General features: G+C 38.4%; 2 protein-coding genes across 2 annotated transcripts; one reads left to right on the top strand and one right to left on the bottom strand.

Moving 5' to 3' along the window:
* Positions 1–23,292: 23,292 nt before the first annotated feature.
* Positions 23,293–23,793, bottom strand: LOC142169699 (uncharacterized). The gene has a single exon (XM_075231601.1). The coding sequence runs from the start codon at positions 23,791–23,793 to the stop codon at positions 23,293–23,295; it is 501 nt and encodes a 166-aa protein (XP_075087702.1).
* A 30,191-nt stretch (positions 23,794–53,984) lies between these two features.
* LOC107762969 (uncharacterized) lies at positions 53,985–59,393 on the top strand. Its single transcript, XM_016581372.2, has 4 exons — positions 53,985–54,188; positions 54,981–55,280; positions 57,048–57,116; positions 58,518–59,393. Exons 2-4 carry the CDS (start codon positions 55,041–55,043, stop codon positions 59,136–59,138), a joined length of 930 nt encoding a protein of 309 aa, XP_016436858.2. The 5' UTR covers positions 53,985–54,188; positions 54,981–55,040; the 3' UTR covers positions 59,139–59,393.
* Positions 59,394–72,089: the final 12,696 nt, after the last annotated feature.

Here is a 72,089-nt window from a genome sequence, read left to right as displayed (position 1 = left end):
CTGCACTAGACGAGATGGAAGTGTGTCGCGAGGGCTATGTATGGGCATGGCACGAAAGGCGCACATGACAATGGCCAAGGACTAAAGGTTGCCTTACTCGGGTAAGGCACAAGCAGAGTGCAGATGCACGAGGCGAGTGTCAAGCTTCAGGATTGGGCTGTGCATGCGAGAGCGATGCTCAGTCCTAGGCGAGGGACAAGACATGTCCTAAGACAAACCCCAGGGCGCGCATGGATTATGATCCTAAGATGAGAAGCGCCACAACATGTCGAGGCCAAGAGCCTAGACATCTTACGGGCGGCACAATTGGAGCATGCCTTCTAGACAGGTTTCACCACAGGCACAGGATCGTGCTTGGAAAACTTTGGAAAGGAGATAGGCTGGCCTACAGCGAAGGGAACTGTAGGCGCCGCACGGGCAATTCGATGCCGCTGGCGAGCGTGAGAAAGTCGGCCCATGACACTCGGGTGCATTGTGACATTGAGTTAGTTTTCGAGTCTAGGATTGTTATAATCATGATGTTCCTGTGTTGGACATTTTGAAATTGGGCATAAGTACGGGAAGTGTATTTTGACCGCATATACTAAAGTATAATTGTTGCTATCAACCATGGTCATATGTGTAGTGTGTTGTGAATGTGTGCCTTGTTGGGTCCTTGAAGAGGAAGTGTTTAGTTGGTTGACTCGAGGGCGAGCAACATTTAGTTTATCTTTCCCTCCCTCAATGCCTTCATATGCAACTTGCCAATTTGTATCGCTTTTCCTCATAGCATAATCTACAAAAGGGGAATGAGCTGTTCTTTTTTTCATAGCAACCCTTTATCATTCACTCCAAGTAATCAAAAGAGGAACAATCAAGAAAATACAATTAAATGGAAAGCCCTTTTCTACTACTTGTGGCTATAAGTTCAAAGTAAACTCTTGCTAGGTCTTCTGTTGAATATTCCACATAGGTTAGCCTGTATTATGTCAGTTGTTGATCAAGTTCATTGCACAGAAGGTTGCATTGTTATTCTTTTACCTGGGCGTGCACATACTATATAAACACCGGATGTGGGTAAGTTTTTTCAATACAACAAATTACACAAAGACAGACAACCTTGCATCAAATTCATCCAATACATTTTACCAAAACCATATTGTTCAGCAACAACACATGGATATACAAAGATATAACCTCAGAACTGCAGCCAAGAAGAAGAAAGCATTGAAAGATGACAAAATAATGGGAGTATGGACCAATTCATGCTGCTGTAAACTATTGTAGAAAAATTAGTAGATTTATCAAATCTTTGGGACCTTAAAAAGTCTAAAGAAAGTAAGCCATGATCAGTTGATCACCTCTGGGGAACTAAGTAAGAACTAGGAATCTCATTCAGAAGTTCTCATTGTTCACAAGGGGTCTTAACGAAACATCTTCCCTCTTTCTCTCTCGTCTTGAAGAAGAACAATAATCATACTGGGAAATTTACGCAACTACCTTACCTTAGCACAAACCAGTCTCAGAATCTAATACCTTTCTCTACTGCAGCTAGGTAAGTTTCAGCATTCTCAAATTAAACTATCACATTTTGTTCACAAATTAATACATCATAAGTTTCAGTGGTACAATAGATAAGCATGACTATATTGAACCAAATGAAAATATTCCAAGAAGCAACTACAGGACATTTCACATGGAAATAGGATAACGTAACATATCGATATCAAATTGATGCCAACTCCATAAAAATGACACACAAGTTACTGCCAATAAACAGAAACAGGTTCTAAGCTGGGGCTAGAACAACTAACAGGTCACAAGGCAATTCCTCAAATCAGATGCCCACAAACTATGCCTGGAATCTTCATTGATGCAACACTGCTAGTCTACTACCTCAAAGTTGGATAAGAACTAAAGAACCAAACATGTGATGCTGTACAAAATGGGAAAATTAAATGACTGCATATATGTGGGGGAAAAAAAGAAGATATACAATGAGGAAATCACGGATTGAGATTGGTACATAAAAAATTATAATTTGAATAAATAAAGATGAAAAGGGGGATTAACCTATAGTAATGCATCATGTTCATTATCAGTTGAGAAATAATAGATGTTTGCAGAGAGCAAAGCTCATGAAACATATCTGTTAACCAAGAAAGTTTTACCTTGAATACGTGCCTGAGAGTTGAAAATTGAACAAATAATATCAAGAATACCTATCCCCATAGTGGTCCTTGAAAATGACAAAATTGAAGGAAAAGTTATTCCTTAATTAGATAACTCAAAACCAATCATATAGACATGATTAAGGTATTTGGTAAGCAAATATCCACAGTAAAACCAGAGGTAGTTCATCCAAATACATTATTTCCAGTTTAAAACCATTTTTACTGATTTCCAAATTATGCCCACAAAATCACTAACCACAACACAATCAGCAAAGCAACAAATCTTCAAAAACACCAAACAATACTTGATCCTCTCAATGGCAAAAAGAGCCAAAGATAGAATCTTTCACCAATTACAATATCATATTCAATCTGGAAATCTTACATTACAACAATTTTAAATAACAATCAGACGATCAAAATCACATAGTGAGTAATATTTTGTAGGTAGCAAGCAAAATGAAAAATTGGAACTTGGCATGTGGGTATTCACAAATAGATCCAAAAATGAAATCTTTAACTCCTTTTTCCCATATATAAAAATTACATAATCTATTATTTTTTGCCGGCTAAGAAAAATAAACATACATAAAAGATATCAATTGGCATGTGGGTGTGAATCTTCAACTTCAAGATCCAAATCAGAATCTGAGGACCAAGAAGAAGATGAGGTTGAAGAGGAAAAAGCATATGGGTGTGGCAAAGGGAAACAAAAAAAGGTCCAAAGACAAAGAGCAAAGCGCCTGAGTTGTTGACATGGGAAACAGAAGAGAAGATAAAGGACTTCATCACTGCTCAGTCTTTCTGGATTACAAGCTACGTATTGGCATAAATCTGCTGATACATTAGCCACACCCACAATTATTGGACTGTTGAATACCATTTTTTTCTGCTTTCTGAATTTTCTTCTCTTCTGTTCTTCGATTTTGTCACTTGGGTTTTCTTTCTTAGAATTTTCAGCTGTCAATAGATTGACATGAAGATGTTGCCGTGCGGTTTACCCGTGTTAATGTTTTTTCTTGTTTTGGTTTGTTCGAGACTCGGGATATGAGAGAGAAAAGGAAAAGAAAGTAAAAGGACAATCAATTTACCTTTTTCTTGATTTATTTGTTTAGTTTTAGGAAAAATCAAGAATGACCTACAAATAGAATAAAAGGGCTAAAAATAGAGTAAGTTCAATTTGTGGGTTTAAAAAGGAAAATAATGTTCAATATTTTTTTCCTTTATAAAGCAAACTAGACAAAAGGAAAGAAAATTTTGAAAGGGATTTTAAACTACGTTTTATCAAATTCATGCACTTGCAAGTCATCCTAATTAATTAGTTTTATAATGATTGTTGATTTGTCGTGATTATTCTCCTTTATTCGGATTTGATATTTGCAATGTGAGCAACCTCATTCACAGGAAAAATTGAGATTTTTACCAAGCATAGCTAGGTTATAAACTTATTTGCCCCAATAAATAAGTTATCACTTAGTTATAATCCCTCCTTCCAATGGCTTCTGAAACTTCTTTTTTTTTTAATCAATTTAGAAGAGAAAAAGAGAACCCTAATTTGCCTTTTTTTAAAATATTTTAATTCGTCTCTTCTTCCTCTCCTCTTCAGTGTCGTCGTCATCGTTGGAGCATTAAACTCCATTTTAAGTAGTGGCTCGGGGAAGCCATAACTTCTTGCTCATCATCGGAGCTCTTTAGATCGTGAATGGTCCTTTCATGGAGGAGACATGAAGGCTTAACGGTCACCATTCGGCCATTAGTAGTCGGAGATGGATCTTCGCAGGTGACGTATAGACATAATATTTTTTACTGGCGGCGGTTCATGGCGATTTACGTATATTTAAGTTGTATTCTATCGTACTTGTATTAATTTTGTATGAATATTATACAAAATTTATAAATAAGTTCTAAATGAGTGTATGTTGTAAGAAATTTATATTGAAGTTATAAATACTCTTTTTTAAATAAAATTATATATATATATATATATATATATATATATATATATATATATATATATATATATATATATATATATATATATGTATGTATGTATGTATGTATGTATGTATGTATGTATGTATGTATGTATGTATGTATGTATGTATGTATGTATGTATGTATGTATGTATGTATGTATGTATGTATGTATGTATGTATATATGTATGTGAATACTCGACATAGAACGACCCAACATGATATACAAACTTATACATGTGACATACGAGCCTATAAGGCTAACATGATCATTTGTACACTCAAACCATAGGCCGACAAGACCATACAAGTATCCATATACATGACCTCTATCTACAAGCTTCTAAGAGTACATAAACATCATTAAGATCGGGACGGGGCCCCGCCATACCAATCATTACATGTCCAAATCATACTAACCAAATAGGCAACTCTGGAGCAAGTGGAGTGCACCAACAACTTCCGCTGAGCTGATAGCCTATTAAGAGGACTGTCAACCTGTCTATCGGGATCTGCGGGCATGAAACGCAGCGTCCCCGGCCAAAAAGGACGTCAATACAAATAAAGTACTGAGTATGTAAGGCATGAAAAGTCGTATATAAAAGACATGAAAGAAACATGGAGTAAAGAACTCAACATGTATGTCAGAATAGCTCTGGGAATCATGAAACATTTATAATGTCATGCATATGCGTATAAATATCATATCATGCATAGGTATATGCGTACATAACATCATCAAGCCTCTGAGGGCATCCCATCATATCATCTCGATCTCCGTGGGCAAAATCATCAACATATAGCAGTTGATCAAGTGGTGGTGCATATATAATGCCATAACCCTTCCCCATACCCCATATACATATAATATACGCATATATAACGTCATCTAGTCATGAGTCAATGTACATGTATAAATGAAAGCAATGCATAAGAAGTAAGTCAATAACATCTCTCGAGATGTCATAAGATCAATATGCCTTCGGTTAAAATCATAAAATAAACTTTATCAACTTACGTATTGTCTGAGACCCATGAACATATGATATAATAATAGGACACAGGGGAATCAAGAACATAGGCATCCCTAGTACTTCTAAGAATATAGTCACTTATGAAAGTTGCGAGTTTGCTCGTTTCGTTGTATCATATGGATCATGCCAAAAGGAAAGAAGGAATAGCCTTAACATACCTTAACTCCGTTGAGTCCTTAATACCTTCCAACTTCAAACAACTCAACTCAATCTACAATAGTATAAGGAGATTCAAATCAGTATTGAGTAAAGGTTAAGTCCGCAACTTAAACTAGTAGTTCGTTTATTAAATTTGGGCAGAATCTCCCTTGTAACAAAGGCCACTTCCAATACTATATACCAACAATAACAACCAGAGTAATACAATAAGAAAAACATCAACAATAGGGTACAAAATATTTTATTAACAAGCCATCAACATATCACGACGAGCGGCAAGCTCAGATTAAATCCCTTTAGCAGCCTTCAAACCCATTATCATTCATTATTGAACTAAGTAATATATCCAATATAATAACCAATACCTTTTAAAGAATTTCCAACCTTGTACTCAATTTCAAAGTTACCCGAAATAGTCTAACACAAGATAATATCACTATGGACCACTTCCAAGTGCTTTATAGCCATTTCTTTTTTAGTTACCAATATCCTCAACAAGATTGATATGTAAACCAACATAATCATACTAACAATATCATAGCCAACTTATTTTCCCTAATTTCTAGCCTTATGAAGTCATATACACAACTTCAAAATAGTCCAATAAGAGACAACAACTTCTTATACAACTTCAAGTTATATCTTATAATTCTTCATCCAAATAACTTAACCAACACATAGATAAGATTAAGACCAAGCAATAGGGTGTTATACATACCTTAAATAATCAGAAAAAACTCGAACCAAAGCTTTCTTTAGCTTACAAGCACCCTTAATGTCATCACAATACCATAGAGACTCTTTTCTTCACTTGGGCAAAATTTTGAGGTTAGGTCTAGGTAAAACCACCTTGGATTCGACTTGGAACCATGGAGGACTATTAGAGAAGTGTTGAGAGAGTTTGGAAACTTTCCTTGGTTGAAAATGACTAAAAATGAGCCGTCCAAACCCTTTAAAATGTTCAAGGGTCATCCACCGCTTAAGCGAGTCCCACTGGGAGCTGCTTGCGCAGTCTCGCAAAAAATGCGAATATCTCTCTACTCCGATGTCGTATCCACGAACAGTTTAATGAGTTAGAAACTAGACTCGTAGATATTCAATTTGATATGTGGGTCAACCTGTAAATCCAAGTATCCTAGGAGAAAAGATCTGCTAATTTGACCTAATTTTCAGCACATTATGAATGTAACTTGTGATGACCTTTGCCAACTTTTATTCCAGAACTCACTTGACTTCAAAATGTAACACACGACTATTGATCACGCCCAACTCTAGTACTAAAAAAGGATAAGCGATTGCTGCAAATATAATCCGGTCTAAAAGTCCGGAGTCGAATCCCACAGTGAACTAAGATTTAGCTACAACTGTTTACTATCACTAACAAGACAAGCTCGAACAATTCCTAAGTTATAAATATTAAGATTATTATGTATAACTAATTAACTAATAAATTAAAGTAGTGAATTAATAAATAGGATACTAAGGGTTGGAGACAAGATTGGAAAAGCCTAGAGTTATGATTTTCCCAATTATCGGAATCCTTCCCGCTATGTCTCCTACAATTTTATCTAAGTATTCTCTACTGATCATCAACACTCGACTTATCGTAATTCTCTCTCAAGAAATTACAATAACATACTAGTCATATTCTCTCGAATTACGCCAGCTCGTACTTTTTCACCGCTCACTATCACGTCAAAGCTTCGTTATCTCTAATCCCGCTTTTAAACTCGCCGTATTGATCTCTCATATACCTTGGGAGTGACATTGTTCGACAATAACCTAAATATGCACTCTTTCTCAAGCAATACATAATAAATAGGCACAGTCAATTGACGGTCATTCAATCAACAATAATAAACACGTAGTTGAATAAGTAGGGATATTCAAAGGCAAAATTATATTAAAACGTAACAAGAATTCATCCTCAAAAAAGTTCCATCAAATCCCAGATTAGATAGTTTAGCTACTCATAACCATACTAACAATCATGATAATAATTGAAAGCATTAAAATACAGATTAAGGAATAACAGAAGAGAAAACTCTTGTGATTCGTTGCTTCTAAGTGTTCCGTAGCCTTTTGACTCTCCAATAGTGTCCTCCCCCCCTCCCCCGCTAAAAATTAAGTTTATGAGGTATTTATACGGTAGGGTTGAGGTCTACACGTCCAAAAATTATAAGGAAATAAAAGTGGCTCAGATAGCATCGTCGGCGCGAGGCACTGTTAGAGGCACCAACATTTCTGCGCGAGGCACTGTTAGGGGCGCTAATGTTTCTGCACGAGGCAGTGCCTTGGACAATGCCTTGAACTGTCTACGGCCGTGACTTTTTATTGCCTTGCACGTATTCTTTTATTGCTCCATTTTGTAGCTTTGAGGTACCATTTCGTGCAACTTTTCTCCACTTCATGTCCAAACATTCCTACACGTAAAATAAACTCTATTAAGCTCAATTATCGCACAAATTAGCATCCAAACAATAAGCAAGTAGGGTAAATAACGTCAAAATATATGGAATTATAGCACGACGTCAACTATCATACGACTAAAATAACTCATAACATAACCTCCTTATCATGTTAAGAACCCTAGTCTCACCACAAAGTACATGTCATAACATTCCCAACTTGTCGACTTTCGACGACACTTATTTTCTTTGATTCATTTAGCTTCTAAGCCTTCCAACCCTCTTAGTAGTTGTTATCCATGATCTTAAAGATTTGTAACCTCCACTATAACATGATTAACTTACTTTCTGTACTTTCAAATATAATCTCATTTCTGAACTTATATCAATTGATTTACGACGTACTCTCACGTACGAAAACATGGAGTGTAACAGTATTTTATTGTAGTTGTATTATTTTTGTATGAATATTTTTTTTTTTGTGTGTGTGTGTGTATATCAATCAAAATTGTATTATAGTTGTACGGAAATTAAATTTTTTTGTATGTTATTATAGTTGTATAAATCTTGTATCAATATTGTATGAAAGTTGTAAATAAATTATATATAAATTTTATTATCCAATCTCAGTATGTGGATACATTTCCTGGAGAAAATGACTATGATTTTTCAGTCATCACAATAATAAGCATACCGGAATATCAGTTTTCATCCATTGACCTTATGGTCTTGATTCGAGGATTGGCTTCATACGATAAAAGTTAAACGTAAGTATCAATTCGCCTTGTCAAAATGGTGTTCAACATGTTCAACATTCTTAAACTGCAATGACAAAAAAGACATGAAAAAATAAACAAAAATAAGAAATTATTGCATGATGGCAGTTGGAAGGAGAGAAGAGATGACGACAAAAGAAAAGAGGGAGAGGTGATAAGAAAAAAGGAAAATGGTATAATTGAATCTCTTAATTGAAAGCACTAATCATGGTTTGTGGGTTTTTTTAAGGGGGGAATATATATAATTTGTAAAGAAAACCTAATTAGTTCGAATAAATAGCAAATTTTACTTAAAGAGGATAAATAAATTTGTATTATAATATACATAGGAAAAAATCCCGAAAAAATTCATGTAATTATTCAAAATTGAGACGTTATGGTTGTAGTTATAGGAGATGACTAAGCAATTGCAGAATGTGATAGACATTGGTTGAAATTTTGAAAGCACTTGTGGAGTAGTTTTTAAACATATTACCATTTAATGCATAGCCATCATACAAAAATATAATTATCTCTGACTTCTTTGACCAGTTTGTAGAAGCTCTTAATTCTCTCTGTCTATTAGAACGCCTGGTTACATCAGAATATATACACAAGGAAAATCTCGGAGAGCAAGTCTCATAAGTCCACAAGGAAACTCTTGGAGATCAGGTCTCCTAATTCTACTGGAATATCAATTCTATACATGGAATCCTTAGTAATATCAGTTACCCTTTACACTCTCCCTCAAGTTGAGCTGGGGTGAAACCACTGTCAACTTGCTCTTTAACAAGAGAAACTTGGCCTTTGACAATAACTTGGTAAGCACATCGGCTACTTGATCATGGGAGCTCACATACTTGATAGACAAAGATTTGGCGCGCACCTTTTTCCGGACAAAATAAAAATCAATTTTCATATGTTTTGTTAGGATCGGGAACCCTGGTAGCACGAAATTTAGCCAAACAACGGTATAATGACAATAACAAAGACAATGGAAGTTGATAATAACGGCAATTAAAGAATATAAAGAAGACACAAATTTAACGTGGTTCGGTCAAGGTGACCTACGTCCATAAGCGGAGAGGAGTAATTTCACTATACCAACAAGAGTACAAAAGAGAGTATAAAATTAGAGTAAATACTCTAATTAATCCCAAATACCCCAAGAGAATAACCTCACAAGATCACTCCAAAGAAAGGATTCATACAAGTATTTTCCAACACTCACTCTCTTACAAAATACTCTATAATGAAATAAAGGAGGAGAAAGAAAGACAAGAGTGAAAAGCTCTTGAATTGGTGTGTTTACAAATTAGGAGAAACTCATTTATTTATAGCAAGAAATCCTTAGCCTAATAATGGATATTATGTCATGGCAAATGTCATGAAAATTTGGCCATATTACAAATCTCCACCTTGGCCTAATTTCGGCTTATATATAGTAAATTTGCTCCACCTTCTCCGCAAAAACCCCAATGGGCAAAATTATTCTTCATAAATGCCAATCAAGTTCAGGCAAAGCTTGAACTTGGACACTGGAAGAGGTTTTGTGAACATGTCAGCAGGATGGTCTCTAGTGTTGATCTTCTGAACAGAAACTTTTCTTTCAGCAATGGTTTCTCGGATGAAATGATACTTTATATCAATGTGCTTCGTCCTCTCATGATACATTTGATCTTTAGTCAAGTGAATGGCACTTTGACTATCACAGAAAATGGTAATACCACTTTAGTGTAAATTGAGTTCCGCAAATAGACCCTTCAACCATAAAGCTTCTTTGGTCGCCTCGGTCACTGCCATATATTCTGCTTCGGTAGTAGATAAAGCTACTACATATTGTAATGTAGCTTTCCAACTAATAGCGCAACCACCGATGCAAAATACATAGCCTGTCAGGGATTTTCTTTTGTCAAGATCACCTGCATAATCTGAGTCTACAAAACTAACCAAAGTGTTAGTATTTCTCCCAAACTCCAAACATGTGTTTGAAGTACCTCGCAAGTATCTGAGAATCCATTTCACAGCATGCCAATGTGCTTTACCAGGGCAAGCCATATACCGGCTTACCAAGCTCACTGCTTGTGAAATGTTTGGACATGTACAAACTATTGCATACATAATACTGCCGACTGCACTGGAATAAGGAACCTGTGCCATGTACCTCTCTTCTTCCTCGACTGCGGGGACTGAGCAGCTGATAACTTAAAATGAGCAGCAAGAGGGGTACTAACTGGTTTAACATCTTTCATGCCAAACCTCTCCAAGACTTTCTCCAAGTACTTCTTCTGGGTCAGAAAAAGCCTGTTGGCTTTTCGATCTCTTTTGATCTCTATGCCAAGGATTTTCTTAGCTGCTCTCAAATCTTTCATCTCAAATTCACTTTTCAACTGACTTTTCAAATTGTGAATTTCTGTTAAATCCTTAGCAGCAATGAGCATGTCATCAACATATAATAATAGGTACATAAATGAACCATCAGTTAACTTCCGGAAGTAAACACAACTATCATACATGCTCCTCGAATAACCATGACCCAACATAAAGGAATCAAACCTTTTATACCATTGCCTTGGAGAATGCTTTAATCCGTACAAGGATTTCTTCAACAAGCAAACATGATCTCCTTTTCCTTCAATTTCAAATCCTTCGGGTTGATGCATGTATATTTGTTCCTCAAGTTCGCCATGTAAGAAAGTTGTCTTAACATTAAGTTGTTCTAATTCTAAATCATACATGGCAACGAAGGCAAGCAAGACACGAATAGAGCTATGTTTAACAACAGGTGAGAAAATATCATTAAAATCAACTCCTTGTACATGACTATAGCCCTTTGCAACTAATCGTGCCTTATACCTCGCATCTTCAACCCCTGGAATGCCATCATTTTTCTTGAAGACCCATTTGCAACCAACAATTCTTTTTCCTGATGGCGGCTTCACAAGAGACCAAATACCATTCTTGTGGAGAGACTCAATTTCTTCATTTATTGCAATCAGCCACTTGGCTGAGTCAGCACCAGAAACTGCTTCTGAATATTTTGATGGTTCTCCAATTTCTTTAGTTTCCTGTGCAACTAAAAAAGAAAATGCAACATAATCTCCAAGCCTTAATGGTTGTTTACCTTCTCTTCTTGGTCTATGTTTGGCTATAGAATACTCCTCTTCTTCTGGTTCAACTTCAGGAGTCTCAACTTCAGGAATTTCAGCTTCTGTCTCAACTTCAGGAGTTTCAACTGTATTTTGCTCCAAAGTCGATAAGCTTGGCTCAGAAGGAATGCCAATCTCAATCTCCACCTGGTTCTGTGTACTCTTTCCTCTATATGTATTACAAGAACTAGAAGACTCTTTTCTAGAATGTAACATAGAGGATTCATCAAAAGTTACATCTCTGCTAATTATAAATTTTGGTGCCGTGGGATCAGGATACCATAGTCGGTATCCTTTCACCCCAGATGCCTACCCAAGGAAAATACACTTTTTAGCCCTTGGCTCTAATTTTCCATCATTTACATGCATGTATGCAGGGCAACCAAATATCTTTAAATCAGAATAATTAGCAGGAGTACCTGACCATATTTCCTCTGGAGTCTTAAAGTTCAAAGGTGCAGAAGGAGCTCGGTTGACAATATAACAAGCTGTAGAGATAGCTTCTGTCCAAAAGGCGTTTGTCAATCCAGCATTTGAAATCATGCAACGAGCCCTTTCCAAAAGAGTTCTATTCATCCTTTCTGACACGCCATTTTGCTGAGGTGTCATTCTCACAGTACGATGTCGAGTAATTCCTTCATTCTTGCAAAATTCATTGAATTCATCATTACAAAATTCCAAACCATTATCTGTTCTAAGGCGCTTAACCTGTTTTCCTGTTTGCTTCTCAATCAAAACTTTCCATTGTTTGAAATTTAAGAAAACATCACTTTTATTTTTCAGGAAATAAACCCAAACTTTCCTTAAATAATCATCAATGAAAGTTAACATATACCTGGCACCACCTTTTGATGGGGTACGTGAAGGACCCCAAAGATCTAAATGAATGTAATCCAAAGTACCTTTTGTTCTATGAATCGCTGGAGATTTGAAGCTGACTCTTTTCTGCTTCCCGAACACACAATGTTCACAGAACTCCATATTTTCGGTATTTTGGCCACATAAGAGACCTCTTTTACTAAGGATGGAAAGACCTTTTTCACTCATATGCCCCAATCGCATATGTCACAATTTGGTGATGTCAGAATTTGATTTATCTGATATTAAAACTGCAGCAGCACCTGTAATAGTCGATCCCAAAAGAGTATACAACGTACCAGATCTGCGTGCTTTCATGATCACAAGAGCACCATGAGAAATTTTCAGAACTCCACCTTTACCTGTGTACTTGCACCCAAGAGATTCTAGAGTGTCCAAAGAGATGAGATTTTTCTTCAAGTCAGGAACATGTCTAACATCGATGAGAGTTCTCACCACACCATCGTGCATTTTGATTCGAACTGTACCTTTTCCAATAACTTTGCAGGCAGCATTGTTGCCCATCAAGACAACTCCAACTCCAATAGATTCATATATGGTAAATAAATCCCGACTCGGACACATATGATAAGAACAACCCGAATCTAAAATCCACTCATTGTTAGATTTGAAACTATTATTAGTTGCTAAAAAAATAGTTCTCTCAGTCTCATCAGCAGCTACACTTGCTTCGGCAGTGTCAATATTTTTGTGCTCATTTTTTTTTCTGTATGCTTTTCTTTGTTTTTCAATTTAAAGCATTCAGAAATAATGTGACCTTTCTTATGACAATATTTGCACATGACATTTCTGTATCTGGATTTTGACCTTGATTTAGGTTTCTCACTACTTGAATCTTTCTTATTGGATCTACCTCTTATGAATAAGCCTTCCCCTTGGTTCCCACTAGTTTCCCCAGTAATATCTCTATCTATTTGTTCTTTTGATTTCAAAATAGATTTGATATCTTTATAAGAGATATTATCCTTTCCATAAAGCATAGTATCTCTTATATGTTTAAACGATTGGGGTAAGGAAATAAGTAATAACACAGCTTGATCCTCATCTTTGATTTCAGCATCTATGTTACTTAAATCCATAAGAAGAGAATCAAAAGTATCAAGATGAGTAAGTATAGAGGTACCTTCAGCCATACGAAAAATGTAGAGTTTTTGCTTTAGGTAAAGTCTGTTTTCTACTGTTCTTTTCATATATAGGGTTTTAAGCTTTTCCCATATGCCTTTGGCTGAGCTTTCTACTGCAACTTCACGCAAAACCTCATTTGAAAGATTTAAAATAATACTTGCTTTTGCCTTTTTGTCTATGACGGCAAACTCCTCGTCCGTCATTTTATCCGGCATCTTTTCCTTCTCTTGTAGTGCCAAATCTAAGCCATCCTGAATTAGGATAGCTTCCATCTTTAATTGCCACATTCTGAAGTTTGCACTTCGGTCAAATTTCTCAACATAAGACTTTGTTAGAGTCATTTTGGTTATTTAAACTAACCCGATTAGATCTGGCTCTGATACCAATTTGTTAGGATCGGGAACCCGAGTAGTGCGGAATTTAGCCAAATAACGGTATAATGACAATAACAAAGACAATGGAAGTTGATAATAATGGCAATTAAAGAATATAAAGAAGACACTGGGAGAGCATTAATTGATTGTGAAACTGGAGAGTTGAAAATGAGGTTGAACAATGAAGAAATAATATTCAATGTTCAACAATCCGTGAGGAGACCCAGTGAATTTGCAAACTGCTCACTAGTGGAGGCCGTAGATGTGATACTGCAAGAAGAGGATGAGACCCTTAATGTCAAGGATCCACTAGAAGCCTACTTGATGAATTTGGAAGAGATGGACGGTGAAGGGTTGGCAGAGTGGGTCATGGCTCTCGAAGGTCAAGGATTCTGGAAAAGGGAACCTCAGTTCGAGCCCCTACGCTTAGAAGAGAGAGCAACACCACCTGCAAAACCATCAATAGAGGAGCCACCATAGCTGGACCTGAAACCGCTTCCAGCCCACCTCAGGTACGCTTTCTTGGGGCCTAATTCTACTTTTCCTGTTACTATATCATCTGGTTTGCTAGCTGTGCAGGTAGAGCAACTATTGAAGGTATTGCAAGAATGTAAGACTGCCATTGGTTGGACCATGGCAGACATAAAGGGTATCAGCCCAGCCTTTTGCATGCACAAGATTCTTCTAGAAGAGGGGCACAAACCTTCCAGGGAACATCAACGGCGTCTGAACCCAAATATGAAGGAAGTAGTAAAGAAGGGAGTGATCAAGTGGCTGGATGCGGGTATCATCTTCCCTATCTCTGATAGCCACTAGGTCAGTCCTGTCCAATGTATGCCAAAAAAGGGAGGAATGACGGTCGTACAAAATGAGAATAACGAGTTGATCTCGACTCGTATAGTCACGGGGTGACGGATTTGCATGGACTATCGGAAATTGAACATAGCCATTCGAAAGGACCATTTCCCATTACCTTTCATTGACCAAATGTTGGACAGGTTAGATGGGCGGTCCCACTTCTATTTCTTGGATAGATATTCGGGGTATAACCAGATCTCAATAGCCCCGGAAGACAGAGAGAAAACATCCTTCACTTGTCCATATGGCATCTTTGCCTTTCGGAGAATGCCCTTTGGACTTTACAATGCACCGGCTACATTCCAACGAGGATATTATGGAGGTGTTTATGGATTATTTCTCCGTGGTGGGGGATTCATTTGAAGATTGTCTTCACAATTTAAGAAGAGTGATCAAAAGATGCGTGGAGACAAATTTGGTGCTGAATTGGGAATAGTGCCATTTTATGGTACAAGAAGGAATAGTTTTGGGGCATCGAGTGTCTAGTAAGGGAATTGAGGTCGACCATGCTAAAGTTGATGTGATTGAGAAATTACCACCGCCCACTTCGGTCATGGCAGTGAGAAGTTTCCTTGGGCACGCCGGGTTCTACAGGCGATTCATAAAAGATATTTCCAAAATTGCTAACCCTTTATGTAAACTTCTTGAAAAGGATCAGCCCTTTGTGTTTTCTAATGATTGTAGGTTGGCATTTGAGGGGATGAAGAAGAGACTGATAATTGCACCCATCATTGTTGCACCCAACTGGGAGCAACCATTCGAGCTCATGTGCGACGCCAGTGATTATGCTATAGGAGCAGTCTTGGGGCAGCAAAAAGACAAGATGATGCACCCGATTTACTATGCAAGCAGGACGCTTAGCGGTGCACAACTCAATTACACTGTAACAGAAAAGGAAATGCTGGCTATAGTGTTTGCCTTCGACAAATTCAGGTCATACTTAATTGGTTCAAAAGTTATTGTTTATACTGACCATGCAGTAATTAGGTACTTGATAGCAAATAAGGAGTCAAAGCCATGCTTGATTCGCTGGGTTCTTTTGCTACAAGAATTCAATCTGGAAATTTGTGATAGAAAGGGGACAGACAATCAATTGGCAGACCACCTCTCAAGATTGGAAGGAGCTGAAAAGAGAATGGAGGTTGAAGATATAACAGAGACATTCCTGGATGAACAGTTACTTTCTGTGATAATGGAGGAGATGCCCTGGTATGTTGATATTGCTAACTATTTAGCAAGCGGTATTGTACCTTATGAACTCTCCTCAATTCAAAAGAAAAAGTTCTTTCACGACTGTCGAGCCTTTTATTGGGACGAACCTCTATTGTTTAAAATATGTGTAGATAACATAATCCGGAGGTGTATCCCCGAGAAAGATCAACCTTCTGTTTTGCAGGCTTGCCATGCTTCACCATATGGTGGACACTTTAGAGGAATTCAGACAGCAGCAAAAGTGTTGGAATCAGGATTGTATTGGCCTACTCTGTTCAAGGATGCCCATGCTAGGGTCAAAAGTTGCGATGAATGCCAAAGGACAGGCAACATATCTCGCCATCACGAGATGCCGATGATAACAATTCAAGAGGTGGAGGTTTTTGACATGTGGGGGATCAACTTTATGGGGCCGTTCGTCAGCTCATATGGTAACAAATATATATTGGTAGCGGTTGACTATGTCTCCAAGTGGGTCGAAGCAGTGGCTCTCCCAACCAATGATGCAACAAGTGTAACAAGTTTCCTAAAGAAAAACATCTTCACACGTTTTGGCACCTCGAAAGCTATAATCAGTGATGGTGGAACCCATTTTTGCAATAGAGCATTCGCACGTCTGTTGAAAAAGTATGGAGTTCGCCACAAAGTAGCCACACCGTACCACCCACAGATGAGCGGGCAAGTTGAAGTGTATAATAGAGAAATTAAAAGTGTCCTGACAAAGACAGTGAATGCAACAAGGACCGATTGGGCAAAGAAGCTGGATGATGCATTTGGTGTTTGGAAAGGCATGCCACCTTCCGGTAGAGCTCGAACATAAAGCACTTTGGGCACTACGGCAGCTGAATCTGGATATAGAGATCGCAGGCACCAGCAGAGTCACTGAGTTACATGAGCTCGAGGAATTCAGGTTCCATGCTTTTGAAAATGCCAGATTATACAAAGAAAAGATGAAAATGATCCATGATAAGCACATCTTAGATCGGAACTTCAAGCCCGGAGATATAGTATTGTTATACAACTCAAGATTGAGGTTGTTTTCGGGTAAGTTGAAGTCCAGATGGTCAGGACCCTTCAGAGTGGTGCAAGTGTTCTCAAGCGGAGCTGTGGAGATTGAATCCGAAGATGGGACCACCAAGTTCACGGTAAATGGGCAAAGGTTGAAACAAAGGGGATAAAGTGGTGATAACTTTGGAAGAGTTCCAGTACGTGAACGAGGAGTGATAAGAAAAGCCTGCGTCATGTCGCGACGTTAAATCAGGCGCTTCCTGGGAGGCAACCCATAGTTTGTTGTAAATCGTCGCACCGCGACGTTAACTTAGGCGCTTTTTGGGAGGCAACCTATTTTTTTTCTTAATTTGTTTGTTGTAATTGATTTTGAACGACTTTGACCAACCTACTAGTGTGCAGGGCAAAGATCACGTGCATCAGAAGGATTTGGGGGTCGAAATTAACCCAAGACTAGGTAAAAAATGTGGCAAACACAAAATTTGGCTGGAGACGGATATCCGCGGCCGCGGATTGGACCGCGAATTTAGGCCTGTGTTCTGCCCCGCGTCCGCGACTGCGGATTGGACCGCGGATTGGGCCGCGGATTTTGGGACCCCCTCTGCCTAGAATCCGTGGCCGCGGATTGGGGCGGTAAGTCCGAACTTGTCCAGGTAAGTTTTTTTATTTTAATCCCCCAACCCCTTCTTTTCCTTAACCCAAACCCCCTTCCCCCACTTCTCTTCTTCCCTTCCTAACTCTAAGAACCCAAACCCCTCATTCCCCCCCCCCACCCCACTTCCCTTCCTAACCCTAAGAAACCAAACCCCTCATCCCCCTCCCCCCCCAACTTCTCTTCTTCCCTTCCTAACATCAAGAACCCAAACCCCTCACTCCCCCCACCCCCACTTCTCTTTTTCCCTCCCTAACCTCAAGAACCCAAACCCTTCCTTTCCCCCATATTTTCCTTTTATCACAAAACTCTTCTCCTTCCTTCTCTTCTCCACTCAACCGATCTCCAACCTCCGTTCTTCTCAAGATCTCCAAGTAAGTACATGATTTTATTCCTCTTTATTAGTATTTGTTTTTTTAATTTTATTTTCCTTTTCTGTATAGGGTAGTAAAATCATAGGTACTTTTATTTGGGATTTGGATTGTGGTTTATATGTGGTATATGGAGGCTATTTGAATTGATTGATTTGGAGGAAGCCATTGTTGGGATTGATTGGATCTTTGGGTGACTTGGGGGTACATATGCACACTATCTGTTTGTTGATTTGCCTTAATGAGTGTTGAAGATAAATTGTGACCAATTGTGCGAGTGAAGTCTGAGTAACCGCCATTGTGACACATATTCCTCTATCCAGTGATAGTAGTATTTATTGTGTAGGTAAAATGTAACCCTCAAGGAAGAGACGCGCTACCGGGGCCTCATCAAGTGGTCATGGAGGCTCATCTCGGGGACAGGCACAGACCAGTGCAACTCAGTTTGATCGTACCAGGTTTGTCTCCAGAGCTGCCCAAGACCGTTTCAGTTTGAAGGCCACTAAAAATCCTATACCGGAAAGGGGTATTGACAGGGCATCCCTCCAGGATGAATGCCCTAATATGTATCGGGAGTTGATCAGGTGCAGATTGGACAGTTTTTTCGAAGAGACGGAGGAGGGTAACTTGATGCTTGTTCGGGAGTTCTATGCCAACTGCCCGAACATGAGGATAAAATATGCACTGTGCGACACACGATGGTGGATGCCTCATTAGAAGCCATCAGGAGAGTGTATCGATTGCCTAAATTCAAAGGGGAGAAAGATTTCTATGATACTTACAGGAGAGAACCCATCACATGGAACAGGTTTTTCAGAACTATCTGTGCACCAGACAAAAAGGTAGTGTGGGTTGTGTCGGGATCAAAGCTACACTCTTACTCACTCACTTTTGAAGGAAAATGCTGGTTGTACATCATCAACAATCGCTTACTGCCATCCCACAACACCACGGAGGTAAATGGTCCGAGAGCAGCCTTGATATGGTGCTTCGTGAGTGGCCCCGACTTAGATGTGGCCAAGGTTCTTCAGTCTGAGATGTTCGTCCGTTCAACACAGAAGAGGTATGGGTTCTTTTTCCCCTCTCTAATCACTAGATTGTGCCGGGCAATAAGGGTGCCTGAGAACCCAAATGCGGATGGCATGGTAAAGAAAGAAGCAAAGTTACGGGCAGACAAAGTGACCATCGGGAAAGACCCGGTGGCACCAGGAGCAGCTCATAGTGATGATTCTAATGCGTCGGAAGAGGGCGACGAAGGGCAGGAGGAGGTTGAATCTTCCTCACCCCCACAGGAACAAGCTGCAGTGGCTGAAGGACTATCTCAGGTCAGACGGAGCACGCGAATGACAGCCCTAGAACAAGACATGGGAAAACTGCGCACTTCCATCACAGAATTGGGACCAGAGTTGATGCTTTGGCAACCCAAAATGCGAAGTCAGAAAAGAAAATTATGGGCTGGCTGCGTGTGCTGGGGAGAGCATGTCATCTCGACCCTGGCACTGTCTCCGATCAAGACTGATCCACTAGGAAAGTTCCTTTACCTCACATTACTTTACTTTGTATGACATGGGGACATGCCATCTTTTTAAGTGTGGGGTGGGGGATACTTTATTGTATGTAGATAGTTTCGTAGTTTATTTGTATAAATCAATTTTGACTTGGCCCAACGATAGAAATCATTTGACGGGTTTCTTGAGGGACTAAAGTCGAAAGAAAAAAAAAAGATTTTCTTTTGTAGTAGTGTAACAATTCCCCCACGGTTCTTTTCCAAGGGTTTTGTTTGAACCGGGTGTAGTTAGCTTTTTATTTTTTTTTAGATAGGAACTTATGGGCTATGGACAGAATTAAAATAGGAATCCTTGTTTGATTTTGTAATGCCTTGAATATAGCGGTTACTTTAGTATGACGCTTAGGCTCATTTTTTGACTCTTGTAAGAAGGCCTTAAAATGTATGTTCTTAATTTGGCTGAAATACCCTGATCTGAGTGTTTGATGATCTAATCTGGAATGAGTTATGTGCCATGTGTGTGGGAGGCTTGTTATATTCTGTGCACGACATTTAATGCCTAGAACTTGCCCTGTATGTCTGCAAAGCGAAATGGTAGTCTTGTTTAGTCAGGGAAGTGATATAGGCATTTCTTTGTTGAACCATATATATACATACTCCACCCACCTATTTGCTATGTACCATAGTTAACCCCGTTGAGCCTATAATCTTGTTTCCTTGGCAACCACATTACAAGCCCTATCCCTTGTTTGAATTAACCATCTTTTTGAATCCTTTACCTCTTGTAAGCACTGGAAATACTATGAATTTACAAAGGATAAAGTGTGGGGTAGTTAATGGAGCTTTTGAGTGGAACTAGGAAATAAGAAGAAAAATAAATCCTGTTGGAAAAGGCCACTTGGAAAAAAAAAAGAAAAAAAAAGAGAAGAACATTGTTAATAGTGTATCATGTTGATTGGTAATAAATCTTTGGTGGCTTTTAAGGTGATTGTGCTCAAAAAAGAAGTGTGGGGTGGTATATATGGTGTTTAAAAAAATGAAAATATTGGTTTAACTTAGGTGTGGACTTGATTGTAAAATAAATGTATTAAAGTACTTAGGGAGGTATAGTTACTACTATATATCCAAATATATCCTACCCAACCTACAACCTACATTACATCCAAATAAAGTCCTACTTGATCCTAGATTGAGTGAGCTCAATTAGTAAAGTCGTACACTACGGGCAAGCCTATAGTGCGTTTTCTGTGGCACAAGAATGTCATTTCTGAGGGTGAGTGAATTCTGTTCCTTTTAAAGTTCCTCAGTGTGTGTGAATTTTACTGATTGTGAAATGAGTCTCTTTTGTTGTGAGCAGGTACTTGATTCATGAAGGAGAGGTAAGTCTGGACCTTTGATATAGAGTAAGTAAGCCAGTTAGGAACATTGCGTGGCTAGAGGGAGTCAACTCTTGAGGTGTAGATGTTGCACTAATGTATTCAATTTATGTGAAATATTCTTGGTGTGACGAGTAGGGAAGTCGCTCAGTGAAGCCTCTTAGAGTGTGGTTTGATTGCTCGGGGACGAGCAATGGTTTAAGTGTGGGGTGTTCATAGTAGGCTATATTCATGCAATTTAGACACTACTTAACTCTAATTTAGCCGCACTTTATTGATATTTGAATGCTAAAAGATAACAAAATGCTCTAATTAAGAATTTGATGCTTTGCCGGAGCTACTCCGAGCTAGGAGGGAGCTAACGAGTGTTTTGGAGTCAACATGGAATGTGAAAGGGAAATCGAAGGTTAGCCAGGTCGAAAAGGAGTGAGAAAAGCAAGCGAAACGACCCCTTCAGGTGCGCGGCCGTGGAGTGGGCCGCGAACTCAAGGTAGTGAGGCAGTCCAAATCTGTGGCTGGATCCACGGTCGAATCCGCGACCGTGGACGGGCGGACGAAAGCCAAACACACAGGGTTATCTATGTAATTTCCTAGGCGACTAACCTAAACCTATATGAAACCTAAACTCACCCAGAAGTGAGCCAGAGCTATTTTTAGAAGATTTTTGAGGCAAGAACGAGGGGGAGAAGACAGATAAATTCCTAAGAGTTTTCATCTTCTTCTTGATACTTCTATTTTTTGATTATGAATTATTTTAGTGATTTGTTTTCCATTAGCATGAGTAGCTAAATCTGTTATCTAGGGTTGATGGAACCAATTGTTGGATGAAGTCTTGACTCTATTTTGTTATAATTGAGCTGTGTTTGTTATATGATTGTTCAATTACGTATTGTATTATGGTTAATTGAAAGGACCCTCGATTAATCGTGTCTATTCACCTTGTGTTGCTTGAGAAAGAACACTTGGTTAGATTGTTATTGAACAACACCACTTTGGGGGAAGTTAAGAGATTAATTACTTGAATTTAAAAGTGGGGTTAGAAATAACGAAGCTTTGGTGGGATGATTCTGAGTTGCATAAATTGTTAACTAGAGTAGTTCGATAGAATGCTTCTAGTAAATTATCGTAATTGACCGAAAGGTAATTACGGTAGCCCGGAACTCATAATCCTCATAGAGTATTACGGAGAGATTATAGCTAAAGAGTTGAGAATTAATCCGGCAATTGGGGAAATCAATAGCCCTAGATCTTTTTACCCTTGAATTCAATTTTAGTCTTGATTATTGCTAATTTTATTGTCATTTTTCCTTGGCTAAATAAATTTCACTGATTATTCATAAAACTATTGTATCTGGAAGTTGTCTGAGCTTCTCATTAATATTATTTAAGGTTGTAGTAAATAGGTTAGTTCCCTGTGGGATTCGACTCCGGACTTGAACCGGGTTATATTTGCAGAAACCGCTTAGTCCTTCTTACAAGGCATAGTTGGTCGTGATCAAATTTTGGACCAAAGTACTTTTAAACAATTGTCCGGAATTAAATAATTATAGAAAGTACTTCAGATTTAAATCGAAGAAAGTAAATCCAGGTGTATTTACTAAAATAATCAAATAAAAATCACATAATAGCGATAACCATCATTGGAGACAACTGGAGCTAGGCCCCAAACATCCGAACAAATTAAATCTAGAGGCTTTGAGGCTTGAAAGCTAGACTCACTAAAAGGAATTTTATGAATCTTACTAACAGCACATGTAGGACATAAACTAGAAGATTTAAGAGAGGGTAAACTCAAAAACATGAGACTGCAAAACTTGTTGAACTATAGGATAAGATGCGTGAGCCAGACGAGCATGCGAAATGCCAAGTGATGCAGAATGAGCAGCGGGTGAGCCTGGTTTCGATACACGAAGAAAATATAGTTCTCCACTACGTGACCCCGTGTGCAGAGTGTCCCTCATTGCCAAGTCCTTTATCAAATAATCATTAGGAAAAAATTCAATTGAAACTTGGTTAGACTTAGTAAAAGAACTAATAGATAACAGATTTTGAGTAGCATTAGGCACGTGTAAGATATTATCCAGCATGAACTTCTTATCACAAACAAGAATACAACTTTTACCTATGTAGGAAATAGGGGGTTTGGAACCATTACCTAGAGTTACTTCTTCGGGACCTTGGTACTCAGAATGAATACCTTTGTTATCAAGCTCAGATGTAAGGTGATGCGTGGTGCTACTATCCATTAACCAATTTTATGTGGGTGGAGTTGGGGTAGTGGCTAGATTGGAGGTAGGTCATCCAGAAACATTGTTACTATTGTTGTTAGTCTTGGGCGATGGGCGCACGCGTGCAATATGACCTTTACGTTTGCAATTATGAGAAATAATCCTTGACATATCTGAAACTTGTGATTGTGCATTAAAACTTATTCGTTGTGTGAAATTATGAAAATTGCAATTTAGAGGAAATTGAGAAAACCCTTGATTTGAGAAGCGTCCACGACCTCGACCCCCATGACCTCCACGACCACGAGTAGTAGGGATCAAGCTCTGAGTAAACTGTGCTATGGGTGCAATAACATTAATAGATTCATCTCTTTTCAACTGTCGTTCTTCATTCAACAAGAGCCTATATAAAGCATCAAAACTGATGTCATGTTGACGCGATTCAAGTGACTTAGTGAAAGGGAGATAGGCAAGGCCTAGTCCAGCAAGAACAAATTCCACCAGATCATCATTAGTAACCGGATGTTGCAATGTAACCAACTTATCCGCGATTCCTTTTACCTTCTGCATGTAAGATTCAATACTTGCAGTATCGCATCGTAGAGTGTGCAATTGCGTCTTGAGTTCACAAATTTGTGGCCTAGATCCCGAAGCATATGAAGCAACAAGTTTGTCTCAAGCTGCACGAGCAGTCTCTGCTCCGAGCAATTAAGGCAAAATACTCTAAAAACTGAGGCAACAATCCAACTTAAAACAAGTTGGTCTTTACGTACCCAGACTTTATACGCTGGGTTTGGTTGATTATTGACCAAAATATGTGGTGAAACAGGTTCACTACCATCAATATAGTGGTTTAGACCATATCCGCATACCATAGGCATAAACTATGTCTTCCAAAGCAGAAAGTTTGATGACGTGAGCTTAACCGGTAACTGATGTGCAAGGTTTGGAGAAGAGAAGTAATTTTGTAGCGAAGGATTTCCTAAAGATGTTGTTGCAACACTTGAAGTTGAGGAAGCGATGGTTTCATCCCCCATCATTTTTTTTGTTTAAAGGAGAAAGAGAGAAAAAAACATTGTGGGTTGTTTTAACCTCTTTTGGCTTCTGATACCATGTAGAAACTCTTTCTCTCTGTCTATTAGAATGTCTGGTTACATCAAAATATATACACAAGGAAAATCTTGGAGAGCAAGTCTCATAAGTCTACAAGGAAACTCTTGGAGATCAAGTCTCCTAATTCTACTGGAATATCAATTCTATACATGGAATCCTTAGCAATATCAGTTACCCTTTACACAGTTCACTTCCAGAAATGAGACAAAACTTCGCCACTAAAAAGCACCTAAATAAGCATATTCATGACAACTAATTCCACTTGTTCAAGTTTTAGCCTGATATGCTTGTATTTGAAAAAATCTGTAAGAAAGTTTTTGTAGAAGAGCTCAAGAAGGAGCTTTGTTATTCAAACATAATCTTCAAGAAGTGGAGAAATGATAGCTTAACATGCCTTTTATTATTTGTAAGATAAAAAGGCATTCATACAAACTAGCCCCAATTGTTGCAGGGTCTACATATAAGGGAGATCCAAAATTTTAACGCGACGAGGGCATCAGTATTCTGCTCAATTAGTGTGTCGAAAATACTTTTGGTTATATATATATATATATATATATATATACATATATATATATATATATATATATATATATATATATATATATATACAAGATTCCAAAAATCTAAGGGTTTGTTATAATCCAGCCTAGGGCAGCGACGGATAACCGACACTAAGTGTCGATCATCACTAAATATGTTGATAATCTACTAATCATGAATATAAACGGATAAACTGAACAAGCATAAGCATATCTGATAAGAACTATACAATCTGGAAAGATGACAAGGCAAACACAAGCTGACATATAAAATCATATTAACTACACAGGTACATATCTACAGGCCTCTAGGAGTGCTGAACTGAAAAAGTACTGGACAGAACAGGGCCACATCATACCCAAACTAGTTGACTGTACACATACCAAAAGATAAGTAACTCCGGTAGTAAGCGAAGTGACTCCAACAGGTGGAGGGTGGCCTACTGATGTGGCTCAAATACTGAACTATCTGTACCTGCACGGCATGAAATGCAGTACCACGGAAGGGATGTGAGTACGATATGTACAAAGTATATAGGGTGAAAAACATATGTAAAGCATACTAAAGCATGACTGTAAGCTGGAAATCTGAATATAAGCTGAAAGCTAAACAATAGTTTGAACTAGCAACTGATCTGGAACTGAATCGAAGTTTAAGCTGAAACTGTGTTAAAACTGAACAACTATCTGAACTGCTACCTGTCTGGTGTTATGGGCTATATCCCCCCAATCAAGTAACTGTAAAACTGAACTAGCCTTATGTACAGTCATGCAATGCAAACTGTAGCTATATACGCGTATATAACATGCCTGAATGGTGTTATGGGCCATATCCCCTAGCATGTAAATATATAACCAATAGGCCCGACGGGTGTTATGGGCTATCTCCCCCCAGCTAGGGCTGTGCATCGATCAGATCGGATCGGATTTAGTACATTTCAGATTGTAAATTTGGATTTCAGATTTTATAAAATACAATCTGAATCCAATCTAAATTAAATTGGATCGGGTCGGATTTTAAAGTTTAGATCGGGTAAATATTTCGGTTTTTCGGATCGGATTGTACGCCTTATTAAGGCCACTAACAATCTAATTGACTACTTCACTTTTTAAGGCTATTGCTATTTACCATTCTATTAAATTGAAAGGCAACAAATGTCTTTCATAGCAATAGACAAAACAAAAGTTTCATAACAAAATAAAATAAACTGAAATTTCAAATAAATGTCTAATAAGGGAGAGGCGTTGTTGTCCGCCAATAGGAAGGAGAGATTGAGAATGAGAGACATAAAAGTAAGACTTAAGAGAAGAAGAGAGAGCAATTTGAAGAGAGGTTAGAAAGAGACTTCAATATAAACTAACAAAAGAAGAGTCTAAAGATAGACGAATGACATGAGAAGACTTAACACTAAAATATAAGTCTAATTTTTATACATGTGCATATAATTCGGATTTTGGATCAGATTGGATTAAAATTATACCAATCCGAATCCGATCCGAATATCTGAACTTTTAAAATATCTAACCCATATCCGATCCGAATATCCAAAATCCAAAATTCAAAAAATCCGAATATAGTGGATCGGTTCGGATTCTCGGATATCTGATCCAAATACACAACCCTACCCCCAGCATATAATCAATAGGCCTCACTGGAGTTATGGGTTGTCTTTTGACGAGCACAAAATACCACTTTAATTGTGCTTGCTAGTCAAAGATAGTATAGTATAATATCGTATCCACGTGGATTGGAGTTAAAACAATATTTTCGTAGTTTCTAGCTATATTGATATTCAGGAGAATCAACAATTGAGATTTATATGATTAATAACTACAATTAACTAAGAGTCTAAAGCTATTGACTAATGGCTATCGCACCAAGGAATAAACAAAGAAAGTTATCAGTAGGAGAATATACGGTTTTGATAGGATAGGTGCAAGATAATTGTTCGGGATCTAACTCTAGATAATTCACTCCTAATGTTCAAGTGAGTCTCTCGAATTCACTCAATTATTAGTTCAAACGTTCAGCAAAAACTCCTCTCTCGATTAAGTTTTAACCTCACAAGATGAACCAATTTAAGCACGTGAAGATATGCAAGAATGCGTAATGGATTGGTCTTTAGGAGAACCTCTCTCGATTATCCTCCCAAATGGAAGCTTAAGTCTTAGAATTTTGACCGTAGTTGGAACTGTGTGAAGATGACTTCGGAATGGAGTTCCGTTGGATGATTTTGGACTTAGGAGCATGTCCGTACGATGAATTTGAGGTCTGTAACTGATTTAGGCTTGAAATGGCGAAAGTCGAATACTCAAAGATTTTGACCAGAAGTGGACTTTTTGATATCGGGGTCGGATTCTGATTTCGGAAGTTGGAGTAGGTCTGTAAGATTGAATATGACTTGTTTACAAAATTTGGGGTCAATCGAATATGGTTTGGTAGGTTTCGGCATTAGTAGTAGAAATTAGAAGTTTCAAGTTCATCAAGTTTGAATCGGAGGGTGAATTATGTTTTTAGCATTTTTTGGTGTGATTCGAGGGCTCGACTAAGTTTGTATGGTGGTTTAGGACTGGTTGGTATGTTTAGTTGAGATCCCGGGGCCCTCGGGTGTGTTTCGGATGGACCACAGGTCATTTCCTCCTATTTTGAACTGTTGTTTTCTGTCATATGATGTTCTTCTTCGCTATTGCGACGTACCTTTCGTGTTCACGTAGTGTTCTTCTGACCTGCCTAATATTCCCTCTTCGGGTTCGCGTTCAAGCTCTCGCGTTCGCGAAGGTCTGCCTTTTTCCTTCTTCGCGTTCGCATCCTTCCTTCCGCGTTCGCGTAGTAGAAACTAGGCCCTGAGCGCTGGTGATCATTTACCCTTCGCGTTCGCATGCCCTCTTCGCATTCATGTAGGTTCCTGTCCCTTGTGCTTCACGTTCGCGTTCCTTTGCTCGCGTTCGCGAAGGGTCTTCTGGCAGCCTTCACTTTTCTTCTTCGCGAACGTGATCACCCTTCCGCGTTCGTGATGCTTTAAGACCTGGGTGGAATAAATAGTACTCTATTCTGAGGGTTTGCCATTTTTACCATTTTTGGAGTTCTAGAGCTCGGTTTTGAGCGATTCTTTGTGGGGTTTTCAAGCAAATCGATTGGGTAAGTGTTCTTTGTTGATACCCAATTTTGCCCTCATATTTTCCAAAATACATATACACTTTCAAAATAGTATATTTGCATCAATATTTAGTTTACAAACCTATACAAGCATTTTCTATAATTTTTATTATTTTTAGAGCTTTAAATTAATTTTCTTGCATTTAAATTATATAAATATTTAGTAATTATCCCTTTAAATTATTTTGTGATGACTTAGTTACCTAAAATTATTATATTTTCACATATAATATATGTATAAAATATTTTATTTCATTTCATATAATTAATTAGCATTTTTAAGCTATTTATCTAATTTTGCAATAATGGCCTATATTCATTCATAAAGGCTCTTTATTCTATATTATTTATGTCAAAATAGCAAATTTATATTTTTATAATATAAAGTTATTATTTTAAGTATTTCAGTGCATAAATAATATTTGCATTCATTTATTAAGCATTTTTCATAAATTATATTGATAAATTTTGGGGTATTTAATTAATAGTCCAATTTCTTACCTATTTTTCGGACCCAATACTACCCAGACCTTAGCCCAATTTACCAAAACCTTTGCCCAATTACCCAAATCCCAAAACCAAAATACCCATTTAAAAATACCTAGCAACCCACTACCTATACCCGTTTAAACAACCCGCCTAACCCCATTCTCTCATCTTGGCCGTTGATTTCACATGCTCAACGACCCCTAATAAACCAACCCCTTTTAATTAACCCCAACCCAGAAACCCTAACCCCATTTCCCCTGAGACGTCACCCCCATTCTCTCTGCTTCTCTCATCTCTCTTCTTCTCTGATTAAACCCTAGCTGTCGTAACACTTAATCCTCTCTGATTCCGACTCAAACATGGAATCAATCCATGATCTAATTACTTATTTTGTGATACTCTATCATTATATGCGTGTTTATGGTTTTACTTAGTTCTTGCCCTATTTTTGGCAAGAACTACTTCTCAAGAACGGACAGATTTACTCTGATTCTGTGAAGATCTAGACGATCTTTCGTCTATATACATGTTATATTGAACGATTCTTGCATTATTGGTTCGATTGATACTCTTCCCTTTCTCGTGTTTGACCGATATTTTCCTTATTCTATGTTCAATCTATTGTATTCCCTTAGTTTAAGTGTTATTTGCATGTTATTTTTCCTTATTCTCCGTTTAATTTACTGAACTTCCTATTCTATGTATTATTTTTCCCTAAATTGACTCTAATTGATTTCGACATGCCATATTTTCCTTATTCTATGTTTAATTTACCGTGTTTCCCTATTTTATGTGCTAAATCTGCTACTATATAAACCCCTCCCCTAAAACCCCTTGGGGAGACCGGGGGGAATCACCTAATCACTGCTATTATTATCATTATTCTCCTCTTTCACTTACTCATTCACTCTGTTACACTCGAATATTTTGTGAAACTATTGAATTCTGGGCCGGCTGAAAGCCAAGGCCATTAAACGACCTCCTCCGATGCAAGCACTGCTCGGAGCCCTTCTCGAGCCTCTTGTGAACTCTGAAGCATCAGAGATCTGGGGTTCTTGCTATTAAGCTCTTTACTATTCTTTTTCTCGTATAATTTTGCTACTGGTTAGTGCTTTTAACCCTTGCAATATTAATTTTCTTTCTTTCTTTCTGCGTGCCTATATATGTTTGCACTATATGAGTATGATTTAGTTGTGAATCCCTGATATTGCACTGTTATGATAATGCTCAATACTCTTTCGTCATCTTATGATAGTTGAATGCATGAGATAGTTTCTGCTTTGTCCTTACTTTGTGTTAGGATGGTATGTGTTCTTCAATATGGTCTGCACTTCTATGTTGGTTCTTTGTTTTCTTGTGGAATCAGTTCTGTACCTCTAGCATCTGAATATGTTTCAGTTTTGAGTTTCAATGCATACCTATTTTGATCTGAATCTGACTGTTGTGACTATATGTTGTTAGTTATAGAATTTCTTCATACCTTGCTTTGCATACTACTACAACTCTATGGAAACCTCACTTTACTTTGAATGAATCATTTATTGCCGAGTCTTGTGTCTGATTGACTGTTCTTTGTGTACTAGCCACAACTATATGGAACACTGCTTTGAGGTTTACTCTAAACATGTTTTCCTTGCTATCTTGATCCTTAGCATCACTTAGGATTTTAAGATAAACATTCCATTTTTCCTCAACTATGATCTTGCTTCCATGCTAATATGTTTTCCAGCCTGTTTTTGTTCATTTGATATCTTGCCTCTTTCAGTGTTTATCACAATGTCTAAATACTGATTAGTATGACCCTAAGATGCATGCTTAGCTTAATACGAACCTCTCAGGTCTCAATTGGTTGAATGATAATCTATGTATATCTTGCAAACCTGTTGCTTCCCCAATTTCTTTCATTATGAGACTATCTATGAGGTGCTTTGTTGTCTTGCTGAACCTACTGGCCTGCTTAGTTGCTCTGTATGCTTAACTTGGTGTAGTACTTAATTTATGTCCCTCTATCACTATCCACTCTCCTTATTTTCTACTCATGCTATTCTGAATTCTCATTCTTAGCCGACTGAAAGCCAAGGCTATCTAGGTTCTATTGTCGACCTCCTTAGTGTGAGCACTGCTCGGGGTCCAATTGAGGCCCTTGTGAACTCTGACATACTAGGGCTTGGTCCTCGTCATTCTCTCAACCTCCAAAATTATCCCTAATATATCTATTTCCCTAATACTTTATTTCTGTGTCATGTATTGTCACTAGGGCCTAAGTCTGATATGCTAGAAGTTTTGAAAGCCCAGTAAGGCTGGGCATTTAGTTATTAATTTGAGTATGTAATAATAATCTTTGTATAAACGATTGGGGTGTTAGTAAAAAGGAATGGGGTAGATTCTAATACTAGCATGCAAAATGGGTAGATAACGTGCCTATAGGACTTGGTAATATGTTTGTTATATGTGTTGTTCGATTGCACGAGCACTGTAGAGATCATGACATTAGGGGGAGCACACACACATTACTTGTTTACTATTAAACATGAGTTCAAATGCTATGTCTACTGCTAGGTGTTTATAGACAACATGCCTATACGAAGTGAGCACTCTTTCCATTTGCATGACTGCCTTCAACCGCATTAGAAACCTGCCTATAGGAACAAATGAATTTTCCATCAATTCACTTCAGTTATTCACTAGAAATCATGCCTATAGGATTTTAACCACTTCATTTGCTATTGTACCACATTGATCATTAGAAATCTAGTTTATAGGATTAAGTATAAATAAAACAAGCTCTGAAGTACTATGCATTAGAGAGCCTACCTATAGGAAATAGTTGCTCGTTATAATTGGTTAATGCTAGACCATTCAAACACTGCTTCATGCACGTCGTACGAATAATTCTGGGACTCTTTCCCTAGCAGATTTTGTTGTACCCAATTGCGTAGATCACTTAGGCATCACACATATAGGATTGGTAACTTAAAACTCTCAACAATTAACTTATGATATCCGCATGATTCTGTCTATAGTCTATATCCTGCATCCAAAACTACTTGCATACTTTGATCGCCTAGAAAGAATGTCTATAGGATTCTGCAGATTCCTGATTGGCATATGTGTTTGCGTGCATTTACTGCTTAAGTGCAGAGGCAAACTTGAGCCCCTTTATTGCCATATTTGAAGTCCAATGTGTTTTGTATGTCACCTAGTTTTATCATTTTGAGCAGCCTAAGTTTAATTCAAGAACCACCCTAAATAGAGGTCCAATTCCCTTCTGGACCATAGGTATAGGACGAGTAGTGCACGCATAAGGTACGACTTATAATTGAATTAGTGTACTTTAGGTAACAATTTTAACATAGTAATCGGGTAGCAGGAGATGATAGTTTGTGCCCGCTGAATAATGCGAGTAACACCCCATCTTGAGGGAGTTACGAAGTATTATTTATGTTGTGCGGGATGATCCTTTAGGCTAAAAAACTTAGGACCCCCGTCCTCTTTATATATTGATATTAGATCTAAATAGTTGTATCCCTATACTCGCACTTAGATCTGATGTTGTAATAAAGTTCTTTGACTTCTGAATTCCCTTTATTTATTTGATCACCTAGCTTAATCATAATCCACATAATCTTAAGTTCGGCCGAGATCCACAATTGTGGACCTCGAGGAGTGCCTAACACCTTCTCTTTGAGGTAACTTGAGCCCTTACCCGATCTTTGGTGACTTTGATTAATAAAACAGAGTCATTTGCGTAATAGGTGCCCTAAGACACCTTAAAAATCATTAGGTGGTGACTCTTCTCCTTTAGCATTCTATTTCCCATCCTAAAAAGGAGTTGTCACAACGTCAAAGCCCGCTTGCTTTTCGCGAGAAAAACAGGGTGCGACATTATGGCAACTCTGCTGGGGATTTACACTTTGGCTCTTACCATAATGAACTTGGCTTATGTGGATTAGTTTTTTTTGTTATAAAATGCACATTCCTTTTCCATCTTTATTTGTTAGATTTGCTATTACATGCACATCCATTTTCCGTTCACCTTTACTTGTTTAAAATCATTATAACATGCACATCCCTTCCCTTCTCCACCTTTATTTGCTTAAATTTGTTATAACATGCACACCAATTTCCCTATTCGCCATAGTTGCTCTAACTGTTATTTATTAGCTATATCATGTCTCTCCCACCCCTACTCCCTTGCTTACTTTATTATATTCCCTATATTCTATGAACTAACTTCTTCTTTTGTCTTTCTTTTTACATCCTTTATGTTTTATCTTAATACTGCGTTTATTGCTTTCACACATTTATCATGCAAATACTTGACAACGTGTTATTATTGCTGCATAAAGCATGCTCCACATCATATTCCACTCGTGCCCGACTAATACCATAGCGGCACTTAATGAGTATCCGCGCTCTCTCAAAATTACCCTTTAAATTGGAAAGGCTTATTTGCAATAAACTAGTCAATCAGTGGTGCAGTCGACGGTTCCGTGCCTTTCCCTCTCAAGTTGTCCACTTGAGAGTACCAGTCTAGACCCTTCTAGAAACTTCGCTCCAATATCAACTGTGCATGCATCATGTCAAACCTAGTATGGGTTAGAACGTTGTCCGTGTGACAATCCACTAAGATAAGCCTTGTCCAAGGCCCGACGGGATTTTCATAATCCCAACGGACACCATCACGTTATGTGCATTACTTGGAGAAAACATGCCGGTATGTTGATTATTAATGTGTAGATAGTCAGACCCGGAGGGGGAAATGACTAACTCTATTTATTTTGCAGAAAATGGGGCACGGAGTTCCCAGGTTCGGCATGGTTCAAAACATCCCACCTCTGCTGCTTGATTAGTGGAACAACCTCTCACCTAGTGACAAGAATCATGTAAAAAGGGTCCTCGGAAATTTACCTTCCTTATTGGACATTCGGCCAAATCACGCATTGATTGAGGCCGCCACTATGTTTTGGGATGAGAAAAGAGTTGTCTTCCGCTTTGGTGATATAGAAATGACCCCTCTCTTAGAGGAAATAGGAAACTTTGCTAGGCTGCCATGGGATAGTCCGGGTTTATTAGTACCAGAAAATTGCACTCCCCGCATTTTTTTGAAAATGATGGGTTTCAAGAAAAATGATGAATTACTCTGTCTGAAGGAGTCCTACATGCCATTTGAATTCCTTTATGAATGTTATGGGCATAGCAAGTCATATCGCCTTCACCGTGATGAACTTGCCATTACTTCTTTGGGTTGGACACACCGCCGAGTCTTTGTGTTCATTGTTTGTTTCTTGGGGTTGCTGATATTTCCAATGAAAGGGGGGAGGATCCACACTTGCTTAGCCATGGTCACTAGGACTCTAATGGAAGGAATTGAAGGGCAAACTTACACTATCATCCCCATGATCTTGGCCGAAATGTACCGAGCTCTAGATCGATGCAAGCAGGGGTACGAACATTTCGAGGGCTGCAATCTGTTGCTACAGGTTTGGTTATTAGAACATTTCTAGAGAGGTGAATATCATCAGGAACTTCTGCGACGACCATTGAATGACTACATAGCCTACCATCATCCAAAAAGAATGACATTTATCCCAGATAGGTTCGCGCAACCTGGAAATGATGTGAGTTGGGTGCGTTTCTTCAGCAATTTGACTGACGAAAAGGTACATTGGATGTTCGAATGGTTCCCTAGCAGTGAATTCATCATCAGGTCAAGAGAAACCACTTATTTAGTGCTGATCGGGTTAAGAGAAATCTATCTTTATGCTCCTATAAGGGTAATGAAGCAAGCGGGAAGAAAGCAGGTTTTACCTCGAGCTTCTAACATGGTCCAGTACAAAGCAGACTTTAAAGGGAACATCATTCCGTTCAAGTTCGAGGCACAGCATTTGTGGAATCAAAAGGTCATTGTAGAGAAAGACATTATCGAGCCAGACAGGTACCATGTCGGCCATGTATACTTCTACCCATCATGGTTGGTAGATGCTATAGCGGGAGATGTCAAGCCAGGGATTAATCTGAAAAATAGGGTTATAGATGATGCTGCTGAAGCACAAGTCAAGTATAGGATGCTGCGCAAGAGGGTTTTCGAGTCTAAAGCTAGACATTTGGAATAGCACAAAGTGGATATGGAAGCTATCAGTGAATGGAAAGAAATTGCTACTAAATCAACAGAAAGATTGGAATATTTGGAGCAAGGGTTAATGGAACTTGAGGGGAAGATGAGGAAGAGGCTCTCGGATTGTCAGAATACGGAAGGCAATGAGGGGGGCACCTAGCAAGGACTTACCTACTATTGGACATGCACGACCTGGGGAACTTGATTGATGGATCCAAGAAGGCCAAGCATGGAGAAGGTCCCTCTGGGGCCAAATAGATTAGGAAATGGTGTTCTTTACTACTTTTTAGCTTAGTTTTAGATTTCAATTGTAATAAAGCAAATGCAGTAGTAATTTTCTTAATATTGTCGTTTTAGTATGGATCTGATTCATTTTTGCATTAATGAAATGACATAGTTATTGGCATCAATTTTATCCAAGTCTATGTGTCGCTTAGGCCTACCTCGGGCATAACGAGGTCCCCCAAATTAGGATTCAAATTTATTTACTGATTCTGCAACACATGTTCAATATCGCAAACATCCTTTCAATATCCCTTACTGACTTGCTTACCTTTTATGTTTTTCTTTTCTTTATTCCCATTCCCCAAAGGTTGGTTCGTGCATACTGGCATCATCCGTATATCACACTAGATCCAGAGGTCCTCCACCTCCTCCTCCACCAAGTGATCCTGAAGGTAGAAGCAAAGGGAAAGAAAAAATGGACGATTTAAGCGGTATCAGAAAGGACAATGCAGAGAACGTTGAAACCTCGGATGGTCGGAATACTCCAGCACAGAATGAATTGGTCCTACGTCTGGAATAGAAAATATTGGAGCTACAAGGGGAACTTGAGCAGGTCCGAAACTTGGCAAACCTTTCCCTCACCTTAAACGTCCCCGGCCTTAACCAATAAAACACAAACGCCCAAAACCTGGTACCTCCCCAAAACACACAAAATCCTCCCGCACCACATCAATACGCCACACCTCCTCAGAACCACAAACCTCAACCGGTACCTACTCCTCAACAACACCATCACAACCCAACTCAATACACGCAAACAACCATATACCACACCCCTCAGAATGCACCATAGCCTACTCCTAACCCGCAAAACTCAACCAATGACCACCATTATGCCCAGATTCCCGGAGTCTACCAAAGTAATCCCATATATGTGGAAACCTTACCCCATACCCCATACCCCATACCCCATAACAGACCCTATACATACCCGAATCCACCGAGAAGGACCTGCTCATCAAGAACATGGCGGAGGAACTCAAGAAACTTACTGGCAGAGTTCAAAGTGTCGAAGAAGGAAAATGCATTGCGGGTTTGAATTATGAAGATTTGTGTACTCAGCCAGATGTAGAACTGCCAGAGGGTTTCAAACCTCCTAAGTTCGAAATGTTCGACGGAACTGGTGATCCGAAGGTGCACTTGAGAACATATTGTGACAAGCTTGTATGAGTTGGCAAGGATGAAAGAATCCACATGAAGTTGTTCATGAGGATTCTCAACGGAGATGCCCTGTCTTGGTACATCAGTCAGAACCCAAAGAAATGGGTTAATTGGGTGAGCATGGCATCATATTTCATGGATCGGTTCAAGTTTAACACAAAAATCATACTAGATGTTTTCTACATTTAGAATCTCAAGAAGAGGCCAACGGAAACTTTCCATGAGTATGCTACTCGATTGAGGTCTGAAGCTGCAAAAATAAGGCCAGTACTGGAAGAAGAATAAATGAATTGGTTCTTCGTCAGAGCTCAAGATCCGCAATACTACGAAAGACTGATGGTTATTGAAAACCATAAATTTTCTGACATCATCAAATTGGGAGAAAGAATAGAAGAATGGATCAAAATCGGAATGGTGACAAATTTTGAAGCACTCCAAGCCACAAATAAAGCCTTACAGTCAGGAGGTATCTCCAAGAAGAAAGAAGTAGGTACGGTGATGGTAGCCCAAGATCCAAAGTCTCCTCTTACATACCAAACACCTCCACCCACATATCAGCCTTCACCTCCCAGATACCAACAACCTACCGTCACTTACCATACCTATAACACCCAACCAACATACTACCACTCACCACCAGCCCGCCAAAACTACCAAAAACCTAGACCAAGTTTCGACCGCAGACCACCCAGACAATACACCCCAATTGTTGAACCTATAGACCAGCTGTACGAGAGACTGAAGGTTGCCGCTTACATCACTCCCATTCCCGATGTTGCTATGGAAAACTCTTCCCAGTGGATTAACCCAAATAAGACACGTGCTAATCACTCAAGCATGAAAGGTCATATTATTGATGAGTGTCGTACTTTGAAGGATAAGATTAAGACATTAATTAACACCAAAGTCATACAGGCAAAGAAGGCTGCACCCAATGCCCGTAACAATATTCTCCTAGATCACAGGGGTGGAGGGGTAAACGTGATAGAGATCGATGAAGAATGGGACTCCGAGGGGTCAATTGGACTCATTCGAGAAGTGGATAATTCTGAAACATCTCCAGTCACTCTCACACCTATCATGGTACAGGCTCAGGCACCAATTGAAGTTGAGGTAGCTGCACCAACTCCGTTTGAGGTTGAAGTAACAACGCCCTTCACCGTGATGGTAGCACCTACGTCGTCTTATAAGTCTAATGTTATACCATGGTATTTTGTTCTGGAAGTAAGAAGGAAAGGAAAGGCAAAAATGGAAGAAACAAGTGCAGCGCAAGGCATGACCAGAACTAGTAGGATTTATACACCCGAGTATTTGGGAGGAATGAGTAAAGAAGCGGCATCTAAATCGCCTTTCATTGAGACTGGACCAGAGGACCTTTGGAGAAAGGTGCAGGCAGGAGAATATTCTGTGGTTGATCATCTGAACAAAACCCCCGCTCAAATATCCATTTTATCACTGCTGCAAAACTCTGAGGCACATAAGAGTGCCTTGATGAAGGTGTTGAATGAAGCTTATGTACCAAAAAACATCACCAGTGGAGAGATGGCCAACATGATAGGGCAAGTGTTAGAAATCAACAAGATCACTTTTCATGAAGATGAGCTGCCACCGGAAGGACTAAGTCACAACAGAGCACTACATATCACCATGCAGTTTGAGGACAAATTCATTGCCAAGGTCCTGATAGATGGGGGTTCGAGTCTCAACATCTGTCCACTAACTACTTTGAAAAGGTTAGGAAAAGGTCTGCACGAGATACAAGCAGGGAGTATGAATGTAAAAGCATTTGATGGGTCTCAAAGGGCCACAATTGGGGAGACCAACCTCAGCCTACATATGGACTAGCATTCCCCGATTGTGGCTACTCCTTGTGAATGAGTTCCTCCGTTTCTTTAAGTTCTAGAATCTCTGAGTTGACTTATTTGTTGTACCCTTGTATTATTGTCATTGTTGTTGTTATACTTGTTGTTGTGATGCAGGAGGTTTCTGTCGTGCGGTTGTTGTTATTGTGATGTATGAGGTTTCTGTCGTACGAGTGTTATTGGTTTGTACAAGGTTTTTGTCGTGCTATTGTTACTATTGATATTTTCACATGCGGCATGACAAGGCGAGATATATATATATATGTGGGTTGCGCATGTGGTGAGACAAGGTGGGAACATTATGATGCACGTGTGGCGAGACAAGCCAGGCATTTATTTTACTATTGCACACGTTGCGAGATAAGGTGGGATGTGTCAGGGATTGATCTGTGATGACTTGTGATGGCCTGGGGGCATTTTTGTTGTTGATGTTTGAGTAGTGGTACACTTACCTGTGTGAGTTTTATCTTGTGGAAAGTTGTGAGAAAATATTCTACGTGCTGTCCATTTCCTTTCCTATACTTATTAGCTAGCATGAACCATGTTAGGATACTTGTACAAGCATACACATAGTTGAGCACTCTTATCGGTTAAGAGATTTTCTTGATATTGCTGAGTATAGATGCACACCCTTGTTACTTGCCTTCTATGTGAGAATGGCACTAGTTGGCACGTAAGTCGTTAGTGCGGTTATGAAGTGTAATGAGGGCATAGGATGCCCAGTGTTAGGGTTCAGGTATTGGTACCCGTGAGTTATGAATAGTATGAGGTTCGGTACCTCGTGGAGTTTATTGACTAAAACCTGGTTTGTAAGTGGTTATTTTCATCTACCTGCTACATGCCCTTCTTTTAATTGTGTTCATCGGATTTAGGTTGTGTTTCAGTTCGTTCTTCTATATCATTACTATGGTGTTCCGCTGATAGTTGTCGTTTTCCTTTCTTACTGAAATTACCGTATTATTTGCCATTTCGCGTAGTCTTTATGTAGAACTATACTCTGTTGTTCCTATACTTATACTTGTTCAGGTTATTTAGTCCAGTAGGTGTCTTGACTGTTCCTCATCACTACTCCACTGAGGTTAGTCTTGATACTTGCTGGGTACCGATGTGGTGTACTCATAATATACTTCTGCACATTTGTGTGTAGATCCAGGTATTTCGAAGTCAGTTGATCATTAGCTAGTTGTACGGACTGTTGCTGTGGAGACTCAGGGTAAACCTGATGCTGCGCTCGTAGGCTTCGGAGTCACCTTCTGATTTGTATTCACACTGTTTACCTTATTTCAAACAGTTGTATTTAGTAAATTATAGCAAACTCTGTAGAGCTTATGACTTGTACTACCGGTTTTGGGAATTGTAAATTTTATAGAGATTTCTATTTCAAAAATTGTTAGATGTTATTTAATTATTGTTGTTATTCAGTAAATGTTAGGCTTACCTAGTCCCCAAGACTATGTGCCATCACGATACCCAACGGAGGAAAAATTGGATCGTGACAAGTTGGTATCAGAGCTCTAGGTTCATAGGTGCTACGAGTCATAAGCGAATTTAGTATAGTCTTGTGGATCGGTACGGAGATGTTTGTACTTATCTTCGAGAGGCTACAAAACTATTAGGACAGTTTTACTTCCTTCATTCCTATTGTGCGAGTTCATTGGTCTCAAAGTTTAAACTTTTATCATTCCATTCTCTCACAGATAGTGAGGACATGAGCTTCAGTTGTTGATGACGTTACCCCCAGAGCAAACGTAGCTAGGGGTAGAGGCCGACGAGGAGCATGTGCCGCAGCTAAGGCACTTTCCAGAGCAGCAGTTGAGGAGCCACCAGTAGTTCCAGTTGGGGGGCAGGTACCGGAGGCGCCTGCTGTTACCCCCGGACTTCAGGAGACCTTAGTATTATTCCTGAGCATGTTTGGTATATTGGCGCAGGCGGGGTTGATTCCGGTTGCACCAGTTATTTCACAGACCGGGGAAGGAGCTCAGACTCCCGCCGCCCACTCTCCAAAGCAACGAGTTCATGTTGGTCAGGTTCCAGGTGTCATGGCGACACAACCTGTGGTCCTAGTTCAACCCGTGGTTAGGGCAGCAGCATCTGAGGAAGAGCAACTTAGACTTGAGAGGTACAAGAAGTACCACCCTCCTACCTTTAGTGGATTGGCGACAGGTGATGCCCATGGTTTTCTGGAGGAGTGTCACAGCATTCTTCGTACTGTGGGTATTGTGGAAACAAGTGGGGTTTCTTTTACTACGTTCCAGCTCATGGGAGCGGCTTATCAGTGGTGGCGGGCGTATGAGTTGGGTAGCCCGGCCGATTCAGCTTCGCTTACATGGGTTCAGTTTACAGAGATGTTCCTGAGAGAGTTTGTACCTCAGTCCCTTCGAGATGCATGGCGCGCAGAGTTTGAGAAGCTATGCCAGTGCACTATGTCAGTGTCAGAGTATGCCGTTAGATTCAGTGATTTGGCCAGACATGCACCTGCTTTGGTCGCTACAGTTAGAGAGCGTGTCTGTAGATTCATTGAGGGGCTCAGGCATGATATTCGATTCAGCATGGCTAGGGAGTTGGAGTCGGATGTTTCGTTTCAGCAGGTGGTAGGGATCGCTCGCCGAGTGGAGGGCAAGTGGGATCAGGAAAACAAGGACAGGCGGGGCCGTGAGAGAGAGGACATACGAGGTCAGGAGATAGAGGACAGGGAAGCGAGGAGGCCTCGTAGACTGGAGAGATCTACTAGTCCTTATTTTGGAGGCAAGGTACGACATGGTAGAGGTTTTGTGGGTCAGCCAGTTCAGTTTACACTTCAGGATTAAAATAGTGTTTCACGTGCTCATGGGTCTCAGAGTACCCGTACCGCACAGTTCCCATAGCCACATTAGCAGAGAGGTTGCTTCGAGTATAGAGATACCAGCCACAGGGTGAGAGATTATCCTAGACTCCGGACAGGTGTGTCATAGTGGAGTATTCAGGCGAGTAGAGGGCACCCAAGAGGGGAAAACCCGGCCCGTTGATGTGTTTCGTATAGTAGGCTTGAGGCCACTGCGCCAAATGATGTCATATAGGTATGCTTTTGATTTGTTATAGAGGGTCACCATTCGTATTTTGATTCGGTTCTGCTTATCGGGGCGAGTTCCCCTATTTGTTGTCCCACTTATGGGTATGTTCATGACCTAGTACTATGTTTATGTGTTTGCCCCTGTTGGGATATTCTATGAGTGATAGTCGTGTATATCATTGTTTTAATTAATTATTGAAAGTTACGAGACTAGAAGTGAATTTATGTTGTCTATTATGGCAGGTTTGATGTGATTCTTGAGTAATTTGGTTACGATTTGTGATTTGATACTCTACCAGGGTGAGAGTTCAGTAAGTTTTGTGATTTTATTGGCAGGATTGAGTTAGTGGAAGATTTCAATTGGTATGATGTGTATTCGGCTTATGATTCAGAGTTGAGGGTGAGACCCTCGCGATTCCATGCGATTTGATATGTTTGAGCCGGGTTGCGTGCTACGGTGGAGGTTATATCAGGATGAGATCCTTGTGATTTGTTCATATACTTTGATTTTTCCTTTTAAATTGATTTATAGGATGGCACTGATAGAGATTTGTGCCTATCAGGCTTGTTTGATATTTCTCTTATGTGTTTCTCTTTACATATTCAATCATTTTCGTCTTGTGCTTATTTGAGTTTTAGCTTACGGGATGTGTGCCCGGTGGCGTTAGATGTGACTTGTTGATCCGGGTGCATAGTTATGAGGTCTTCGTGCTTTTTACATCATTGTCAGCGTTGTGGAGGTTTAAAATGGTCTCTAACGGATATGAGGTTAATTGTCGGTGCTGGTTTTGATTACGGATATTTGTTGTGATTAGAAATGTTATTATGGGCCTATGTGTGGTGTGTCATGTTAGGTGGTCATACCTTGTGGGTGTAGGCATGAGCTATTACAGCTGGTTGAGACTGATACGGGGTATGGATTTAGAATCGGGTCTTTTGGAGATGAATAGAAGGTGAGAATTTTGACTAAGGCTTATCAGTGTTGGTAGAAAGGGTGAATTACAGTTGAGATGGTGTCGTCAGGTTTATATGGATTGGGGTGACAGGGGGTCACCCGCGGGTGTATGTTGGATATGTGCTTTCAGTGATTTGAAGACTTCGAGGCGATTCTTGGCACGTTCGAGGATGAATTTTTGTTTAAGAGGGAAGGATGTAACGACCCGGCCGGTCGTTTTGAGAATTTAAGTCATGTTCGATGTCATAAGTCCCTGATCAACTTCGTATAATGTGTATTGACTTGCGTGCATGGTTGAATTCAGTTACCAGATGATTCGGAGGGATTTGGGACACTTAGTCCCTAAATCGAAAGCTTAAGTCTTAGGATTTTGACCGTAGTTGAAACTATGTGAAGATGACTCCGGAATGGAGTTCCGGCGGTTTCGTTAGCTCCGTTGGGTGATTTTGGACTTAGGAGCGTGTCCGTACAGTGAATTTGAGGTTTGTAGCTGATTTAGGCTTGAAATGGCGAAAGTTGATTGAATATGACTTGTGTGCAAAATTTGGGGTCAATCGGATATGGTTTGGTAGGTTTTGGCATTAGTTGTAAAAATTAGAAGTTTCATGTTCATCAAGTTTGAATCGGGGGATGAATTGTGTTTTTAGCATTGTTTGGTGTGATTCGAGGGCTCAACTAAGTTTGTATGGTATTTTAGGACTGGTATGTTTGGTTGAGGTCCTGGGGGCCTCGAGTGTGTTTCGTATGGGCCACGGGTCATTTCCTCCTATTTTGAACTGTTGTTTTCTATCATCCGATGTTCTTCTTCGCGATCGCGACGTGCCTTTTGCGTTCGCGCAGTGTTCTCCTGACCCGCCTAATATTCCCTCTTTGCATTCTCGTTCAAGCTCTCGCATTCGCGAAGGTCTGCCTTTTTCCTTCTTCGCGTTCGCATCCTTCCTTCCGCATTCACGTAGTAGAAACCAGGCCTTGAGCGCTGGTGATCATTTATCCTTTGTGTTCGCGTGCCCTCTTTTCGTTCGTGTAGGTTCCTGTCCCTTGTGCTTCGCGTTCGCGTCCCTTTGCTCACGTTCGTGAAGGGTCTTCTTTTGAGTCAAAATGGTATCGGAATTTGATAAATTTAGTATGGTTGAACTCGTATCGGAATGGGTGTTCAGGTTTTGTGAAATTTGTCGGGGGCCGAGGTGCGGGCCCGGGAGTCGACTTTTGGGTCGTTTTTAGATTTTGATAAAGATTGAAGCTTTATGATCCGAAATGGTTTCTTATGAGTTTTATTTGTGCTTTGAAGTTATTTTGATTAGATTTGAGTCGTCCGTAGGCCATTTCACCGAGAAGTTCATTCTTGAGTATCGGTCTGTCTTCTTTGAGTTAAGTATCTTGCCTAACTTCGTGTGGGGGAACTACCCCTTAGGATTTGAGTCTTCTATGCTAATTGCAGTCCGTGTACGCGAGGTGACGAGTACGTGCTCGGACTTATTTGTGGAAAATTGGCCTTTTAGGGTTCTTAGGCCCTTGTATTCACTGAATATGCAGTTGTTCTTGTTATGATTACGCTTCTTAATTACTAGTTTCACCTCTACCCATGCTTAATTAGAATTAATTGCTTCATGATTCACTCTTATTGCTTATTTGATTCATATGTGCCTTAACTAAAATTGTTACCTTTCTATTGCCATGTTATCCTTTCCCTAACTGCTTATCTTTAATTGAAATTATTACTATCTCTTCTATAATTGTTCAGCCTTAATTGAGGTTATGGTTACCTTTTCGCTGCTTCTTCTTAGCTGAATTTGTTGTATCTCTTTCCTAATTGCCCAACCTTAAAAGAAATTAGATATCCAATATTTGGTTGACTTGTCCTTATTTGGAATTATTCGATTTGTGTTAGCTTCCTCGTTGTCGAACTGTATATTGTGGACCATTGTTACATAGTATTTCCTTTCTTGTTGAGATGTTCTTATTATGACTAGCATTCCCCGATTGTGGCTACTCCTTGTGAATTAGTTCCTCCGTTTCTTTAAGTTATAGAATCTCTGAGTTGACTTATTTATTGTACCCTTGTATTATTGTCATTGTTGTTGTTATACTTATTGTTGTGATGCAGGAAGTTTCTGTCGTGCGATTGTTGTTATTGTGATGCACGAGGTTTCTGCCGTGCTATTGTTACTATTGATATTTGCACATGCAGCGTATATATATATATATATATATATATATATATATATATATATATATATATATATATATATATATATATATATATATATATATATATATATATATATATATATATATATATATATATATATATATATATATATATATATATATATATATATATATATATATATATATATATATAGACAAGGCGGGCATTTATTTTACTATTGCACACGTGGTGAGACAAGGTAGGTTGTGTCAGGGATTGATATGTGATGACTTGTGATGGCCTGAGGGCATTCTTATGGTTCAGGTTTGTGTAGTGGTACACTTACCTGTGTGAGTTTTATCTTGTGGAAAATTATGAGAAAGCATTCCACGTGTTGTCCATTTCCTTTCCTATACTTATTAGCTGGCATGAACCATGTTAGGACACTTGCACAAGCATACACGTAGCTGAACACTCTTATCGGTTAAGAGGTTTTCGTGTTATTGCTGAGTATAGATGCACACCCTTGTTACTTGCCTTCTATGTGAGAATGGATCCATTTGGCACGTGAGTCGTCAGTGCGGTTATGAAGTGTAATGAGGGCACAAGGTGCCCAGTGTTAGGGTTCAGGTATTAGGACCCCGTGAGTTATGAATAGTCTGAGGTTCGGTACCTCGTGGAGGTTATTGGCTAAAACCCGGTGTGAAAACGGTCATTTTGTTGAGTTGTTATTTGCCCTTCTATTAATTGTGTTCATCGGATTTAGGTTGTGTTTCCGTTCGTTCTTCTATGTCATTACTATGGTATTCCGCTGGTAGTTGTTGATTTCCTTTCCTTACTGAAATTTCCGTATTATTTGCCATTTCGCGTAGTCTTTATGTAGAATTATACTCTGTTGTTCATATACTTATACTTGTTCAGGTTATTTAGTCCAGTAGGTATCTTGACTAATCCTCGTCACTACTCCACTGAGTTTAGTCTTGATACTTGTTGGGTACCACTATGGTGTACTCATACTACACTTCTGCATATTTTTGTGCAGATCCAGGTATTTCAAAGTCAGTTGATCATTAGCTAGCTGTGCGGACTGTTGCTGTGGAGACTCAAGGTAAACCTGTTGCTGCGTTCGCAGGCTTCGGAGTCACCTTTTGATTTGTATTCACACTGTTTACTTTATTTCAAGCAGTTGTATTTAGTAAATTGTAGCAAACTCTGTAGAGCTTATGACTTGTACTACCGGTTTTGGAAATTGTAAATTTTATAGAGATTTCTATTTCAAAAATTGTTAGATGTTATTTAATTATTGTTGTTATTCAGTAAATGTTAGGCTTACCTAGTCTCTAAGACTACAATACCCAACGGAGGAAAAATTGGGTCTTGACAAGATGCAACAATTAAATTATCCAACAATGCTTCAATACATAAAACTAGAGTTATAATCCACAAACAATCATCAATACATCAAATCCATCAAACCCTAAAGGGAACTACTCCATAGATATGGAGCAATTCATCACAAATATAATTAAAAGATATGAAAACATAAATTCGATCCAAACTCGGGTCTTGAGTGAGGAAGGAATGATGAAATCCTTGTGCTTTTGCTCCTCCCATTCCTCCTTGGCCTCCTTAGGTATAATCTATCAAAAGTCCCAGAAAATAACGTTTTTTCATATATTTATACCAAGTAGTGTCGGGACCAGACTAAATCACCTTCTCTTAGCCGAATTAGGAAAATTACTTTGTAAAAATGCACAGGCGCGGCGCCACACGCGCCGCCCCACACGCCACGTCTATGGAGTTTTCTCAGAGTACGGAATTTCCCTCACTTTTTGATATCCATACGTGGTTTTCGACCCCCGAATGCGATCCTTGCTTAATCCCTTAGGGCTTTTATTCGGACTTCAAAGCTCCAAATCACTCGAATTTATTTCATAATATCTACATAGCTCGGAATCACTCCTACAAGGCATAAAATACATAATTAGTACAAAATACTATAGATTAAAGCTCAAACTTAATTAAAGTGCAATAAACGACTAAAACACGAGATTTTAGCTTTAGCATCAACACCCCACACTTAAACCATTTCCTGTCCTCGAGAAATCAAACTACACTTCATATAGACACGACCTTTTTAAACAACTCTCATAACTCATCACACCAAGAATATTTAAAACAGATCAAGTACAATACTGTAACATCCTAGCCTCAAGATTTGACTCAAAAGCACCACACATTATTTATAACCTTCTCACTTACTCTAACATAAAGGTCAACGACATTACCTTTCCTTCGTGAATTAAGTTCCCTCACACAACAATGGAGAGTAGTTCCACACACAATAAAATTTAAGAACAATTAGGAACTCAAGATAGAAGGAATTCGCTCATTCTTAGAAACAACATTCACATGCCACAAAAGATGCACCATAGGCTTGCCCGTAGTGTACTACTCTACTAATTGAGTTCATTCAGTCAAGGATCAAGTAGGACTTCATTTGGTTGTAATGTAGGTTGTGGAATGGGTACGATACATTTGGATATAAGAGTGACTACACCTCCCTAAGTAATTTAATAAATATATATACAATTCAAAACCCCACACTTATGTCAAACCAAAACTCCTCATTCATATCAATATACATTAACTCCCTACTTCTGTAAGCATAATTACATCAAGAGTCACCGCTATCAAAGAATATTTTTCACAATTATACACTTGTTTTTTTTCTTTCTTTTTCTTATTAAATTCAAGTGGCTCTTACTTTTTCAAAATAGTGCACCTTTCTCCTTATTTCATTAGTTCCACTGAAAAGCCAAACCAACCACCCCCACACTTCAACTTTTGCAAAGTTCATAACAAATTCAAGTGCTCACGAGAGGTAAAAGGTTCAAATAGATGGTCAATTCGAACAAATGGGTAGGGCTTGTAATATGGTTCCCAAAGAAACAGGATTACAGGCTCAAAAGGGGTTAACTAAGATGCATAATAATTATATGGGTAAAAGCATATAACTTGCTCAACAAAGAAATGTCTAGATCACTTCCAAGACTGAATAAAACTACTATATCGCTTTGCAAACACACGGAGCAAGTTCCAAATATCAAATGCAATGCACAGAATAACACAAAACCTCACACACACATAGCACATAACTCAATAAAGATTAGATTCATCAAGACACTCTAGTCAAAGCAGTTAAGCAAAGTTAAAATTATATAATTTAAGGTACTTATACAAGAATCAAAAACTAAGCCTAATCATCACAACTAAAGCACTCACTATTCTCAAGGCATAATAAAGTCAAGCGATATTGCCTTCCATTCAATTCATAGCACAAGGTTTCCTACTCCTAACAAAAATAAAAACTAACTACACCTGGTTCAAACAAAACCCTTGGAAAAGAACCGCGCCACAAAGAAAAATCAAGGGGGGATTAATACACTACCTAACAAAAGAAAACCTTTTTGTCTTTTTCTTTTGACTTTAATCCTCAAGAAACCCGTCGAATGATATCCATCATCGGGAAAAATTGATTTTTTTCAATTTTTATGGTTTTTTCAATTTTTTAACTACTACAACTAACAAAACTAACACATACACATACAACATACAACATATCCCCTTCCCCATACTTTAAGTTGTGGCATGTCTCCTTGACACACAATTAAAAAGCATAAGGTAAAGGAAGCTTCCCTGAACATCTAGTCGGGGTCTGAGTAGAAGTCGGGCTCCATTCCTCGCCTTCAGACTAATACGCACATCCAGGAAGATAGCTTCTTCTCAGCCTTCTTGGGGTACACCTCACACTTATTTTTCTCACTCAATGCAGCCTTCTCTTTTGAGCCCTTCACTTTCCATTCAACACTTGCTGCTAGTTTTTCCTTTTGTGCCCCCTTTTCTATATTCATATCAAAAGTCACCGTCTCCTCGAGTTTACTCTAGTGTATATCTAGTATAGCTCTACCTGTCGCTAAGAATGGTCTTCCTATGATGAGGGGGACCTCCTTGTTTTCCTCCAAATTCACCACTATAAAATCCACAGGAAATACAAACTTATCCACCCGAACTAATACATCTTCCACTATCCCCTCGTGTATTAAAGTCGTTTGGTCTGCCAGCTGCAAAGATATTGGTACCGACCTTATCGCTCCAATCTCCTTCTCCAATTTCCTATAAATAGATAGAGGCATTAAGTTAATTGATGCACCATAATCACATAAAGACTTGTCAAAATTTATAGTCCCTAATGAGCAAGGTATAGTAAAATTCTCTGGATCTCCACACTTTTGTGGGAGTTTATTTTTCAATATAGCACTGCAATGCTCTGTAAGCTTGACCACTGAGGTCTCCTCTATTTTCCTCTTCTTTGTCAGGATCTCTTTCTTAAATTTAGTATAAACAGGCATTTGTGAGAGCACTTCTGTAAATGGTAAGTTTACATGGACTTGTTTTATCACATCCAAAAATCTCCCAAACTGCATGTCCAGCTTTTCTCTATATAGCGTTTGAGGGAAAGGTAAAGCATGCATATGCTCACTCTTCTCAGGTTCCTCCTTCTCGATTTTTATTCCTTCTTCTTCTTCTTCTTCTCAGTTTTTATCGGGCCCTTCTTCTTCTTGTCATCATCACTTTTTAGTTGCTCCCCACTTTCTTTTTCAAGTATCACCTCTTTTTGGATCGGGGTGGGATCTTTCAACACTTCCCCACTTCTCAAAGTCACAACATTCACTGTTTCTTTAGGATTTCTCTCAGTATCAGCGGGGAGCGTTCCTGGAATCCTCTTAGAAAATAGAGTGGCTAGTTGCCCAACCTGTCTTTCCAAGTTTCGAAAACAAGTACCTATTTCTTTGATAGCTTCTCCATGTTCCCGGATAGCTGCGCTATGAGTTTCAAGCCTCTCATCAGTTTTTAGAATGAAGGCCTTCATGAGATCTTCTATGCCAGACTGAATAGGCTGTTGAGGTTGAAATTGATGCCTCTGCTGATTTTGGAATGCTGGAGCTCCTTGTCCTTAGGGTCTAGAGTTATTTTATTGCCATGCATTCACGGTACCCCCAGGTGAACTCCATGAAAAACTGGGGTGCCTCTGACCCATTGCATTAAAATTGTAGTTTCCCACAATATTTACTTCCTCAGTTGAGGCTTCACACTCATAAGTAGGGTGTCCTCTTCCATATATATCACAAACTGCGTAAGGCTCACTTTGTATCGACGCCAAGGCCAACTTCCTTATCTCTTTAGACATAACATCAAGTTGTACCTGCACAGATGTGTTAGCATCAACTTGGTGAACACCAAATGATCTTCTTCTTTCAGCACTTTCAGAGGGCCACTGATTAGCATCTTCAGATAACTCATTAAGAATTGTAACTATCTCCTCTAGAGTGCTCTTCATCAATGGACCTCCAGCTGCATTGCTCAATGTTCTACGTGAGGCCGATGTCAATCCATCCCCCAAATCCTGGAGTTGCATCCAGAGTTCAATTCCGCTATGTTGACACTTTCTAACAATCTCCTTAAACATATCCTATGAGGTGAAATATTTATCAAGGAATCTTCTTATCATCTCCTCCCATGTTCTAATTGATCCCATGAGTAAGCTTTGAAGCCACTGTTTTACATCATCTTTAAGAGAAAAGGGGAATGCCCTTAGATACACTACATTTTGCGACACGCCATTGTATTGAAAGGTGTTCATAATCTCCTCGAAGTCCATTAGATGTGTGTTTGGATCTTCGTTTGGCTTCCCTTTGAAGACACAATAATTCTGAAGGGTTTGAAGCAACCCTTGCTTTAACTCAAAATTGTTTGCTGCAATTGGAGGTAGTATCACACTTGATAATCCTTGATTGTAGACTGGTCTAGCATAATCTCCAAGTGGTCTCTCATGCATGGGAGCTATATTTCCGAACTGGTCTACACCTAAGTGTTGATTTTGAGCAATTCTACGATCCCTATTTGCTTCGTAGATAATCTGTGCATCTCTAATAGTTATTTCTTCAGCATCCCGTACAGCTTGTTCTCATCGTTGGGCTGCTTCTCTCGCAGCCAAATTTGCATTATCCTCACCGTTTCCAGCCATAAGTTCCTTGGTTGAGTATTGCCTAACCTTTTCTAACGTCTCGGTGAGATTTTTTTCCTTCCTCAGCAATCGCAGTTGTTTTTCTATCTTAGGATCGTATGGTAGCACTTCTTTCGTAGAAGCTCGAGTCATGCACCAATCTACACATGTAACCTGTGCACAGTCAACAAACACCAAACGTAAAAAGGGAAAAATAAAATAAAATAAAAATTTCTGAATTAGCACTACAAACTATTTCAAACACTATTGATTGTCAATCCCCGACAACGATGCCAAAATTTGACGAGCGCAAAATACCACTTTAAACAGTATTTTCGTAGTTTCTAGCTTGATTGCTATTCAGGAGAATCAACAATTGATATTTATATGATTAGTAACTACAATTAACTAAGAGTCTAAAGCTATTGACTAATGACTATCGAGACAAGAAATAAGCAAATAAGGTTACCAATGGGAGAAGATAGAGTTTTGATAGGATATGTGCAAGATAATTATTCGGGATCTAACTCTAGATAATTCACTTCTAATGTTCAAGTGAGTCTCTCGAATTCACTCAATTATTAGTTCAAACATTCAGCAAAAACTCCTCTCTCGATTAAGTTTTAACCTCACAAGATGAACCAATTTAAGCACGTGAAGATATGCAAGAATGCGTAATGGATTGGTCTTTAGGAGAACCTTTCTCGATTATCCTCCCAACTAGGTTTAATCAATGATTCAACTAGTCTCTTTCGATTACTAAGAAGAATTAATGAACTCAACCAACAATATAATGCCTATAAGTGAATATAGATGCAATAATTAAATCATCCAACAACGCTTCAATACATAAAACTAGAATTATAATCCACAAACAATCATCAATACACCAACTCCGTCAAACCCTAAAGGGAACTGCTCCATAGATGTGGAGTAATTCATCACAAATATAATTAAAAGATAGAAAAACATAAATTCGATCCAAACTCGGGTCTTGAGTGAGGAAGGAATGATGAAATCCTTGTGCATTTGCTCCTCCCGCTCTTCCTTGGCCTCATTTGGTCTAATCTGTCAAAAGTCCTGGAAACTAACATTTTTCATGTATTTATACCAAGTAGGGTCGGGCTCAGACGAAATCACCTTTTCCTAACCGAAATAGGAAAATTACTCTGTAAAAATTACACAGGAATGCCGCATAGGGCGACGCGCCATGCGGGGTAGTAGTGGAGAAATCCAGAGAATTGATTTCTGACAGACAGCAGGAAAATGGGCAGCCGCGGTGCCCCACGCACCGTGGCAGTGGAGTTTTTCCCCGACCCCCGAACACGATCCCGGCTTAATTCCTTGGGCTTTTACTCAGATTTTAAAGCTCCAAATCACTCAAATTTATTCCATAACATTTACATAGCTCGAAATCACTCATACAAGGCATAAAACACATAATAAGTACAAAACACCATCAATTAAAGCTCAAACATGAGTAAAGTACAGTGAATTAGAGTGCAATAAGCCAATAAATACGAGATTATAGCCTACCATTATCTTTCCCCCAGCATATAATCAATAAGCCTCGCTGGTGTTATGGGCTATATCCCCCAGCATTATCAATGTAAGCATTATGAGGCATAACACATGTGGCAACATCATATGAACTCAAGAGATCATGAAGGGAACCATAAACTGAATCACAAACGTAATCCGACGCTCGTCGTCCATAAATTGGACGGAGGAGACTATGCCCATTTTAGGGAGAAACTGAGTATGTACATGAGATACTAAGATTGATTAACTCATTAGGATCCCTCTATAATCAATTTATAACCAAGGAATTCAAGATTTGTCCAACTCTTCGAATTTTCAAAAATTTCGGCAGAGTTTTCCCTAAAACTGGAGGATCCCCAAAAATAACAGCAAGTACCACAATATACACGGGAATGGATACCCGGACAATATGATAACATCAAACTAAAGGAGATCCAGTTATCCGTAATAGTGTCAAACGTTCGACAAAACGGAATTATGAACGTAATGTCGGCTCATAGTGGCTAACTTGTGACATGAAAGTCTAAATATGATTTAGGAATAATCTAAGCATCAACACATGGAAATTAAGCTTATATAATCTTAGATGAAGTTATTAGGATCATATGGGGTTAGGTATACATAAAACATCAAAGGAACGGAACATACGAAAGTCCAGAAGGCATAGGCCAAATGGTAATTTGCCCTTTTATTTTTGTTGTATTTTGAAGTTCCAACCTAAACTATTTCCTTCCATAATTCACATATGGAATTGAATAATATACAAGGATACAATATATGTTGATATTTTCCTTGAACAACCTTTAAAATATCAAGAAGAAAGGCTAGAACATAGCTAAACCAAATCATGCCGAAAACGAAACAAAAACCCTACATACCTCTTGTGTTCTTGCTTCTAAACCTTGTTCCATTTGATCCACACCCTTACTTATGCTTGTATAACTAAAATATAGAGGTGACAATCTTCCTTAGCCACGAAGCTCTTTCCAAAACACGATTTATAAGGAGAAAGGAGGATGGCAAAGTCTTACCTATGTCGTATGGATCGCATTAATGTGTCCGCATCTTGATTTTGAGTTGCGGATGATGGAATCGCTTCAAAACCCTAAGGATATATTTAGGATGTCTAGAGAGACTTTTTAGGTCTCATTTGGGTCGAAATGAGCCTTAGAGACGAAGGCTACAAGTTTATAAATCAAGATAATCCTCAACCAACCTTGTAGGTCCCAAAGGGAGCTGCTTGCGCAGTCTCACGAAAATACGAATATCTCTCCACTCCGACGTCGTAACGACAAACGATTTAATGCGTCAGAAACTAGACTCGTAGATATTCAACTTGGTGGGTGGATCACCCTGTAATTCCGATTACATTGAAAGAAAAGCTCAATAATATTAGACCTAAAGTTTAAGTAAAATTATGAACGTAACTTGCGACAACTTTTGTCGACTTTTGTTTCCTAATTCGTTTGACTTCAAAACTTAACACACGACTATAATACGACTACAATACCTCATAATATCATCTCCTTATTATGTTAATCACCCTAGTATCACTATAAAAGTATGGGTTATAACATTCCCAACTTGCCGTTTCAACGAAACTTATTTTCTTCAATTCGTTTAGCTTCTAAACCTTCCAACCCTCTTGGTACTTGCAGTCCATGATCTTAAATATTTATAACCTCCAAGGTAATATAATTATCTTACTTTATGTACTTTCAAAGGTGATCTAATTTTCGAGCATACATCAAACTTACGATGTACTTTTACGTACGAAAACATGAGTTACAAGGTGATCCCTCAAGAATACACATAGGTCCTCTGCATAATAAGATTCTCATTGAAAGTTAATGTTTGACATGCTTCATAAAAAGAGTATCAAAAGTAATTTTCTGTATGCATTAGAAATGTGAAGCCAAATCATTGATTAGTTTTTATTAAATTAATAAATGGGAATTTTTGAAATGGTTCATATAACTAATTGTACTCATAGTATATTAGTATAACGTTAATTTTACCTATGCTCAAAGAACAGTGATTATACTATCAAAGTTGATTTTCTTTTTCTGGTAAAAGCCGATTTATTACTTTCCCTGTTTCTGCAATTTATTTTTCTAACAATTACTTTCTCAGAAAAAAAGAGAGGAGCTTTTTAGCCTTAGACATTGTACTAAGCAAAATATCAGTGTTACTGCTAAACGATTACGTATATTATTGAATTTTTTTTGTTCTCATGCGTGTAAGTTATTATTATGATATAAATGCAATTAAACAGATTAATATGGTTGGACTCGAGTGCTTATCGAAGTTAAAGAGAAAAAGGGGAAAAAAATAAAGAAGAAGCGGAAAATCCCGTCAATTAATTTATTTATTATTACAGGAGAAAGAAAAAAGAAAATTTTCCACATCAACTGTCCCTAAGCTCTCTTCAGTCTTCTGGGTTTTCTCCATTTTCACTTGTTTGAGATTTCAACTGGTAATTCTTGTTATTTTGTGTTTGTTTTGCTGCAGTATTTTTGTTTCAATTGTTCTTTCCCCATCTTTTGTATGAATCTGATGTGTATTTATATTGATGGTCTGAAGCTTATTGGAATAAACACCCAATTACCTTTTACCATAATTTGATGTGTTTGTCTGTGTCAATTTTGGTTTATCAAGTTAAAGTTATGATATTTCTTACTAATACTACTGAATTCTACACAAAACAGCTTGTTCTTCCTTCCTACCTTCAGAAACATATTACAATTGAGGACCTTTAGGGTTTACAGTCTCTAGTTTTAGAAAAATTTGGAGTATAAACTTGTGGTCTGGTCTTATCCTTAAAGTGGGTTTTATAAGAATGATTACTATCCCCTAAATATGTGTTAGCTGAGGATTTGTGTCGGAGATGCTACAAATGATGCAACTTCTTGTTACTTTGTAAGTCTTTAGCTATAATGCGAGCTTGGGATTGAGGCATACTAATTGTTGTTGCTTAACTATAATGTGAATATACATATCACTCTGTGACCCTCACAAGCATTCTTAATCCGCCCGTATGCAGAGTTATGAGATAAAGAATGATTTATTGTGAAGCTATAAGATGGAAACAATTTATGCAACAAAAATAAAAGAACAATTTTGCAGGTATTGAATGAAAACAAAATGTCAAAACATGTTAGGCATATCCCCTCTTATGACACCACTATCTATAACTTTTCTAAAGTCAAGACGCTAGCCCACAAAAATGTTCTTTGATTGAATCTTTTGCATTTTTCCATTTCTGCAGCTAAGACAGAAGTCAGAACAAAAAGGAGCAATGCAAATCTAAATAAGAGCAGTTCATAACATGCAGACCTATCTCTTCTTGGCTCCCACTTCCATTGATAAAGGTGGTAGCTCAAACCAGAACTTATCTTTTGGACCATGGGCATGGCCTAACAAGCGCGTATGTATTTTTCAACATCGTACCCGGATTTCAGCATCTGCTATCGGTGGTGGCCTGCAGAACTACTATACCGTGCTTGGTGTGCCACACAATGCTTCTTCCGCTGATATAAAAAAGGCATATCGTCTTCTTGCTCTCAAGGTACTATCATGTCTTTTTAGGATACATTCTTTATGGGATATACGAGGATAAAAGAAGGTAGTTTAGGAGAAGGAAATTGTTAGAGACTGAGACAGAAAGTAGGATGTAAGTAAGTTACTTCCCAACTAATTATATAAACAATAGGAGGAAAAGAACAACATTCACCTCAACCAATTCTTGTCCCTCTTTTCCTTCTTCCAAGCAGTGGTTGCCATTGACAAACTTTCGTATGAGATGTTATTGTTGTTGCAACTGTTGCTTTGTCTTGCCAATCTGTCAAAATATCATTTCAAGTATGCGAATATTTGGTTCAGGGTAAAAGGCATGGATAACTATATTTCATGCCCGTGGTATGTATGGTTTGCCTTCTTGTCTCAAACTTCTGTTGACATAGACAGGGAAAGCCTTCTTGTATGGTTACAAGTTAATGCTGTTCTCAAGTACAATATTCTTATCTAAAAGCTTGGAACTTTTGCTGCCACCAAATTAAGTAGGCGTTTGGACATGAATTCCAATTGTTTTTTTCAAATTTGGAATTTCACTAAAATTTGAATTGAAGATGAAGTTGTGTTTATAATATTTGCAACATATTTGGATGTCTTTTTTTTAACATATTTTGCAACTAAACACTAGCAACCTTCCCATTTTCAAGTGAGATTGGAAAAATTGTAAGATTTTGATAACCAAACATTGTTTTCAAAAAAAAATTGAAAAAAAGGAAAATTTTCTTATGTCCAAACGGGCTCTAAATTTAAGGAGTTTTTTGGAAATTCATTAAAATTCCACAATTTCATCCCACTTATTAGGACCCCTACCCGGACTTTTGCAAAACCACAAATCCCTCCACCCCATTGCTTTTTCCGGCAACTGCTCATGCGTATTTCTTTCTCCAGCAAACTCCTCATCTTCATTTCAATGAATAAAATTCAAGAAGCAAGATTCATTCATCAAGCATTATCAAGGAATTTGCAAAAGCACATCAATACATCGTAGTTCTAGTTTTCACCATTTCCTGTGGAACGATAAACCTAGAGAATATCTTCTCTATACAGTCATATTTGGTGAAGCTTAAAAAAAGAAATCTTTTCTCAGAAACAGCAATTTCTTGCACTTAATAACAAGATCATTCTAACCCCACTGAAACTTGACCTTGATGCCATTATTCGTTACAATCTAAGCCTCTTCTTTGGTCTTGGCTCGTCTGTGAAAGAAAAGAAAAGGATGTTGCAGGCGAATAAAATTGGGAGGGAAAATTCGCTGGAAAAGTGGGAGGGAAAGTGAGGACCCAGATGTGGAATTTCTTGGTAGTTTTTGTGGAAAGACAATAAAGTCCTCAATTGTAAGAAATGAAGATGTGTTTGTAAGGGTATATTGGAGAATCAAAAGATGTTTACAATGCTAACCTACTATAACCATGTAGTAAGTTAGCAAAAAAAAATAATTTAAAAAAAAAAAAATATATATATATATATATATAGCATAAACCCAAAAGTCAAACCAATTACCCAATCAATCTATACGTCTCGGTCATAGAATTTAGTCAAAGTACCCAAGGCAAGCTGGCCAAATCTGGTACAGATCCCACACCAACACCCATGTCGTGTCGACACGGGTGCGGTAGGGCTTTTGAAGAGTCCGTGCAACATAGGTGTGAAGAAATCCAGTTTCCTTTCCTGCATTTGTGATCTAAAAAAAGCTTTGCATTAGATTATCAATGCTCTGTTACTGACTCTTATTCTATCAATTAATTGCACATCATAAATGCAGTATCATCCTGATGTTAGCAAGGATTCAGGAGCTGAAGAGGTTTTCAAGAAAATCCATCTTGCATATGATGTGAGTCAGCCCTTTGTGGTTTTTGGCATATCCATCTTTTATTTATAGAACTTAGAATTCATATCTTAAGCTTTTGTATATGCTAAGGCTGTCATTTAAACCTCTTGCTCGATTGGGGGAGGGGGAGAGAGAGAGGAGGTAGTTTTCGGACTTATCTTCTTACATAGCGTTCCCGTTTATACTTTTTTGTAATGCGCTCCCCCCCCCCCCCACACACACACACACACGTACACACTATTTCCAACCCTGCTCTCTCTTTTTCACACACACACACTATTTCCAGCACCAGTTGTACAACTTTTATTTCCTATGCTGATATGATTGACTCTGGGATGCAGCAGGAGATTGATATAGCAATTCTTGTTAAGGTAGTCTTGGTTCTCCTGACGCTAGGTAGTCCAAAGCATCCTAAGAAATTGCATTAAGTTATCTTTATCTAGTATATTGCAGACCAAATAATGGCTTCAGTTACTGGTTTATCATGCATGGAGCTATCACAGATCCACTGTTACTATTGAACTTTTTTCAGTCATTTTGAACTTGAAGGAGGAATACGTGTTTCTTGGTTCAGGATCTGGATATTAAGTTGGCCTCGAGTGTTGACTATTCTGTTAACTCTTTTTCCGAAAATGGACTGCAAGCAAATGCACCGCGTTATTGATGAATGTGTTTGTCGAGAAGCCACCTAGTGGAAGTGTCGCACATCTTTGAGTGGCTGCTCTCAGATTCAATTCAAGCCTTGGATTGTAATGAACAGGGGTTGCCCAATGCTTTTTACAGAAAGTGTAACTGAACATTGGAAGTTTGAAAGAGATCACTTTAGACCTGTGGCCTGTGGGTTATAGGGTGCTGTCATAGAGCACAACAGAATTCTGTTCAGAGAAAATGTCAAGGTGTGTGTAAGGATACCTTCAAGGAGGGAACAAGTGCAGTTAAGGCATTCTGTTTGGTTGATAAATGGCTGTTTGTATGAATGAGACTGTACAGAAAGGCTCATTTTGAAAAAAGAAAAATAAAAACAGAGGATAACGAGGTAGATTAAGAAAGTCTTATATGGAAGGTCAGAGCTGATGCTGAGCTTATATTACTGGTTAAAGGGCTGATAGGAAGAGAATTGAGATTTAAGAAAAGGAGGCCTTATAGTTTTTTGAACTGTTTTTGCTTCATATTATGGTCTTTTTGGTAGATTTCTTCCCTTTTCTTTTAGTTCCCTTTATTTGATTGGTCTTCCGGATTTTTTCGGTTTTCAATAGGTTCGCCTTTTGAGCTTTTGGACCTTTTGATGAAACTGTGCCAATGCATTACACCTTTTCTGATGCTAGTGATAAATTTTAGTTCATTACCAAAATCCCTTTTTGTTTAATTTTTAACATCACTGGGAAGTCTGTTTGGTTTTGGCAGGTATTATCCAATGAATCATCAAGAAGTCAGTATGATCAGGCTCTTCGACACCAGGATAATAGTGACAGGCCTTTAGGGGGAGATTGGGAATACGAATATGAATATGACGATGTCATAAGAACCTATAGGTGGGCTGATCTGAGACGAAAAATGCGAAGAGAGAGATATTGGGAAAGGTACCAATATCATACAAGGGAAAACTTCTCCTCGTATTATGATAAAGATGAGGAGTCTGAAGAAGAAACTCCGGATGAAGAAAGAGGTCCATTTACGGAAGTGCTCAGATCTGCATTTCTCTCTTTATTCCTAATGTACACTATAGGTATTCGTTTGTCTTTGACATTTAGTAGCCTCATGGCCTTGCTTGATCGAAAGTTGGACGCCGGATACAAGATTGGTTATCTACTTGCATGGATCTTGGGAGGCAGAGGTGGTATTTTACTTACATTATGCCTTTCGTTCGCAAGTTGGCTCTGTGGCAAAACCAGCAGTAGTGTAGTTGTATTGGTGGTAATAGCCATGTGGGTCGGATCCAATGTTGCAAGATATGCTCCACTCCCGCAAGGTGCCATTCTTACTCTGTTATACATGTCGATCAAACTACAAGTTGATCTTAGCTAATGCTTCTGCAATGAAGAGACCACTTTCTGAATATTCCACTCTTTCTGTAAATATGCTCCACTATAATTGTCAGTTATGTTTCTTATAGTGTAGTCAATAGTAGTGGCTGAAATAGTCTAGTATGAGACAGAAGTAGTTGGTTCTTGAATGTAAATGCATAATAACAAAATTTAATGGCTACAACTTGTTAATAGTCATCTTTAACCAGCAGAATTGAAAGCTACTGTAGCTATTCTTCAAATTGCATTTTCCTTTTCATGTCTCTTTTCCATAGTTTCAAAGGTTGTGCAAAAACCTAGGATTTTAATTTACATAAAGGGATAGTGAAGGTTAAAGAAGAACCCCCCCCCCCCCCCCAAAAAAAACAACCAAAACCCTTACCCTCCGTTTCTTTTCAATTTAACTAGTATATATACCCACGCTGTGCGAACATCATTTCAAGATAAAAAAGATTAGAGAGAATTTATAAAACTAGATGTATATTGCATACTAAATCTAGTGACCGCATTCAAAAGAATTAAATCAAAAATTAATAAATGAATTTCATCGTGTTGTCTCTATAAAATTGTTGCTAGAGAAGTAGAACAATTAACCTCAAAAAGTTGAATTTCTTCGTCCAGCAAAAAACCAGCCAACTCATTTGGCTTTGCTAGTATTTCCGGTGGCTTGCCACTTCTTTCATTGTTTTATCTATTATGATTTTAGTTGTGTTATATAATCCATTGCATGAATTTTCTCATTATAATTCAAAAGATATTTTCTCATCTCAAATTCAGATAAATCTTATTTCTATATTTTTATAATAAAATCTTTTAGTTTTCTTTGTGAGTAAGCTTATTTATCTATTGTATGACTTTTCTCATCATAACTGGAAATGCACTTTCTCATCTCAAATTTAAATAAGTCACATCCTTCTACATTTTTTTTTTCTCTTTGTTGTTTATTATTATTTGTCATTATTGCATTATTCATTTTTAGTATTTTTACATTTTAATGTGACGTTTTATTAGTTTACATTTGACGAAATATCCTTAATATAAAAATGTATAATACAGATTTTTCCTACTCTTGAAAATTTAATTTATTCACTTTAGTTTTATTGGTAAAAATATTCAGGTATTATTTAGATTTTTCAATAATATTTTTGAGTATTATTAAAATACTCTCACATTACTTTTATAATATAGATATTTTATTTAAGATCTTATTTTGCTGCTTGAATTTTTTTCAATTTTCAAAGCCATCAAAATTTTAATATCTTAAGTAAATTTATTTACGTTATTTTATATTTTAACTTACCTCAAAGTATAAATAGTCATAAGTTATCTCAATCTACTGTCTTTCTAAAAAATTTATTTTTCTTTATATTATAATATTTTAATTGATATGTCAACTCATGTTTCTAGATAATTTTTTTAATTAATATGTCACCTATAATTTTTATTTTCTATAATTTTTTATATCAAAAATCTTATTAGATTTGGTGCTAAAAGTTCTAAGTGACTTTTTCTCCATATTGTTTTAAAGTTTTTCTATAGAATTCTATCATATAATATTAATATTACTATTTAAAAGAGTATTATTGATCATAAATTAGATTTTAAAAATATGAATTAATAATATTTTATAAGATTTAAGCAAATAGAATCCAACAAATAGATTCTCCATTTAATAATATTTAAATACTCTCCTTTCATACAATATAGATTTTAACTCTGTAACCAATGACCTATAACCAAATAATTATATCTTAGGTTTGATATTTTTTACGGCAAACTCGTGCATGAATGGAGTTATATTACGTGTTGATAACTTCCCAATTTAAAATAGAATAGGTTTCAGAATAAGTAATTTTTAATATATAGAAATTACTATTTCCTTAAAAAAATTAAATATAAAAAATTATAATATAGATTTTTTCTACTCCTACTAATTTAATTTACTTACATTAAATTTATTGCTAAAAATTCAGGTATTATTTAAATAAATATTTTTGAGAATTATCATAATACTCTCACATTACCTCTATATTATAGATATTTTATTTAAGATCTTATTTTGCTGTTTAGAATTGTTTTTAAATTTTCAAAGTCCTCATATATTTAATATTTTAAGTAAATTCATTTACTTTATTTTATATTTTAACTTATCCCAATGTATAAAAATTATTACTTCCTTAAAGAAGATATAAATATTTAATTCTTTTCAAATTCAAATTAAAAAATAACTTAGAATGTTCAGATGACGATGTTATTTAATTTAGAAAATTATTTAGTTTCTTTTACCAAATACCACATTAGTTTTATGCTCCCACATTACTTTAGAACCATTTTTTGAACTACCACGTTAATATTATTTAATTTAGCAAATTATTTAATTTCGTTTACCAAATAACACATTAATTTTATGCTCCACCAACAGTTTGGAATTGAAACTCTCACGTTTTTATTATAACTCACATTTCGGAACTACCACTTTTATCCTAAAAATATACACTTGACATCTAATATTTGACTACACTTGGTATCTTAAAAGTGTTTTGCCTTTCCTATTCTATATAGAGATAAAAGATGGTAGTAACCGTCTAGGTTTTTTTATGAACCTTGGCTTGATATCTCATGGTTTACGTACTTCATTTAGGTGCAAAAAATTAGAGGAAAACCCCTTGTACATAAACTCTGATTTCCTTTCTCTCTTTTGGCGGGTTGGGCCGGCGGGAAACATTAGAGGAGCACAAAATCTATTTCCAAATCCAAAGGAAAAAGGAATCTTCATTGGATAATATGCTGCATTGTGGAATCCAATAGATTCTAAGAGAGGATTTTCATCTCAAGTTTCCCTTCCATGGCGTTGGAATCGAAATAATATGGTGCATGAAGAACAATGCAAAGTTTGATGGACGATAAACTAGAATATTAAAAAAAAATATACTAAATTAGACATAATAATTTATTATGATTTGGTCAATCGACCTACATATGATTCTATCACTAATATAAAAAGAGAATAAATTTTTTTAGAGAATAATTTCTCCCTAAACAAAATTTTTTTAATGACTGCATTGTGGAGGATGTCTAATAATTGTTGTGAGGGGGATCTTCAATTTATAGACGTGTAAAAAAATTTATTCAGAAAAAAATAAGGCATATGAAGGAGATTTATTCTTTTTAGGAGTCTTTTTTCTTTCTTTCAAAAAAAAAGAATCCTAATAGACCAGCAATTGAGGACAAAACCCTAACAATTAGAACTATCTTTTTCATCTCTGGCCACATTTGAAATATCTACACCGACAAATTTGCACTAAATTTCAAGGAGCACCATCTTCTCATTAATTCTTTTACCATAACTTTCTAAACATATTCCTTTCAATTTTGGTACTTTAGGATGGATCAGACGTTATATTACAAATGACAGTAAGTCATCCAAAACTTGTGCAACTATGGATTAATAACTTAAGAATCTAAGTTATATACAATAACAATGCAAAGAATTGTTGTGTTAGTGATGTAATTATTTGTTATTGCAAGTTACTACTCTATTTTTCAAGTTTTATATAAGATAGGAATATTACATCTCTTTAACCTAATTCTATAAAAAATCTAAACACGGTTAGTGCATAAAACTTAAATATGTATACGGTCAAAAACGTTTTCGACCTTCGTATGACTAGTCAAGATTGGAACATAATGGACCGAAGGTCATCTTCATAATATCAGGATGAGAATCTGAAGCCAGGTTACCGAGCTCAAATTTCTGGGACCGATCGAATGCCGATCTCGAACTCATTACCGAGCTCGAGTCCAAATGGAACTATGATGTGAGGTGGTGTTATCGAGCTTAAGAGCCAGAGACCGACCAATATCGAGCCAAAGTCAATACCGGGCCCCGAGTCAATATCGAGCTCTAAACCTGAAAATCGACTAATACCAAGTCCGATCAAGATCGAGCCAAGAGACAAGAGCCGTTACAGCCGTACTAAGGGAGAGAATCTCGAAGGGTATTAGGGAAAAGCTAATCTATCATGGGTTCCCCACTATTTATTTTTAATTATATCCAAAGTAAGAGCCCTCCACTATAAAAGGGATGCCTATTATTTCTGTAAGAGATCCCAACATTAAGGCATTCATACACTCTCATATTATTGATATTCACATAGAAAGATATACTAATATTCACATAGAGATTATCCCTTTTTGGGCTTAGTACATTGATTCATCTTGGTAGTTTATAAAATATCTTCCATTCAATTTGGTTTGTATTTCATTCTTTATACTGTCAATACACAATATATTTCTACTTACTTTCCGATTTGTGCCAAGTTATACCACGTATCCTTAGAACTACATATAAATTCAACTTTATCCGCTTTTTGGGTAAACAGTTTGGCGCCCACCGTGGGGCTAAGGATAACAGTGGTTATTTGGTACGAATCTTTACAAAACATACCATTTTACAATTGCTCTTGGAAGTATCTTTGATTTCAGGTTAAAAACAACGAATCCTCAATTAATGGCCCTACATATCGACAACGAAGCTGGCCTTCAGGATGAGAACAACAACTTAACCCCCAGGGGTGGGAGGCCACTCGTCGATCCCGTTGGAGCTCGGGTCGAAGAGCCAATAGACGTTAATTCACATGCGGCCATCGAGGCGAATCAACGTTTCGACCCTGAAAATAGCATTCATAGTGTAACTCGGTCTGCAGCTCGAAATACCCAAAACGCTGAGGAAAACTAATCAGCTTGCGTATGATTTTCGAGATGTTGCAAGCTCAACAAGTAGCAATAGCCCAGTTGCAGAGCCAAACCCAGGCACCGACCAGACTCGAGCCCAGTCCATCCCAAGAAGTCACCCACAAAACGGGACCAGCTATAGTAAAGTCAAATAAGCAAGAATCGGGGACTAATCCCGAAATTGTTAAGATGCTCGAAGAACTGACAAAACGAATAGAGTCAGGATAAAGGAGGATCGAGACAAACGACAAAAAAGTAGAAACGTATAACTCTAGGGTTGAGCAGATCCTGGGGGCACCACCGATATTGAAGGTCTTAGATTCCAAATAATTCGTACAAAAGCCTTTCCCCCCGAGCGCGGCTCCTAAACCGATCCCAAAGAAGTTTCGCATGTCTGAGATTCCTAAATATAATGGAACGATCGATCCCAACGAACATGTCACTTCTTACACATGAGCCATCAAAGGGAACGATCTAGAGGACGATGAGATCGAATCTGTATTATTGAAAAAATTTGGTGAAACCCTATCAAAGGGAGCAATGATATAGTATCATAATTTACCGTCTAACTCTATCGATTCTTTTGCTATGCTTACAGATTCTTTCGTAAAAGTACATGTTGGGGCCATAAAGGTCGAGACCAGGAAGTCGGACCTTTTCAAGGTAAGACAGAAGGACAACGAGATGCTAAGAGAGTTCGTATCTCTTTTCCAAACGAAATGAATGGATCTACCACGGGTCACTGATGATTGGGTTGTACAAGTTTTCACTCAAGGACTGAACAAGCGGAGCTCGATGGCTTCACGACAGTTGAAGCAGAATTTGATCGAGTACCCGGCTATTACTTGGGCCGATGTATATAATCGATATCAATCGAAGATCAAAGTTGAAGACGTCCAATTAGGTTCTGGGTCCGTTATTAAAAGGGATACCAACCGAGAACAAAGGTCGATCAGGGACCGATACCGGCCATATAATAGAAATCCTACAAGCTCGGTGTGATAAACGACAATTAACTACCAAGCAATTGGAACGTGTCACACCTAAAACGATACTACTTCTAAGGTACGATCCTCCCTTGTTCAATTATATTTCGAAACTAACCCTTGCAAGTGTTCCACCAAAGACAGGGATGGATTATTCAACTCGAAGCCTTTAGGCCAGAAAGCACGTGTTGCACTCTTTTTCCCTTAGACCGATCTTTGTCCCAAATGGGTTTTTCGGCAAGGTTTTTTAATGAGGCAACCATTGATCGTGCTAACTTGGAACAATTCAACAGTATCCGAGGCCTCCTTACAAATGAACCTCAAATACTGGGGGGTATTGTCATCGAATATATCAATGATGATTATCAAGTTCGGTGCAAAGGAAGTTACTTCATTACTTCATGTCAACAGGGTCTCGACAGAACAAATTGTAAGGGCCAAATGGTTAAACGAGCCATGCCCATGTAGTTGGCCCGAGCCTTGGCACAAAACATGAACACATGTATAAAGACTTATAAAGAAAAAATTCTTCTTTGCCGATATCTTATATCCCAGAAAAATTCCTCTATTTTGAGATCTATTATGCAAAGAAGCCTAAGGACTAATCTTATTTCGAGTTCGAGCAATCACTCACTCGACTACTAAGCATACGGGCTACATTACTTCGAGTTCGAGTAAACACTCACTCGACTACTCAGCCTACGGGCTACATTACTTCGAGTTCGAGCAATCACTCACTCGATTACTAAGCCTAAGGGCAAATCTTATTTCGAGTTCGAGCAAGCACTCACTCGACTATTAAGCCTAAGGGCTACTTTTACCTCGAGTTTGAGCAATCACTCACTCGACTATTAAGCCTAAGGGATACTCTTACTTCGAGTTCAAGCAAGCACCCACTCGACCATAAAAGCCTACGGGCTACATTACTTCGAGTTCGAGCAAACACTCACTTGACTATTAAGCCTAAGGGCTACTCTTACTTTTAGCTCGAGCAAGCACTCGCTCGACCATAAAGCCTACGGGCTACATTACTTCGAATTCGAGCAATCACTCGCTCGACTATTAAGCCTAAGGGCTACTCTTACTTCGAGTTTGAGCAAGCACTCACTCGACCATAAAAGCCTACGGGCTACATTACTTCGAGTTCGAGCAAACACTCACTCGACTATTAAGCCTAAGGGCTATTCTTACTTCGAGTTCGAGCAAGTACTCACTCGACCATAAAAGCCTACGGGCTACATTACTTCGAGTTTGAGCAAACACTCACTCGACTATTAATCCTAAGGGCTACTCTTACTTCGAGTTCGAGCAAGCTCTCACTCGACCATAAAGCCTACGGGCTACATCACTTCGAGTTCGAGCAAAACACTAACTCGACCATAAAGCCTACGAGCTAAATCACTTCGAGTTCGAGAAAAACTCTCACTCGACCATAAAGCCTACGGGCTACATCACTTCGAGTTCGAGCAAAACACTAACTCGACCATAAAGCCTACGAGCTAAATCACTTCGAGTTCGAGAAAAACTCTCACTCGACCATAAAGCCTACGGGCTATGTTACTTCGAGTTCGAGCAAACACTCACTCGACTATTAAGCCTACGGGCTACTCTTACTTCGAGTTCGAGCAAGCACTCACTCGACTATTAACCTAAGGGCTACTTTTACCTCGAGTTCGAGCAATCACTCACTCGACCATAAATCCTACTGGCTACATTACTTCGAGTTCGAGCAAACACTCACTCGACTATTAAGCCTACGGGCAATATTACTTCGAGCTCGAGCAAAAACTCACTTGACTATTAAGACTAAGGGCTACATCACTTTGAATTCGAGCAAACACTCACTCGACTATTAAACCTAAAGGCTACATCACTTCAGTTCACTCACTCGACTATTAAGCCTAAGGGCTACTCTTGCTTCAAGTTCGAGCAAACACACTCGACTATTAAGCCTAAGGGCTATTTTTAATTCAAGTTCGAGCAAATGCTCCCTTGGTTATAAAGACTACAAGGTCCGACTTCGATCAAATTGCCTAAAGCCTCGAACTTATGAAAACTTTCATGAGGCATGAATGAAACAAAATTTTTACAAGGCAGAAAATGAAACAACGACAAGTCGGGAAAGGAAAAGATCTTCATATATATGAGTATTTACAAGGTCCGATCAAGACCCTACACAAAAAGATCAAAAATAAAAAACCCTAAGGTTCCTGATCATCTCCGGGAGAAGTCTCTTCTCCATCAAGCTCCTCCCCACTCTCATACCCGTTCTTGCTCTCGTCATCATCATCATCATTGGAATCCAGGGCTCCTGCATCGGCTCAAGCTCTTTAGCCTTTTTTATCTCTTCGGTAAGATCGAAACCTCAAGCATGGATTTCCTCGAGGGTTTCCCTACGAGATTGGCATTTGGCGAGTTCAGCAACCCAATATGCTCGAGTTTGAGCGGTCCCAATTGCCTCTCTTGCTTGTACTTGAGCGGCTTCAGCATCGGCCCGATAGACGGCCACGAATGCATCTGCCTCGGCCTTTGCTTTTTCAGCTTCATATTTGGCCTTGGCAAGTTCGGAAGCCAACCGAGCCTCGAGCTCCTCTATTTTTCTTACTTGAACCGAGCTCCTCTCCTTCATGCCTTGAAGTTGACTTTTGGCCGATGATAATTGGGCTCGAGCAGCCTCTCTTCTCTGCAGCAAGGTTGTCTATACCTTCTTTTTACCCCAAGGTCTCCGCTTTTATTATATTGACCTCCTCATGGAGCTGCCCGATCATCTCGAGCTTCTGCTGCAACTGTGAGATCGAAATCTTAGCCTCCGATCCCGAATCGAACCCATGAGTTTTTAAGATTTTCATTACCTGCTCGGTCAGATCGGTCTGATCTTGGTGAGCCTTGGTCAACTCGGCTCGGAGGTCCTTGGTCTCCTATTCTTTTTGCTCACAAAGAAGTCTGAGGTCATTTCTCTCCCGGTCGGCCTCGTACCGACTCAGCTCAACTCGGGACCGAGAACATGCATCCCGATTAAGCGCTGAGGCCTACACAGATAGAAAAGAAGTTAGAAGAGGAAAACAAACACAGATAATACCAACCAAGAGAGTTAAGGCTTACCCGATTCAGAGCTCGCTGTACTTCGTTAAAAAGGCCCAATGCCTCACCCAAGTCCTTCCTTGAGACTTCCAAATCGCTCAGGCCGGTAGCATCTTCGACCCTAGTAAAATAATCACGAAAGGGATCTTCCCTTCTGTGGCCTCCTTCGACAGAAAGGGTCTTCAAGGCCCAAGCCTCTCGAATCATTTCCTCAGAAAACGAGGGGAGCAGCGGGGAGCCTCCAATTTCTATTGCCCCAAGTGAATCACTTGGGGAGTTCTCTCCATCTCGAGGGGCCTCGAGACCAGCCCCCGCAGCCGTACCCACCATTGGCTCATTATGGTGGGAGTAGCCTCGATCTTCGATGACTCGGGGACTTCGACCAATTCTCTTCCCGAGACTCCCTCATCACAAAATAGAATCTTTGAAGCCTTCATCGATTCAGTAGCCTTTGGAGCCTCGGCGCTCTTCTTCACTCGGGCCACCAGTATGGACCTATCGTTTTCTTCTTCTTCTTTGTCTTCATCCCTTAGACGCCGAACTGATTCTTCGGTCAAAAGGATGGTATTCTTCCTTGGCTTACGAGTCGTCCTTGTCTTAAGTTTTGGATCCTCGGAAGTAAAGACCCTTTTTCTCTTATTGTCCTTCACTGATTTCGGAACCGGGGTCAAAGTCTCTTCCTCGCCAGACAGGGGCCTCATGACATCTTTGCCCAGGCCTACACACAAGAAAATTGGTTAAGTATAAAAAAGACATTTTGTTCGAATCGTCGAAGTCATGGGAAAGAGGCTTATCATGAGTTTTAGCCTCCCATCGGCCCTTTGATAAGTCGCACCACGAGCACTTGGCATAGGTAAAGGTCGAAGCCAGGTCCTGTACCCAGCTCTTAAGGTTAGGAATAGCACCGGGCATCCAAGCAACCGCTACATCACGAAAAAGGATATCGGTAAGAGAAACGAAAGAGAAAGAAACAATAGGAGCTAACAGTAGAATTATACTTACGCTTCATGTTCTATTCCTCGGGAAACGGCATCTTCTAGGCCGGGATTAGATTGGAGGTCTTCACTCGAATGAACCTGCCCATCCAGCCTTGGTCCTTGTCCTCGTCTATACTCGAGAATAGCACTTTGTTAGCCCGACAGTGGAGTTATATTAACCCACCTTGATAGAGGCGGGGGCTGTACAATCTGATGAGGTAGTCGAGGGTGAAAGGCATCCCCTCGATTTTGTTCACGAAGAAGCGGATCAAAATAACAATCCGCCAAAAAGAAGGATGGATTTGGCCTAGGGTTGTTCGGTATTGGCGGCAAAAATCGATGACAACAGGGTCGAGCGAGCCCAACGTAAAAGGGTAAGTATAAACGCTTAAAACCCCTTTCACATGGGTAGTAATATCTTTTTCGGGAGCCGGGATTATCACTTCTTTGTTCTCCCAGTTGCAATCTTTTCTTAACTGTTCAAGATGTTCCTCGGTTATCGAGCACATATACCTCGATACTGGCTCGCATCAACTGGGAACCGACGAGGCTTTGTCGATCTTCAAATCAGAGGTAAGAACATACCCCCGGGAACACACTCCTCAGGTCGTGGCTCTATCGGTGTTTTGTCGCCGGCGGGCCGCGAAGAAGAAGCTTTTTCTTTTTGGGGAACAATTTTTGACGTTTTTGCCATTTAGATGTAAAGATTGAAAACAGAAAGAGATGACAAAGATTTGGTGTTTTGAAGAGAGATTTTGTAAGTGAGAATCACAAATTCACAGATGAAGAACTCAGAAGATACAATAAGAACTTAGTATATTTGGTGATTGGAGATCTGAAAGTAAAAATGGTGAAGAGAGGAGCTATTTATAGAATTGGTAATGACGGTTCAATATCAGTAGCGGTCGACCATCTTCTGACACTCATTTAAAGCCTTGGTAACTGAACCGACGAGACAGCTATCACATACGTCATGATCTGGTTCGATGAAAACGTCAGTTTATATCTAGTCATACCGTTAGAAAATCATGTCATTTCTCGCCACATTCTTCTCGAGAAACGAGAAAACTATTTATATACGGTCAAAACTGGTTTCGACCTTCGTATGACTAGTCAATATTGGAACATAATGGATCGAATGTCATCTTCATAATATCGGGATGAGATCTGAAGCCAGGTTACCGAGCTCAAATTTCTGGGACCGATCGAATGCCGATCTCGAACTCATTACCGAGCTCGAGTCCAAATGGAACTATGATGTGAGGTGGTGTTATCGAGCTTAAGAGCCAGAGACCGACCAATATCGAGCCAAAGTCAATACCGGGCCCCGAGTCAATATCGAGCTCTAAACCTGAAAATCGACTAATACCAAGTCCGATCAAGATCGAGCCAAGAGACAAGAGCCGTTATAGCCACATTGAGGGAGAGAATCTCGGCGGGAATTAGGGAAAAGCTAATCTATCATGGGTTCCCCACTATGTATTTTTAATTATATCCAAAGTAGGATCCCTCCAGTATAAGAGGGATGACTATTATTTTTGTAAGAGATCCCAACATTAAGGCATTCATACACTCTCATATTATTGATATTCAAATAGAAAGATATAGTGATATTCACATAGAGATTATCCCTTTTTGCGCTTAGTACATTGATTCAACTTGGTGGTTCATAAAATATTTTCCATTCAGTTTGGTTTGTATTTCATTCTTTATACTGTCAATACTCAATATATTTTTGCTTACTTTCCGATTTGTGCCAAGTTATACCACGTATCCTTAGAACTACATATAAATTCAACTCTATCCATTTTTCGGGTAAACAAAACACATAACGCAATGATCCTCATATTCGGATTTGTGTCATTTTTCGGGCAGAATATAACAAGCAATCTTTCAATTTTTTATTGTAGTTAGCGAATAGAAAGAATATATAACAGATAACTTACTCTTTCAGCCTTTATAATCTTCACTTTATTCCATAAACAACTTGTTATAGCCATTGAGCTTGGGGATAATATAGCGGGAATTTATAAATAAACTATATCGAAGCAATGAATTGTCGGATTCTGTTCTTTATCTGCACTTCATATTCCATTTGGTTGCCTGCAAATATTCCTCTAAGTTCAGCAAAATTAATTGAAGAAAAATGCAGAAGTCTCTTAAAAATTCAAAGAATTTGTATTCATGACTTATAGCCTTATACCAAGTATATATATCTTTCATCAATTTCCCTTTTCCTTTTCCTAGAATTTGGTGTCTACTTCGATAAATTTGACAAACAAAAATTAAAACTTAAAAACAAAAAAATATATGGTCCACACTAAAAAGAAAAATATTTGTCGATTTAATCAACATTAAAGCTGGAGAAAAATATGTAAGATGATCATTAAAAAATGTGGGTGATTTTTGTGCTTTTGCTTTCTATCACAAGGAGCAGTGAAGGGTGTTTCACTTTTTGTCTTTTTCGGTCTCAACTTTTTGGCCTTCAACTATCATTCTCATAAATTTTTTGAAACTAATTAAAATGAGTTACAAGTCAGGAAAAGAAGATTTCTTTCTAAATACCGTTTGACTTCAAGGAGCCTAATTACTTCATTATTGGTTTAATATGTGACCTTTCTGATTATGTAAGGCTTTTTTTTCAGAAAGGAATGTCACCCTTTGTCATTATATATATAATATAAAGGCAAAAGATATAATTTATCAACTAGATTGCATTCGAAAAAAATAATAGTAGTAAATATATTGCATCCCGTTAAAGTGGAAAGAATCTCGTGAATTATTAAACATGAATTATTAGACATGAAGTTTATCGTGGAATGGATATGATTTCTTTATTTTCAACTAGAGGTATTGGGTTTGAATTTTAGATATGAAAAAAAATCTGATAGAGAATATTTTCAGTTAATGATTCTTACTAGGGGTGTACATGGATCGGGTTGGTTCGGTTTCTATCAAAACCAAACCAAACCAACCATATCGGTTTGGATTGGTTCGATTTTGTCGAGTTTTTCGAGTTTTTTGTTACATGAATATTATTTCAATCTTACTTTGTTAAAATTTACTTTGTTAAATTTTTTATAAGTAAATATATGTTTAGTAAAACTTAAAAAAATTAATAAACAATATGATCCATTAAAATATTTTTATGAGATAATTTTCTTAGTAACACAT

Source organism: Nicotiana tabacum, chromosome 15 (assembly GCF_000715075.1).
Source record: "Nicotiana tabacum cultivar K326 chromosome 15, ASM71507v2, whole genome shotgun sequence".
Lineage (NCBI taxonomy): Eukaryota > Viridiplantae > Streptophyta > Magnoliopsida > Solanales > Solanaceae > Nicotiana > Nicotiana tabacum.
The sequence above is the reverse complement of the archived record's forward strand: the minus strand, read 5'-3'. Positions and strand labels throughout refer to the sequence as shown.

What these genes read in the sequence shown, in the direction of transcription:
- LOC142169699 (XM_075231601.1), bottom strand. Translation starts at nt 23,793, where the DNA reads ATGCAGAAGGTAAAAGGAATCGCGGATAAGTTGGTTACATTGCAACAT.
- LOC107762969 (XM_016581372.2), top strand. Translation starts at nt 55,041, where the DNA reads ATGCAGACCTATCTCTTCTTGGCTCCCACTTCCATTGATAAAGGTGGT. An exon ending in ATCGTCTTCTTGCTCTCAAG is followed by an intron (nt 55,281 to 57,047) that starts GTACTATCATGT and finishes TCATAAATGCAG; the next exon opens with TATCATCCTGATGTTAGCAA. An exon ending in AAATCCATCTTGCATATGAT is followed by an intron (nt 57,117 to 58,517) that starts GTGAGTCAGCCC and finishes TGGTTTTGGCAG; the next exon opens with GTATTATCCAATGAATCATC.